This window comes from Lissotriton vulgaris, chromosome 6 (genome assembly GCF_964263255.1).
Source record: "Lissotriton vulgaris chromosome 6, aLisVul1.2, whole genome shotgun sequence".
NCBI classification, from domain to species: domain Eukaryota; kingdom Metazoa; phylum Chordata; class Amphibia; order Caudata; family Salamandridae; genus Lissotriton; species Lissotriton vulgaris.
Genome location: NC_141694.1, coordinates 1,435,259,111 through 1,435,331,199, shown reverse-complemented (window position 1 = coordinate 1,435,331,199; position 72,089 = coordinate 1,435,259,111).

The window sequence follows — 72,089 nt, the reverse complement described above, 5'->3', positions numbered from 1 at the left end:
TCCACCGGAAGTGATCGAACTGGTAGTCTACAGTGTTTCTGGATGTTTCAGACTGACGCTGGCGTCAGCATGAGAGCACCACCATCTCGTGGCTACGTCGTGGCCATTCCGCGAGCAATTATGACAGTCGCTCCCCACCGGAAGTCTACGGGAGTCGGGGGTCCCGGTGACTGTTGTAGAATCTTCAAGGCTGAGGGGACTCTTTTGGGAATGGGGCCCATGCCCTAGCAGTCAAGCGTCCGAGTTCCACGGTTGCCCAGAGCCATCTTTAAAACACGAAAATGTTTTAACCTACCACGTACTTGACATTTTAAAGCTTATGATATTTGCTATTAAAAAACCATTGAAATTCACTGAAAAAACCATAGGTTATAGACCATATATAGTTAGGAATTAGCATTTACAAAACCATAAAAATTCACTGAAAAAACCATAGGTTATAGACCATATATAGTTAGGGATTAGCATTTACAAAACCTTATTTTACTCGCACAAAACCATTGAAATTCCCATATATAGTTAGTTGCACTAACTATATATCGCGCACCCGCAATCCACTGCTGATGATGTCACATATTACATCATTCATGACATGGTCAGTGACATCACTGATTACATCTCAAATGACATCACTGATGACATCACTGAAGACATCTCAAATGACATCACTGATGACATCTCATTTGACATTACTTATCACATCACTGATGACATCATTCATGTGATAATACGATGAACCTCTTCAGACTCTAATATAACCTTAGATACAATCAGTGTAAACAGACACTCACAGACTGTCACTCATCCATGGAGTTACTCACACACCTAGTCAGTCATGCAAAGAATCAATCACACCTCCATTTCCTCAACTATACAGTTATACACACCTTACTTATTCAAACATATACTAACACATATTTACTCTCTTATACAATCCCTGATACAAGTTCACAATGATCCATACAGCCACTCACACATTCACTGGCTCTTATGCACAGTTATTTATGTATGTCAACTCTCACATGGACTGTGTTTTACATATGTACTTACTTTGACATGTAGCACTGAGATATCCATTCACTCACCAATACACTCATGCACACAGTCAACTGTCCATACAGCTGTTTCCACCTGCACTTTTGAACCCATACATCTAGTGAATCAACTGCTTACACATCTATGCACAGAGTCATACACCTCCCAGCCACCCACACACATACTCAGTCTCCCATACAAATACTTGGGCAACCATTCAATAACCCATATAGTTAATCATATAGCTACTGATCAACACATGCAGCAGTTTACAGAACAACAGACAAAATGATGCACAAATTAAGACAGTTTAGTCACTAACCCATGCACTCAGTGAGACACATTTAATCATTCTCTCATACAGTCAGTCATGCACCTACTAAATGCTTCATCCAGACACTTATACATCCACTCATTCTTTAATATGTAAGACATATTTTAACTTTACAGAAACATACAGTCACTGAATGTTGTCATCAGTGATGTCATCAGTAATGCCACTGACCATGTCATGAATGATGTAGTATGTGACATCATCAGCAGTGGATTGCGGGTGCGCGATATATAGTTAGTGCAACTAACTATATATGGGAATTTCAATGGTTTTGTGTGAGTAAAATAAGGTTTTGTAAATGCTAATCCCTAACTATATATGGTCTATAACCTATGGTTTTTTCAGTGAATATATGTATATATATATCAATCAAGCAGTTCTTCTCACACGGAGACTAAAGTGAGCAGCACTCATTCCGGTAATTAAAAACATTTATTTTTCTGTTGCAGCTTGGCATTTGATTTCCCGATGCATTTCGGTCAAAACTATGACCTTCTTTGGGGGAGAGAAGCCACAGCATCCGAGCGGTTGAGCAGAGCACGTGCCATTCTCGCTACTTGAAGCTATTCGCCCTCTAGTGGTCACCTCAAAGGGCTGATGGTTGCTCCCGGTGCATGTTGGTTTTCATAGTGCAGTGTTAACCTTAGATGTTATCCCATTGGTGGGTGATGCTTATTATTGAGGCTGCTGATTAATTAGTCCGGAATCCCTGCGCTTACCACTTTGAGGCAGCTGGGGACCTTCCAAAGTCCAGTCTTCGACGGCAGCCTATTGCCCTATTTGCTTTCGCAGGCACTCTGGCGTGGTCCAAGTTCGCTCAAAAATCGGCGCTCTTCACAGGCGGTGCATTGCTCGAGGCGGGACCAAGCCTCAATATATCAAGCAGTTCTGATGTGTGTGTGTATATATATATATATATATATATATATATATATATATATATATATATAATCACGCTCCGAATCCTCCTTCTCGGGAAGCACTCTTGGGCAGGTGCCGGTATGCGGATGTGGACACCGCAATAAATTATCGCTCCACTTTCCCCACTTCTGAAGAAAAGTCCGCACTCTCGTGGCTCTTGAAGAACTTTTATTTTCAGCAAGCTAGCAACAAACGTGTTTCAGCAATCTGCATTCCTCGGTGTTACTACCACACCGGAAGCAGACATGTTTAAATTCATTTGTGAGTACTTTTCAAAATAGAGAAGGGACAAGTGCAGAAGCGCAAACACGGGCGCCATTTTGTAATCTGCATACATGCATTTTCATCATTGCTCAATACTTTATCAGCTATATATAATGAACAGTCACATTGTTACTCACTAATTCTCAAGTATATATTTGTACCAAATAACATTTTATAACCATATATTGATCAATAGTATAATGGACTATGTGCATCTTGTCGTGGATCGGCTATGGTCCCTATTATTCTCATCACCTTGTGAATGTGCTACTAAGGTTTTGCCTATAAGATAACAGCTAGACATCCTTAAAAAAATAATGCCATTTATATTCTCCAATAGGAGCTGACTCATTTCATCATGCTGTGTATCATCCTTCAGATTCCACATGTAAGCAATTGATGAGCCAATTACTGAGTGAGAAAGAGGTACAGTTCCTAGATCTTACAGTGTACATTACGGATGGGATGATATACACTAAAACCTTTCGAGAGAGTACTGCCGGCAACCCAATACTCCATGCCCGCAGTTTTAATTCTCCCAAATTAGTCAACAGGATCCCATATGCTGAGAATCGATGTACGAGCAGGAACTATAGCTATCTAGACCAACTGTATCAAGTACAAGAGGAGCTGAGAAAGCCCTTTGAACAAAGAGGGTTCAGCAAGGCTGTGCTTAAAATAGCTATAGAAAAAGCGAATTTAAATCCAAGGGAGCAGCTGATAATTGCCAACACATTTAGCATAAGGGCGTCCAAAATAGCTGAGTCCAAATTTCGATTCATCACCGGTTACAACAGGCAGCAACTAGTTATAAGCGCCACAATGCAGAGACATTGGCATGTGTTACGAGGTGATCCCATTTTGAAACACAAGTTAGATAATGGGCCTCTAATAACCTTCCGCGAAGCTAGATCATTGCAACCGGCATTGGTAAGAAACAAGCCAGGGAGCCCGCAACTTGCAACATGGTGGAGTTAAAGTAAAGGTTTTAGAAGATGCCATGAATGCAAGGTGTGTAAATTTGGAGAGAGCACAACAGAGGTGCCCTTACCCTTTTCCGACATAAAGTGGAAGATTATGAAACAACTGAACTGTAAGAGCCACTTTGTTGTATATGCCCTTGGGAGCAGCTGTGACAAAATGTATATAGGGAGTACTATTTTACCAGTTCACCAACGCATTTTACAGCACATCAGAGCCATAAACCGGGATCATTCATATCCTGTGGCCTGGCATTTTGAGCAATTTCACAGCAACAAGGTAGAATATCTAGTATACTTTGTGCTAGACCAGGTACCACAAGGCCTGAGAGGGGGGTAACTGAGAAAGGTGCCTGAGGCAGTTGGAGTTAAGGTATATTTTATGCTTTAAGAGCAAGATTGCCAATGGCCATAATACTGAAGATCTGTATGTCCATCTGCAAACAAGATAGGAATGACAATGGCTGTTAAGTGACCCGTTGAATGGGATATATATATATATATATATATATATATATATATATATATATATATATATATATATATATATATATATATACTGTTCTAAGTTTGCTGAAAAGATAGGAAATATCAAGTATATGGATTTTAATACACTCCATAGAGTATTTATTCATTATATTCAGTTTCCAATTTTTTTCACAGCGCCTTTTATTTGTAAGTTAGAAGTGACCTAACTTTGTTGAAACACAGAGGGAACAATGGGCACTGGCCCTATATTGAGGCGAGGCCAAGAGGCAACAGCGATATAATTGCTGTTTTATGTAAATTGTATTTACTCAGGGGAGAGGTGTGGCGCCACGGCCCGGGCGGCTGACGCTGAAATCTGGGGATCACTGTTCGATCCCCTGCTGCAGTGGCAGGTTAGCCCAGCACCATGTGACTCTGGGCAATAGCTTGCTTAATCTTCCCGACGGCCCCCAGTGCCTAGAGACCCTTACGGGTGATGATTGTTTGCGCTTTACAAATGTGGACTACTCATGGTACTCACTTAGTCTGGCGAAGAAAGAGGTGCCCGAGCATAAGATGGCTATGGGCATTTGCCCTGGAAAACATGTTTGCCGTTTGGCCCATGTTAGGCATTAATGTGATTATAGCACTTTAAGAATATGTTCTTTGCACAAGGTACAGGTCAGAGTGTTTGGCCCGCGATGTGTGCTTTGGAGCATAATACGCGTTGAGCACTGGCCCTTGATTTGAAATGTTATTGATGAATTACGCTGAATTTTAAATGCATTTGAATATTTAATGTATTTGAAATTATTTCTCGTTGTGCATACTTGTTATATTTTCTATATTTGTTATATAGTTAATACAATTATAACATCTTAGGGATAATGCTCTTTTGCACATGGTATAGGTCACTTTATCCTGAAATAGGGTTCGCAAATGTCTCTTTAATTTACAAACGATGCACTGTCACTTTAACGTTTTAGAAACTTTGCTGATTCTCTTACAGCGAGCCCGAGTGTGCTGGAGTCTGTTTTGATGGAAAGCAGGCTGTTTTAACCTTTTGCGTGCGTCGGACAGCCCCTGGCCGTCCGACGTCACGGTGGGCGTGTGCTGAGGACGGCAAGGCGCCGTCCTAACCACGCCCAGTCATAAATCACCGGCACCGTGGCGGTTCCGCTGGTCAACGGGATAATGATAGATATATGTGTGTATGTGTATATACTGTCCACCTATGGGCTGGACAGCCCGTTATTTATGAACAAGGGAATCGGGGACTACATTTTCAATGATTCCTTTGATGCATTTCCGGTTCAGACCTCTGCTGGAAGTTAAATAGACAGGAATACCGCCTGTTCACCTCCCGTCAGCCCGACACAAGAGGAAGTATACAGAGCAGTGCAGGTAGTTCCATTTATTTTCTGAAGGGCATGGGGCTGTCCGCGTACTCACGGCCTCTCCCCACTTTCCCAGTACAGCTCTGCTGGAACTGTGTCATTGTGGTGCAGGTGTTATAGGCGACCTGTTAGTAAGATGACTGCGAGTGCTCTGTACTAGTATGTTAACCACCACGGATATCGGGTGCCTTAGGGTGGATACACAATGGGGCCTGGGGGCTGATATAAGATGGTTGTTTGCCCAACGAGGCTCCTATGAGATGGGTGCATGACGAGGCAGGTGTTAATGTGGATTATTTTTTTCCAGCAAGTGACAAATGGTGTTTACTCACTTTAGCCACCCCCAGCTAGGTGGATGTAACACAGGATTAAATTATTTAAGGACATGGGTTAAACAATGGTCTGTTCTGCAAATTAGGCATAGGATACATGGAGAGCCTTTTCTGAACATCTTTTTCATCTCTACACTTAGATTATCCTATTCCAATACTTACATAGTACTTACATATGACGAGTGATACACTCCCACACTTTTAAAATCAGACATTAGTCTCCATACTTTGTCTCGTTTACCTTTTTTTTGAGTGGTTTGAAAAAGGAAACATGTACATTAGTTACACTCCATAGTCCAGTTGAGCCATAATTTGGATCACAACCTATTTGAATTTTGTCTTTTTTGTATATTGCGTATATATACATCTCTGTGCTTCGGGTGGGGACTGTTGACGGTTCAGCAGAGTTTTTTCACACAAGCTCATGTAATGATCAACCTATGCTCACTGGTATTATATGGTCTTTGACACAAGTACTGGATTGTTGGTCACTGGTGACACTAGTTTAAGTTGCCGTATGAGTAACCGCTATCTGTTTGTCTTTCAGTGTTTTTAAGTGGACCCTACTGCAGTGACGGGCCACCAAGTGGACTGTATTGCTAGTATTTATAATAATTCTCTGAACACATTAACAGAGTGACAAACATACCTTGGTTCTGACGAATGCCTTTGAGCTTTCTTATGTCTTCCTTGGCAGAAACATGTTGACCACATAAGATAGGGTAATTATAACCACCCCTATCTACTCATTTTTTTAACTCTATCCAATGAGGGTCCCAGAATACAGGACAGTTGTCGCCCGCCATGAGATCATTTTAGATTACATTTCTTTCACTACTTTTGCATTCTGCCAGTCACTCCTTCCTACACATTGCTCATCTTTATAACAAAACACCTGTGCTCCTCCCCATGGGGGGTTATATCCCACACTGGGTTCCTTGCGGTCACAGTGTGATGAGGGAACCCAATGATGCAGCCTTAATAAAGTGCTACAGCTTATAAACTGAGAGCACTAGAAATGTGTATTTAAAAAAAAATTATGGATATGAACACCACTCCCTGTTCAGTACCGACCGATCAATAAACCAGATTAGGAAGACAGTGGGCACATTACTGTGTATACTAAGAGAAGCCTATTGTACATTGAGCAATCTAGGTATGAAATATTAAAAACGATGGACACTTTCTTTGAAAGATGGGGGAAGATTAAACAGCATTGGTCAATCCATGATTTATAGAGAAGGTAATAAAATGAGTGTAACTTTGCCCAGAAGGGAGAAGGAATGCAAGTTATTTAGAGATTCTAAATTTTTAGTTTTTTACAGCCAATATGAAACTGGTTAACATGGGCAAGGGAAATGGCATTGGCTGTCAGTAATTTCAAAAGTACATTTGAGCAGTTTCTGACCTTCATAGAAAGATGTGAAGCACAGCTCTAGCATTATCAGGCACAAAAAATGCCTCCGAGCGCCTCATCAACCTGAAAGATTCCTATAGCATGGGCAAAATAAATTTGCAAGAACAGAAAACAAGATCACTGAGGCTCCTGGGCACATAGTAAAGCAAACTAGTTCAAATTAAGATGATCATGTTTGGGAAGTGAATGGGGGTAAGGCTAACTTCATGAATAAAGTAGATTTTAATACATTCCAAAGAAACTTGTGCTCCTGTTAAAAAAATGCCCAGAAAAACAATTAAGCCAATAAAGAAGGATTTGTACAATCCTGAAAACAGTAGAACAATGGTCTCAAAAAAGCAGAAAATTACCCTGTATGAAATGATGTGATGCCTTACAGAAGAAAAGCTAAGTTGACCAGTTTAAGGTGGTCTCAGTCGAAATGTAATCCAAGATATGGCAATTTTCTGGGGATATGTAGATGTTGAGAGAAAGCGTCAGTTTAAATGAGTATGTCATTGAAAAACTCAATTTCAGAACTGATGAAACACAAAGTAAAGAAAAAGTGAATGAAAGACCAGTATAATGATTTTGAAGAGCGATCTCCGTATTAAGTCTATATAATTAGACGAAAAAATAATTGAGAAACAATAGAAGAGCAGCCCTTGATCTCTTGGTCTCGCCAGCTGCTCCCTTTGCCTGCTGCCTCAGTATCCTGGCCCCTTGAGAGAGCGCCTGCCTATCTTCCCTACTGCTGCCAGTTCGACCTGGCGGTAGGGACCTGCCTAGTTAACCATCCCACTTGGGAATCCTTCCTCATAGGCGTAGTTTCCCTCCTCACTGTAGTCTGCAGTTGGGATTGTGCTTTTGTATTTGGAAGGGTTCACTAAAATTGGGTTGGTTGCTCCTCATTTGTTTTGGCGCTCGCCTATTATGTTTTTTTTAATGCGCTGACTGCTCCCCCTCATGCCCCACTAGTCACGCTCCTGCTGTTTTTCCCTGAGGCTCCAGTCTTCTTAGGTTTCCCTGCTCCATGCCCTTCCACCTCTGTCAGCCCCTCCCACCTCCCAGGACTATTTATGCAGGTTGCTGTGCCCCATCTTCATATCCGTGCCTGTAATGCACTCAGCCCCACAAACCCTGCCCTCCGCCTTGCCACAGGTATTCTGCCGCATACCTCCATACACTGGATGCAACAACACCTGCTGCCTCGTATCACCTTGCTCCACAGCAGGACCATTCACCTGCTCCTGCTGCTGGTTAAACTCTACCCCAGCAGCCACTACATCATAGCAACCAATGCCACGTCAGCCCTGGAGACCAAGTCAATCGGGAAAACTCAGCTGCATCCTTATCAATGCCAGGTCGCTCTGCAAACACGCCACCGAAGTCTAGGACACCATCCTTACCCATACTCCTGACGTGACTTTTACAGAGACCTGTCTTATCCCCGCATTGACCCGGACATTGCTACGGCAACACCCATCTGCTACCAGATAAAACACCGCAATTGCACCAAGAGACACAGGAGGCGGCATCGCCATCATTCCCAATGAATCGATCACCTACACTATGACTCTGACAACAAAACCATGCTGATCACAGAGCTCATGAATTTCCCACTCTGCAACAACGATAATACCACCATCAAAGGCACCTTCGAAAACCTACCCTCAGGACCACACACCGGCCTCTATGACTCCATCACTTAATTTATCCCCCCGATCTCCATTGAATCCGAACACCACATCTTCCTGGGAGACAGCTTCCACCTGTAAAACCCCACTGACTCTAACTCCTCTGATCCCCTGGAAAGATTGGACATTTGCCTCAAGCGGTTGGCCACTGACCCCACACAGAAAGCAGAACATACGCTGGACCCCATCTTCACGTCCAGCAACAGAATCAGATAGTCACACCTCCGAAACCACCTGGTTGGACTACTCCATCGGACACTTCACCCTCACTGAACCTGCAAGCAGCACCCACATCAGACACAGTGCTCCTGCAGCTGGTCCAAGGTAACTCAGCAACAATGGACCAACGCACTCCGCACCACACAGCCCAAAGACACCACTAACCTGTATCAGCCAGTACAGAACTTCAATGACTCGAACACCAGCGCCGCCGACTAAGTTACTCTCACCAAACCAGCCAAAAAGCACAGACCCTCTAAACAAGTCAGCTAGTACACCCCAGAACTCAGCATCTCAAAACACAAGTGCAAACAACTGGGAAAAAAGGTGGCGCACCAGCAGGAACCACACAGACGCACCTTCAAATCGGCAGCGCCCACCAAGCCAAAGAACTCTTCACCTGCCCACCAGCCACCGAAAACCCTATCACCTCCTCACAGGAACTCTGAGACTCTCCTGCTGACCACTTCCACAGCTAGATAGTAACCATCTACAAAAACTTTGATTACCAACTTCCTCAGCTTCTGACCGACCACCACTGCCGACCACCCATTCACTGCATGGGAACAAGTCAGCACACCAAACACAACCACTCTTATAAACTCCATCCACTCACGACCACCCACCAACCTTTCTTCTCCCAACATTTCAACCTTGAAAACAAAAAGACTAGATCAGCCTCCAACTCACCACCAGCCTCAATATAATGATAAACACAGCCACCTTTCATGTCGCCTGGAACCAGTCAGAGGTCAGACCCATTCTCAAGAAACCCTTGGCAGACACCAGCAAGCTTCAGAACAACCGTCCCATCTCTCTGCTCCCGTTCCACGCTAAACTGGAGAAGACCATCAACCTCCAATTCACTGCACACCTGTAGAGAGAGAACCTACTGAGCCATTCCCAATCAGGCTTCAGAACCAACCACAGTACAGAGACTGATCTGATCTCTGCAACAGATGATATCTGCACCTTACTCAACAGAGGAGAAACAGGTGCCCTGATCTAACTAAACATCTCCACAGCCTTCAACACTGTCTTCTACCACACTGTCATTGATAGCCTTTGCCAGACTGGAATCACACAATGCAATCAGATGGATGGCATCCTTTCTCTTGGGTGCACCCAAAGATTCCTCCTTCCTCCGTCACATCGCAAGCCAAGCACACCATCTGTGGCATCCCCCAAGTCTCATCCTTCATCCCTGCCCTCTTCAACATCTACATGACTCCACTTGCAGACATCATCAGAATGCACTCAGCCGACCCCACCTAGACGAAGACCAGCTTCCACAACTGCATGAAGAACGTCTTTGCCTGGATGAAGGACAGCTGCCTGGAACTCCACAGGGCCAAGACAGAAGTTCAGATCTTTGGCAAACACCATTTGGAACGATTCCTGGTGGCCATCGGAACTCTGACTCACACTCACACCGAAAGACCACGCACACAACCTCAGCATCATTCTCGACAGCAAACTCTCCATGAAAAGTCAGATCAACGCCATCTCCTCTGCCTGCTTCCACACGCTCCGCACAAAATCTTCAAGTGGCTACCCATCAGCACGAGGAAGACGGTAACACAAGCACTCCTCACCAGCCAACTGGACTACAGCATCTTATTCTATGCAGGCACCACCACTGAATTCATGCGAAGACTCCAGACGATCCAGAACGCAGCCGCCAGACTGATCTTCAACCTGCCCAAGAAAGGTCACCTCACCCAACACTGAAAGACCTCCACTGGCTCCTGATCCAGAGAACATGGCTTTTCAAGTTGCAGACCCAGACCCACAAAGCCCTCTATCACCATGGACCCACCTACATGAACCACCGCCTGCACTTCCACCCCCCTCCACCAGGAACCTCTGCTCTACACACCGCTATACAAGTACAACTTGATTGATTTAATGATCAGATATGGAGCAATTCGGATGGTATCTCTTTTACCACATACTAAAGGAAGGTGAGTCTTGAATAGTGCAAATAGTCTGAATGCAGAGTGAGGAACCCAATACAATTCACCTGGAATACATCTAAGGGACATACTTGCTAAGATACTCTCATCTGTGAATGATACAATACTAAGAGAAGCCTGATGACTTGTTTAATTGACTGCAAAGTCTGTTCAGGTCAATTTTTTCAAGGTGTATCCCAAAACAGTCTCAACAAAAGACACACTATGCTGGAGTGTACAAGGAAGCTGTGCCAGAAATAGATAAAATAAAGACGACCTTTCCAGTAGTGCTACCCTTTTCCCCTGAGTCTTAAAACTAGAACTGTGTGAACTTCACCTATTTTTCTTTGCAGAATTATTTGAAATTTTGGCAAAGTGCCACGTACGCAAATCAATCATTTCATGCAAACTTTTAGTACAAAATGCACCCTTCGCTCAATTTTTGTTGGAGGGCGCATTTAAATAAAAGCCCTGCGAACAGCCAGCACTTGTGTTCTGTTGTTCCGGTGCATTAGCGATACATTTGCACTGCGAATGGCGTACAAAAAGTGGCCTAATTCTGTAAATTTGAGTGTTTGACGTAAGAAGCCTAATGAAAAGTTTCTGAAATGTCTCAAATTACGGCAACAATATTTGAATTTCATCAAGTTAAAACTATGCTATCAAGGACTTGGAGGAAGGAAAGAAGGTGCTGGGACAGGGGACACCTGGTCCCTCCCCACGCAGAACATTGTGATGACAGGACCCAGGAACAAAGTATGGTAGGAACGTGATAGTCCACCCACAAAAACAAAAGAAAACTAACAAGTTACTAGTGATGGATCTATGGACAAAGAAAAAAAAAGATTACTTATAGGAATATTAGGATGTAGCATTGCCCCAGTGCTATCAAGATACTAGATACGAGGCATGTAAAGATGTTTCTTCAATAGTATATACATAATTAGAGAGACCAATGGGGAGGTGGAAGACTAGATTGGTGACTGGTATAAAGTAATAGTCGTGCCTTTGGCCTATCTAGGCCCCACCCAGGAAATCACCTGGATGTGAACAATGGTTGTGTTTGCTATTTGAGTTTGGGTGATTTTGAGGTGAGGGAATGGGGCAGAATTGAAGAGTAACACAGCTATATGAATGAGGTTACTAGAGGCAAGGTCTCGCATATGGTAGAAAATCTCAACTGATAGCTTATGGTACCAATTATAATGTTGAACAAGCTTATGGTACCAATTATAATGTTGAACATCAAGGAACAACTTAATTATCCTGTTAACAGGCAAAGGATTTGGAAGTACCTCTTGAAAGAATGCCCATGCATAATCTATCTGCATCAGACAGAACTGTTCCAGAAAAAGAACAGACTTATGTTACACAAATATTTTCCCATTCCGTATCATGCCTAAACAAAGTAAAGCTTGCAAAGCGATGGTGGTCTTAAGAAGTCATCTCCCCCTGAAGATAAAGGATACAATAAAATATTTAACATTAGGTAGATTCATAATGCTAGTAGGGTAAATGGAACAATTAGATTTGACAACAGTAGAGGCATATGTTCCAACTGCAGGGCAAGAAACATTTCTAAGGTTGTTAGCCTGTGAATTTGTTAGGACATCAGGGTGCCTTTGAGGGGCCCATCAAGCATTGTAGTGCTGGCGGACGATGACCGCCCAATGATGAAGCATGACACCCTACCAAGTGTGTGAGGGCACTTTGATATGATCATTCGGATCCCTCGAAATCTGGCTGGTCTGATCGCTTGTTCCACCTTTTAGGGCCTGTTCTGTCCTTTGCTTGGGGAACTGCCCCCTCTGTGTTTAATATGCACAGTGATGTGTGCCAGGTTGGCTCTTCACTTATATCTACACCAAAATGCACAGGCTGCTGTGGCAGTATGCCTGTGTTGGGCAGGGGTCTCTTAGGGCCAAAGGTGTATATATTGTGGAAGCAAAGGTACAGTTTTGGGAAAGAACACAGGCAATGGGAACCGGGTTAGTAGGAACCTATGCACACTCAGTCAAAACTGCATCAGTCAGGCAAAAAGTGGAGGGGTAAGCATGCCAAAGAGGGTACTTTCCTACACACACCCCTAAACGAAAGAGAAGGACCCTAACATTTCGCAAGAGAGTCTTTATTGTGTAAGTGAAAGAACCTGTATATTTGTTCTGCATGGGCATGGGGTGTCCCAGGTCTGTGTTCCACTGTAAAGTCCATTCTCTGTAGGGCGATGGACCACCTCAGTAGTTGTGGGTACTTACCCTTTATCTGCGTAAGCCATCTGCGAGGTATGTTGTCAGTTTGAACAAGGAAGTGGGTACCAAACAGGTATGATCTCAACTTCTTAAGGTGGCAGACCACAACAAAGGCCTCCCTCTCTATGGCACTCCAATGCTGTTCCCTGGGGGGTAACCACCGGCTAATAAAAGCAGCAGGAGGGTCCTGACCATCATCATTGGTTTGGGATAGGACTGCTCATCCCTAGCTCAGAGGCACCAGTCTGCACAATGAACTGTTTGGAGTAATCTGAAGCTTTAAGAATTGGTGCCAAGCACATTGCCTCTTTCAGGGTGTCAAAACCGTTTGACAACTAACTCTAGTTTATCTTCTTGAAGGTGAGTTCTGTGAAGGGTGCCACAATGGACCCATAACCCTTCACAAACCCCCAGGAATGCCAATTCAAGCCAAGAAATGCCCTGACTTGGGTCTAGGTTGTTAGAGCCTCCCGGTCCAGAATTGTCTGGATCAAGGGTTGTACGTGGCGCCACCTGCAAGGTGGCTCAAGTATACAGCGGGTCTGATGGCTCAGTGGACTAATGCTTCCACCGCAGGGGCCTGTGTTTGACCTCATGGTCACAGGTTCAAATCACGGAGGGCCCAATCAGCCTTTCATCCATCTTAGGTTGATAAAATGAGTACCATTAAATTGGGGAGCAATATACATCTATTATTCAGCGCCAAGATACTGACAGGTGAACGTGGAATACACATGTTATGTTATACAACAGTTATCTGCCTTATCTGGCATTTGGATGCCTTGATAGGCAGGCATGCAGATTGCAGGAGTTGCAAAACATTTCCAAGTGGACCAGGTGATCCTGCCAGGAGGAGCTAAAGACAGCAATATTGTCTAGATATTCGGCACTAAAGGCCTCCAGTCCAGCAAGGACTTGATTCACCAACCTTTGGAAAGTGGCAAGGGCATTCTTTAAGCCAAAGTGCATAACATCGAACTGATAATGCCCCTCTGTTGTGGAGAATGCTGCTTTTCTTTTGCTCCTGGTGCTATGCCAATCTGCCAGTACCCTGCATTTAAGTCAAAACCACTGAGAAATATGGTTGCACCCAATTTGTCTATCAGCTCATCAGCTCTGGCTATAAGGCGATCATCTGTCTAGGTGACAATATTGAGACCGCTGTAGTCCATGCACAACCTCATCTCTATCTTTCCACCCTGTGGGTGAGACTTGGGGACTAAGACCACTGGACTGGCCCAGAGACCCTAAGAGGGTTCAATGACCCCTAACTTCAGCATCTTGCTTACTTCAGCTTTGAAGCTCCCCTTAGTTTGGTCAGACATCTGCTAGATCTTTGTTGTGACAGGCAAGCTATCTCCAGTGTCCACATCATGGGGACACCAGTGTGTCTGTCCAGGGGTTAAGGATAATAGCTCATCATACTGCGGTAGGACTTGCCTGTAGTCAGTCTGCTGTTGGGCAGAGTGTGTCTGAGTAGACAACTCCATCAACTGACCCATCTTTTGAACTGTAAGAGAGGAGGTCAGGGAAAAGGTGCACTCTTTCCTCATCAGTAACCATCAGCATTGTTATATCAGCACTGTTACAGAAAAGCTTTAGGCGGTTCACATGCATCACCCTCTTGGGGTTTCTGCTAGTGCCTGGTCTACCAAGTGGGGGCATCACTTTTATTTTCAAGGATAGGGTAAGGACCACATTTGTCTTGGAGTGCCCTTGGTGCCACAGGCTCCAAAAACCATACCTTCTTCCCTGGCTAGACGGCCACCAATGAAGCCGTTTGGGCATAGCAGAGCTTCTGGAGCTCTTGGCTGACCTCAAGGGTTTTGGTTGCTTTTTCCATATACTCTGCCATTCTGGAACATAGGCCTAGTACATAGTTCAAAATATCTTGCTTAGGTTTGTGGAGGGGCTTCTCCCAGCCTTCCTTCACACGACAAAGTGTTCCCCTAAAAGGATGGCCAAACAAAAGTTCAAAGGGGGATAACCCTACTCCCAAGCAAAAGCAGCCATGGCAAAAGGACCCCAATCTCCTTTTGAGTTTTTCAGGGAGTTCCATAAGCATGCCTTTCAATGTCTTGTTAAATCTCCTAACAAGGCCTTTGGTTTGTGGGTGGTAAGGTGCAGTGAACTTATAGGTCCCCCACACTCATTCCACATGAGGTTTAGGTAACTAGACATGAAGTTTGCACCTTTGTTGAAAACCTCCTCCTTAGGAAACACTACCTTGGGAAAGATACCAACGAAGGCCTTGGCTACTCAGGGGCTGTAGTAGTCTTCAGGGGAATTGCCTCAGGATGCCTAGTAACATGATCCACTACTACCAGTACGAATTTGTTTTTAGCCTTTCAAAGGGAACCCCAGCCACTGGTAGTGGAATTAAGGGGGCCTTTGGGTAACCACCTGTCTTACCACTGGCTTGACAGGTAACACAGGCTGCAAAACCCCTTCATCTTCTGGAACATGTTTTTTCCACCAGAGTGGCTGACTAGCCTACTCCCAGTTTTAGTCTTGCCAAGATGCCCAGCTAGGGGGATGTCGTTGGCCAGTGTGAGGAGGGATTCTCTAAACTGCTGAGGCACAACCACTCTCCTGGTAACACCAGGCTTGGTTTCTCTAGCCTCAGTGTAAAGGAATCCCTCCTCCCAATAAGTCCTGTGTGGGGCCACTGACATCTCCCAATTCCTGTGCAGCAACTTTGCAGTCACAGGCTTTCAAGAGTAGGACTAGTCCCCTGTCCTTGGCACAGCGGTTCCATAGAGGGTCTCTCTGGGCCCAAGAGCTCAACCTGATAAGGTTCAAGTTCCATAGGCTCAGTTCCCTCTGAGGGTGACATGTCCTCTCTCTAAGAAGAGGGGCCTGCGCTTTTTGCTATTCCGAAGCTCGTTCCCCAGTCTTCTGACCTTTTCTCTTGGAAGGTAGGGTCAATATTCCAGGAACTAGCGCTTCTTTTTTACCCTGTGCTCGACTCTTTGCTCAGGTTTTCACACACACCAATTGAGGGATTCCCAGCTTGACTGCAGGGGTTTTCAGTTCTACCTCAGCCCATGCTGAAGTCTTCAGATCATTCCCTAGCAGACATTCAATTCAGATTGCAGTAGAGACTACTACCTGTTTCAGGCCAGTAACTGTTTCCCATTCTAAGGACACCATATCCATGGGATGAACTGTATTAACATTCTCAGAATTAGTGACTGGGTATGGTTGTCCAGTCAAATACTGTCCTGGGGAAACCAGTTTTTCTTTCACCATGGTGACTCCGGCACCTGTATCCCTCAGGGATTCTACCCTAGTCCCATTAATCAAAGGTTGCTGTCTGTGTCTCTTCATATTAGAGGGCCAGGCAGCAAGAGTGGCCAAATCTACCCCACCCTCTGAGACTAAAATAGCTTTGGTGTGAACCCTGATTTGATCCGGGCACACTGTTGATCTTACCTGTATATTTGCCATACACGTGCTATCTGGAGGAGTACTAGGGGGATTCTTTTTGGGACATGCCAGGTCTTCAGTTTTGCATCCTGTTTATAGTTGAAAAAACAGGACTTTATGGGATCAAAGTTTTTACCCTTGTACCCATTGTTGGATTTTGAAGAGTTCTGGGACCCACCCTTTTGTGCAAGTTTTTTGGGGCCTTTAGCAGACTCTTTACCTTTATCCCTCAGGTGTTTACCCACTTTCCCCAGGGGAGGTTTTGTAACCCCGTTCTTTTTGTTCACCCTCAGTGATAGTCTTGGTTACCCTAGTCCTGACCCAATGATCTGCCTTCTTTCCCAATTCTTGGGGAGAAATTGGATCTAGGTCTTCCAGATACTGACACAACTTTTCATTATTAATTAAAATGATGTTCTTTCATAAGCAAACTATAGTCATGCACTACTTCCAGTTAACCAGCCAACTAGTGTTTGTTCTTAGTAGTCTATAAAATCAACCCAGGACGGACCAGGTTTTATGAACACCCCTTAACCTGATCCTATACTCTTCAGTGGTATGTCTAAAGCCCTCAATCAGGGTACCCATCATGAAGTCATAGGACTCAGCATTTGGCCCAGAGAGTGTCAGGAGTCTATCTTTGCACTTACCAGTGAACAGTTCCCAAAGCAGTGCTCCCCAGTGTTACTTATTCACCTTGCTCATTCAACAGGGCCACTCAAAGGCTGTGAACCATTTTGTGATGTCATCACGTTCCTCATATTTGGAGATTTTAGGGCCATAAGCATTTTTTCTGTCCCTAGGGATTATGTTGCTGCCACCATTTATAGAGGCAACACCCATATCTGCTCGTTCCCTTTCTATAGCCAGGAGTCTATCCTCCAGGGCTATTCTACAAGCCATCCTAGCTAACAGGATGTCCTCCTCCATGAGCCTGTCCTCAATGCTGCTTGGGTTGCCTGCTCCACCTGTGTGGGAGCTAGGTACCCTGTGCACTATTCTTGGAAAGATGGGTACAGAGACCACATTTTCGTTTACTAGAAGAGGAGGTTGGGAATTGTCCCCCTCATTCCTTCTCCCTTCTTCTGTGAGGAGGTCCTTCTCTTCAGCAGGGTGTACCTTAGCATATTCTGTCAAGAGCTCCTGGAGCTTGCGCTTGGTATGATTAGAACCAGTTTTTATTTTCTTGAGTTTACAGAGGGTTCTTAGCTCCTTTATGCCAAGATCGAGAGAAGGGGTTAGGTTGAGCTCCACAATCACTTTCTCCATCTTCCATTATATCACTAAAGTTGGGGCCTTTTTAAAAGGACTAAACAAACTTCTAGGCACTTTTACCCCTAACTATAGTAGACGTTTTAACTTTTTAAAATGCTGTAGTGACTTTACCAAGGCTCTAGCAAGAATTTAAAAAAATTGTCAGTTCAAAAATACAGTTGAATCTAAATTCAATTTGGGATTTTAGTCCTGTGGTCACTTTTTGTCCGAGTGCTTCAGCAAATGCAAAGCTGTAGACCCCACCCATGATCTGCCAATGTAGGAAGGTGGCTCTGTATATACTATATCAAAATGTGGTATAGTGTGCAGAGTCCAGTGGATCCCCAGAGGCTCAAGTAGATAATACTAATGCTCTTTTTTGTGTTAGTGTGGGCAAGCAGTTAGGCTAATCAAAGGGCAGTGCTAAGCATTTGTTGTACACATACAGGCAGTAAATGATATACGCACTCAATTACTAAATTCAAAACCAATTGTTTGTAAACATAATACTTTCAGTATGTTTATTTTATAGAACCAAAGATATATTGCATTTTGCAATACCAATGCTTTTCAATGTACAAAGTGGACACTGCATTTTTCAACAAACACAATCAGCAATATGCAGGGAAGTAAATGATTTCGATATTGAGTTTTTGGATAAAGAATCCGTACCAAGTAAGGCTCACTTAAGTGAAAAACTGTACCACAAGTGGCACGGTGGGCTGGTGGGCGCAGAGGTCAAACTCAATATCTTGTGCCAATTTTATCCAATGGCAAAAGGGGACAATAAAAGTGGTACTACTTACAGGTAATTAGTACGGTTTGGTAACCCAGTCTCAGAGCATTAAGTTAAGAACGGGGGGCACAAGGCAGCACCAAACGTACACCTCCAGCGACATAGGGGCAGCCGGGTGCAGAGTGCCAACACAGTGTCGGGCACCCAGTGCAAACCAATGGGGAATCTCAAAGTCGGAAAAAGAATGCAAGCTCAGGCCAGGGGGGCGATCGAAGGAGACCTACAGCTGCACAGGTAAGTTTGGATGTGCTGGAGTATTGGGACGCCATTGCTCTGGGTTCAGGAGTGTCCTTTGGTGTTGGAAAGAGCTTACTGGTGCAGGTCACGTTTAGGGGTTGTCTGCAGAGGCTGCAGGTGTCGACGTGGAGTTCGGCATGGGTCAGCACATGTTGGACTCTTCCTCATAAATACTGGGGAACTCGGGCCATGGGCATTGGGTGTAGTAATTGGCAGTTTTGTGGTTCCGCAGGCAGAGCTTTTGGTCTTGGAAAGTTGGATTTCTTTTGGACAGGTCCGCTATCCACGAGAGATCAGGAGACTTTATGGAAGGCAGGCACTCCTACCAGGCTTTTGGAGGTTGCTGGTCTGCAGGACGAGTGGTGGAAGCTTACAAAGGTTAAAGTTTGCAGACAGGCTGGCAGGGCGGGGACCAAGACAGTGGCTGGGGCTTCTTGTCATGCAGGGATCGGCTCTTGTTTGTCCTCTTCTTTGTAGGTCATTGGTAATCTGAGGATTAAGGTTCAGGGGTGCCCCTAAATGCTACCTTTAGGGGCGTTACAGGTGTCAGAAGGATTTAGCCAATGAGCTACTTACCTTTAGGGTGCCTATGCCCATTGTATGTCCACTGCCTCTGGGGAGGGGACATAACCCTAACGGTATTGGCTAGAGTCCTTCAAAACCAGTATGGAGGATTTTGAAAGGAAGGGGTCACCTTAGCTAAGGGCACCTTAGGGGTGGCCCTTGCTGAGAGGGGATAGACCTCTCTTGCTTACTAACTTTCCAGCCAACCTCGAGGCCAAAAACGGGTTGTGGGCAACTCCACTAGCTGGAAAGCATTACCTACTTTCACTGCTGTTCCTACTTGGAGTTAGGTGTGAAGCACCTTCACTCAGAGCAGGCTTTGTTTCTGACACAGAAGAGCAAAAGGCTCCCACTTCAGGGGTCAGAAACATGTCTAGAGGTAGCAGGCTGGTGGAACTAGGCAGACACACACTAGCGAAATGGTAGGATTTCATGGACCCTCTAGGTGCATTTCTTAATAAATCCAACAATGGCATCAGTGTGGGTTTATTAAACTGAGATGTTAAGTTCCAAACATCTTAGAATTCAATGAAGCAATCATGAAGTTTTGGAACTCGCAGTGACAGGCTCCCAGCCCATGTACTCATTATGGCTTCGTTGTGCACATATAATGTCTAAGAATGGACTTAGATACTATAGGGGCATATCTGCTCATGCAGTTATGCCCTCACATAAGGTATAGTGCACCCAGGCCTGCAGTAGGGGCTACTTGCCTATGCCTCTTGCAGTGCTGGTAGGCCTGGCCAACAGAGATGTGTGCCAGCCAACTCTTCACTTTAATCTGTGCCAAAACACATAGGCTGCAGTGGCAGTGTGCCTATGTTTGGTGAGGTCTCATAGTGTGGCTAAATACATCCTGCCGCTCTTATAGACCCTCTCTGGTACCACTGATAAGTTTTACAAGGGACCTATATGTGAGCCAGATTTGGGCCAATTGTGCAAGCAAAGGTATAGTTTTGGGAAAGAACACGGGCACTGGGAACCTGGTTAGCAGGAACCCATTTCACACTCAGTCAAAGATGCATCAGTCTGTCAAAAAGTGGAAGTGTGTGTGTGTGGAGAGGGAGTTAACCATGCCCTAGAGCAGAGTTTTTCAAACTGGGGGTGTGCCCCTCTAACGGGGTGGGTGCGGAAACCCCGATGGACTGGTGGTCACCCGACTTTGTTTCCCCTCCTTCCCTCCAGTCCTACTGGGACAGCCGTCCCCTGCTTGCAATTGACGAGGAACATGAAAGGAACGGCGCCTTTAACTGGAATTCCCTAGAGAACGAAGCCACACCCCCACATGACGTCAGCGGTGTCCGTGTGGACAAAGGAGCGAAAGCCCTGTATTGGGGGTGTGTCGACTCCCAGGAAGAAAGAAGCGAGGACGCGGAGCTGAGACGCGAAACGGACGGCGTGGACGGAGACGGAAGCAGACCTACCGAAGACGGAGGTGGAGTGCCAGGAGGCCAATGACCCGGTGAACCGCCGTGCCACACTCCCGAGGGAGGAGTGTGGCTGGACAAGGTACGGCGGCGTTGGGCGGCTTGGGTTGGGCGTAAGGGGCACAGCGAGTGACAGGGTGTGTAGCTCTCCTCCCGTTCTGCCCTACCACTTCTCCGACCTTTCCTCCCCCGTTTTTCCTACCTTCCGTTCCTCACTACCGATCGAATCACTGAGCACTAGTGTGTAATGACTGCACAGGTGACCCTTCACAAACCCTTGGTTCCCTGGTGATGTATACGTATCAGAGCCCTGTTCTGACGGCTTCCCTCTCTGTTGCCTTTTCTTTTCCGGAGCTGGCTGTACCTAAAGCGTCCCTGGACGTCACCGCCTGAAGAGGAAAAGCTGTCCCAAACCCACCCACAACGGAAGTCAAGACGGACCGAGCAGAGTTTGCCCGTGAACGTTTAACCCTACTCACCAGGAAGTCCTTTATAAAAATAAAACCTTCCCTACGCAGACATAGTGTCCAGCCTATTCTTGAGGAAGCTGCTAGTAATATCGAGTACACCCCGACCCCCTTGCTACAGCCCCCTTGGGGTCCTCATTGAGTACTTGTAAATGAAGATGGTCTGGAAGCGAAAGGTACTTTATTTTACCTGTTTCCAGGTTGTCTTCATTTGCATGACAGTTGAAGTGTCGAAAGTGTAAGGCAGCTATGATTTCGAGCCCTGGGGTGGCAATGTCAAAGGATTGGCTAAAAACGACAAAATATTCTGTAAGTTTTTTGTCGTATGTACTTGTGTATAGCAACTGCATTTAAAATATGCACACAACCAAAAATGTAAAATTAGGTGTAAAAGAAATTTACATTCAACTAATTGATGTTAAATGCACTCCTTCACATTAGGAAACTTGGTTAATGTGATCACAGCAGATGTCATTATGTGAAACCAGAGAGTCACAGCGCTGAATCGTGTTTGGTGCAGAGCATATTAGTGACTTGTGAATTTATTGTGTTATAAGGTTCCAAACAAAGCAATGTGGCCAAGTAAGGCATGATTCTAAAATTGTATTAAAGACTGTGTAGGATAGGCTGCCACACAATGATTTTGTGTAGGCGATCAGGGCCATTGGAATTATGCGACATGGGAGCACCAAATTAGGCGGTAGCGTTTACTGAATTATGCGGCAAGAAAAGGCAAATTATGGAGTACAGCATAATGCGGCACTTGTTTGCTAGTATTACAGAATTTATTTTGACATATTTAGGTTTCGCCTAGGCAGTGCGCATGTGCTGCACTAGGAAAAAGGACCTCTTGGAATCACTCTGGACTGACTTCCGGCCTATGGCTTGCTGTTATGCGCACCGGCTTGTGAGCGCGCACACACCACTCGCGGTACTTCCGGCTTATGGCTTGCTGTTACGAGCAGCAGCTCGCGAGTGCATGTACACCACTTACAGGACGCTGCAGCTGCTTTCGCGGCCGCGCTTGTTAATTACCTCTTGGAATCTGCTTGGTGCTACAAAGCTTGACATGTGTGCGTTCTGTTGAAAAGCGCCACACTTGTTTTTATTATTTTAATATACAATTTCAAGTCAAGTCTGTAGGAACTAGCCACGTGACATCACAAAAGACCCCTGCTCCTGTGCATGACATTCTCCCCTGTGAACAGCTCATGCGAGGGGCTGAGTCATTCCGCATGCGGTTTAATCGTGGAGACACTTATAAAATTAAGAATCAGCGATAGAGGGAAACAGACAGGGCATTGGTACAACAAGCTGAATAGCAGCACGCATCCGCGATAAAGAAATAGGCGCCTGAAACCATCATTACGCTGGTCATCGCGCCCTTCCAAGGCTGCAAGCCCCTCGGCGCAGGAGGGCGACCACAGTATGATATAGTATTTTTCTTTCTTGTTACAAGCTGACTTTACAACAAGCTAACTTTAAATGTGCTTCTCAACTGCAGATTTGTCATTGTGAGGGGATGTATCTGGTTACCACATGAAAGAGAAGATTTCAAGTCTGTGCTCACTGTGGATACCATGTGGAATAGTGCATTACCAACTTGCGGTTGCTTTTTAGGGAGAGCCTCGGCAGTTCAAGCACTGTCTCTCGACAGGCCATATTCGCTCCGCGGGCTGTTTCTGTTAAGTCTCTTTTCTTCCAGTCCAGCATCTTCTTGGAATACACAAGAAGTGAGTTATTTTTTTTTAATTCAGCACACCTCCACATTTGGTCTAAAAAAACGCAGTGCACTCTAGCCTCCCCGGGCCATAAGGGGTAGCTCGTCCAGTCCAAGTTTTTATTTTGCATTCTTTTTTTTTTTGTTTAAGAAGTTTTTATTGAATATTTCAAATTCATAAGACAAAAGAGAAAATTGAAACAATATAAAGGGAGAAGTAATCATAAAATATGCACAATGCAATTATCAAATATATGTAAGCAAAGAACATAGTGGTGAAATATGAATCTAACATTAGTGGAAGAAAGAACGAAAAAGAAGCAGAAGAGAAGAAAGAAGAGAGGAAGTAAAGAGAGAAAAAGAAAAGAAGGGGAACGAAGATCTAAAATTGTATATGAGAAAAGTATAGAGAAAGGAAGAAAAGAACTAATGTACAGGAGCATGAGTAGAAAGATATGTTGTAAAAGGTAACCATAAAAGATCAGATTTAATTTCTTTCCAGTATTTGAAATAGAAAGATTTACCTTTATATTTAATGAATTTATTATACCATATGGTAGAGAAAAGGAAACATTGAAACGGAGTAAAACCGTTAGAAAATGTGTTATATATTATATTTTGGGAATATTTCAAAATAAGGTTATTGGATATGAAAGTGTTGTTTGACATAAAAATGACGTTCTGAAAAGAGAAGTATTTTATTAAGGAGCGTTCAAAAAGAATCCATCTGGGAACAGGAATGTCACCAAAATCATAAGATAAAGCTAAGGATTGCTTAATCAAAAAAGCCGAATGATATGCTTTAAAGTTTGGAAAGCGTACACCACCCTCACCCTTGGGGCGAATAAGTTTAGTAAGAGCAATTCGTGGATGTTTCTTGTTCCATAGAAATTTTATACAGGCAGAGTTAATTTGAGAAAAATAGGAAAGGGGAATCCGAATAGGTAACATAGATAATGTGTATAAAACATGGGGTACGACCATCATTTAAATGGAGTTTAACCTACCCCACCAGGAGAGCTATAGGGGGGACCATTTAAGGAGGAGTGATTGGATTTTAGTGAGTAGTGCATGAAACGTGTGTCTAATTGTAGCAGGTAGAGATGAGGAAAACCAGATACCAAGATATTTAATTATTGAGGGACACCAGGCAAAATTAGTATAATTAAACATAAATTTGTAGCATATGGAGTTTAAGGGTAAAACTTCTGTCTTTGAAAGGTTTAATTTATACCAAGAAATACTAGAATACAATCTGACTTCATTCAGAAAAGGAGGGAGGGAGTCAATGGGATTAGACACGTAAATCAATATATCATCTGCGTACGCAGATAATTTAGTTTCCATAGAATTAAACTTAAAGCCAATAATCTGAGTTAACACAAAAACATTCCAGGAATGGTTCAAGGCATAGTATAAATAATGAAGGGGAAAGTGGACATCCCTTCCTTGTACCTCTGGATAGGGAAAAAAAATTGGAGAAGTGATTATTAACAAAAATACTAGCTCGACAGGAATACAATAGTTTAATAAAAGAAGGCCCAAAACCAAACCATTGGAGATTTGTAAACATAAATTGCCAATTGATACGGTCAAAGGCCTTTTCGGCATCTAAAGACGGCTGCAAGAGGTGATTTGTATTTTTTGCCATAGGATATAATATTGGCAAACGTTTGTGCATTTTCAGATGCTAATCTACCCTTCACAAACCCAACTTGGTCAGTTTTAATCAATAAGGGAATTATAGTTTCAAGTCGGGATGCAAGAATCTTGGCAAAAATTTTGCAATCATAATTTATTAAAGATATAGGCTGATCATTTTTACAATGGGAGTGGTCTTTATCAGGTTTAGGGATTATAATGATTAAAACATCCATGAAGGACCCTGACGCTTTGGCATCAGCAATAAAAGAATTACAAAGTGTCAAAAGTTTAGGAACAAAAATGGAGGTAAAGGTGGAGTAAAATTCAACAGATAAACCATCAGGTCCTGGAGCTTTGAACTTTTTAAAAGATTTAATAGCATTAGTTACCTCCTGAGGTGGGGTGTCTCTCTCTAATGCGTTAAATTCATCAGGTAAGGAAGATGGAGAAGGAAGATCCACGGAAAAACATATCCAAATTATGATTAGTGTGAAATGTGTCATCAGAATAAAGAGATTGATAATATTCATGAAAAACCTCGGTAATATCTTCATCTGATGAAACCAGTTTTTTGGTAGATTCATTGAGGATAGGGCCAATATTCTTACATTCCGATCTAACTTTTAAATAATTGGCTAACATCCTACCCGCTTTATTTTGTTCCCCATGATATTTAGATTTAATTTTAAGAAGAATATTACATGCTTCAAATGCTGCCAGTTTGTTGAGATCGGATTTTGCTTTAATTAACTTATGAAGGGCAGAGGGTGATCTAGATGTAAAGTACGTATGTTCTAATGCTTTAAGATGTTGTAATTGATCCTCATATTTTTTCCTCGTAATTTTCTTTTTTTTCGAGACATATGAAATGGTAAAGGCACGGAAAGAGGCTTTGAAGGCATCCCAATTGTTAGGAACAGAAGTGTCTGATGGGACATTGAAATAAAAAATTCATTGATGAAAGTGGTAGCTTCATTAATAAAAGCGGTATCAGATAGTAAACAATTATTACGTTTCCAGCAACTAAATTGAGAAGAGGTAAGTGATAGGTCTAATACAGCATGTACGGGGCTTGATCAGATATAAAAAATGGAGCAAATGTCAGAAGTCCGAATAGAGGGAAGCAGGGATTTGCTGACCAGAATATAATCAATTCTAGATCGAGTGTGGTGTACATTGGAAAAAAAGTATATTCAAACAAATCAGGGTTACAAGTCTTCCAAACATCATGTAATGAACAAGAGGCAATGGCCGACTGAAGTGCTTTATGAGACATATCTTGATTAAATTTGCATTTGGACAATCTGTCAGAAAAAGGATCCAACCATTGGTTAAAATCACCAGCAACAATAATATTAGGACAATCCACTGAGGAAAGTTAAATTTTAATATCATTCCAAAATTTCGGATCTGGTTTAACAGGGCCATAAATACTTAGCAAAACTAAAGTTTTATTTTGTACCACAATCTTTGCCATTACCCATCATCCATCATCATCATTTTCTGTAGATAGAATTTGTACAGATAAAGATTTATGAAACAATATAGCAACGCCCCCCTTTTTGCTGGAAGTAGGAGAGTAAACAACTTGACCCACCCATTGCCTCTTTAGGTTAAGTGACTCTGCCTCTGTACAATGGGTTTCTTGAAGAAAAGATACCTGAGAGTCAAGCTTAGATAAATGAGACAATACCTTTTGTCTTTTGACTGGATTCCCAAGACCACGAACATTCCATGTAACAAACTTACACATAATGGAGGGATAGGAGGGTAATACACGAATGGAGTTGATACACGTCAGGAGTACATCTATAAGAAAAAACACACCATATAAGAGATTTATATATGGAAAATGTTACAAAAAAGCACATAAAACCAACATAGGTCTGGAAGATGCCGAATGCAAGTACCATTACAAAACAGATCTAGATTATAGGTAACAAAGCGAACATTGTTATCAGAACAAGACAAATATATAGAAATCAGGCGAAAAAGAAAACAAAGATAAGGGGAAGGTTAAACAAAGAAAATATTAGGACATAACAATAAGAGTAGAAAGGAAGAAGAGAGAGAGAAGAGAAAAGAAAAGGAAGGAAGAAGTAGGCAAACAGATCAAGGAGAAAAACATGTACCATAAAACAAGACGTACAGTAAGAAAGAAGGAAAATGAGGAAAAGACAGAAAGAAGAAAAAAGAGGGAGACAGATCCAGAAAGAAGTAAACAGATCAAGGAATAGAATGCAGATCTGTAAAGCAAGAAATAACCAAAGTTGGAGGAGCATAGTGACGTCGAAGGACACGGACAATGATAATAAGAAAGAGATGAAATGAGAACCTCGTAGATAAGAAAACATCAGTGGCTAATCATATAATGTTAAGAAAGTATACTTTTAGAATCATATTAACAAGCATTGCAGAACAGTCAGATGTTGGTATCCATGCCATGAGAGGAGATATTATGTAGATAGAGCTTAAGCTTGTCAGGATCCTCAAATGATCGTGACTGTCCTTCATGTGTGATTTTGCAAAGGCATGGATGAAGAATTCCATATTGAATGTTAAGCTGTCGCATCTGAGGACGTAGGGCAAGAAATTATTTACGTCGAGCATTAGTTGCGTTGGATACATCCTGGGATATGAAGATATTATGGCCTTACCAGATGAGTTAGCGTTTAAGTCTTACTGCCTTTAGAACACTCATAAGGTCTGTAAACTCCAAGAAAAACATTATGATTCCACATAGTTTATTTGAAGAAGGATGAAGACCACCAAAGACGGTGTGCTCTCTGTATGTTGAGGGGAGATGTAGATGGCTGGAGATCCAAAAGTTCAGGCAAGAGCTTTTGTAGAAAGGAAACCATATCAGAACCTTCAATATTTTCGGAAGTCCGTAAAGGCGTAGGTTATTTCTTCGATTACGATTTTCAAGATCCTCCGTGTGTATTTTTAGCTTGTGATTTTCTTGTTCTAATGTTGGAATCCTTGAAGAAACATCCTGTAAATCGCTTACTCGTTGTTCGAGCTCCAAAACCTTTCCCTACATGACAATCCGTCTCTCCTCAATCTGTTTTAGCTTTTCATTGGTAAAGGACATAAAAGGTTGAAGGCCACGTACTTCATCTAATATAGAGTCCAGGACTGGATTTTGTGAGGAGAGAATAGGAGAGGGTGGATCATTTTTATGCCTTTTTGGTTTAGTACCGGAGGAAGAACATTTGACAGCATGAAGATCGTTAGCCATTGTGGAAAACTGAAAAGAGCGATTTATAAAGCACAATGCTGGGTGAAGGTATAGAAAAGGAGTAGATCTTGTAAAGGTGAGAAAGTTATAGTATCAAAGACCTCAACCTGTGGCACACCTTATAATAAGAATATTGTGCAGTAGTATCAAACGCACCTGAAAGAAGGTATATCAAATATCACAGTAGGTTCCTATTTAAAGATGCATATTTTTCTCCCTGCCACAAAAGATAATAAAATACTGTTAATGAGAGCGCTTCCATAAGACAGTCAATGCCCAGACTTTTTTTCAGATGAATGAAATAAAGGAAACATTATCTGAGCACATATACATGAGTGGCTCAATATAAGGGAGCACCGAGTGAAGTTGGTCTCTCTGAATTGATGTTGTCACTGTAGTCAAGCTCCGCTAGTTTTTGGTTACATCAATCCCATTAATTGTGCAGCCATGAACTTGTTCCAGAAGATATTATATTATATCATATTGTGCAGGTGGAATACATTCTGTCAAATAATTTAGTGTAACACAGTGAGGAAAGGTCAGTTGACAAGGCTTGGCATTAGAAATGGAATGGCCAATGTGAGGGAATAAGGCCATTAAATACCATACAGAGGAAATAACATAGCCTAATGGTGTGGCAACTAAACTTCACAAGTCCTACATAACACTTTCCTCCCATGCTGAAAAACATTACTCATCACACATTGTTTTTCCTTCCATAACGCTCCTCACCAATGCTTCTCAACCAATGGCGAATCCAAATCCAGAACATGACTTTCTTGTGAACCTTCAAAGTGAAATATGGGATTTAGTTCACGGTGTTGCACAACGCATATCTCCTCTTTCACTGGAGATTATTAAGGCTGGGCATTAGAGAATCAATTGCACAGGAGACAGTCATTTTCCGAGCAAAAAAGTCCAAAGGCATGCTTAATTGGGGAATTCTGTGTGGTGTTAAAGAAAAAGCGAGCGCCAGCGCTGAAAACAAAATGGCAGGTACCTGCGATTTTGCGAGCAGAAACTCACCGCCACGGTAAAAGGGGCTCAAAACCGGTGTCAGCAGCGCAAATGACAGCCGCAAGGCTCTCCGCACCCTTACAAATGCATTCCGGCGGTCCGCGGCGGCGAAGGCAGTCAAACGAGGCTCTAAATCAGCAACAGAGTCCCGCGTCGCTGCGGAGCTCAGAAGGGATCCGCCATGTCCCTTCGGCGCATAAGCCACGCCCCCTTTATTTTGCATTCTTAATCCCTCAGTTTTTATCATGGTATAAAACCGAGGCTGCAAAATGCACAATGCAATGAGAAAATCCAGACTGGTTGACCAACTCGCAAATAGACCTCCGAAAAATCGAGAGTATTGGTCAGTAGTGTTACTGTGCTGGAGATGTGCAGCGGGACAAGAAGGGATTTACTGCGCACGTCATAATATAGTGTTTGAGGTTTTGAGACACTATGCACATTATTTAGGCACATTATCTCCTTCATTAACTCTCATGATTTCAGTGGTAATTGAATATTATAGCAATTTACAAATCTTTTTGGAAACAATTTTCCTAATCAGCATACGCAACTGCATTTGAGTAAAATTGCTTTTTAGAGACAATTGATCTGCATCTCTGAACCTAATTATATTTTTCTAATATGCTATTTTAAAGACCATTGAGTAGTCATCTCTTGTAAGTGGCATAACATGCCTCATGCAGTCTTCAACTGTGTCACTTTTTGAAAACATAGGCAAAGCCAATAGCACTCTCTATACACATTTAAAAGGTCCCAATGGCGACACCTATTGGCTATGTCAATGCTTGTTTCACATGGTAGTACTGTTTGGACATAGATTTCGCCTTATTAGTACCAATTTAACAGCCCAATATAGAAATAAGGTACTGAAAGATGACGAGTTATCCTTTGCCAAGGGCTTCCACTGCGTGCAACCACATCTCCACGTTTTTATTAACTTTTGATCTGTTTGAGCTAGAAACAAAATTGTTTTGGGTTATCATCTGCATGTTACACTGCAGGTGGTGGATTATGTGGCAAATGAGGCAAATCCATAACTATGCAAAATATGCTGCAGCATCAGAATCACATAATTCCAGTAGCCCTGTATAAGATAAAATGAGTGCTTTCAAAGAATACACATTAGTAATAGCTAACCAGACGATATCTAGTGCAGGCATTTTTTTTATAAGTCCATTAAAAGGACACTTTCCAAAACTCAGCATCCTTACATCACCTTTCTAAATGATTTATGTTTTGTTATCATATTGCTTCAAAAGACTCCATAAATTAAATCACTTTAGACCCCACCTTTAACTCTCATGCAGAGGTATCTCCAGGTTCTCATTAACAAATCTGGAGTGATTGTTTTTAACAAAAAGTATGGGAACAGTTTTTGTAAAATGAAACACATCGGCACCATAGTCCTTATACAGCCTGGCGACGTTGGCCTCTATTTACATGCACATGTCCTTTCAGGTCAGTTGGGAGCATAGAAGGAAGGAGGCCAAAAGGTCATATTCTAAGGCCTGATCGTCCAGCTCCTTGGGGTTTCAGGGTAATGGCCCAGGAGAAAGAGTAAAGGACGGAAATCCATGGATAGCGTCAAAGAGCTGGCCTGGAGGAGGTGGTGCTATGTTGTATTTAATGTTTTAATTTATAAATGAAATGGCTTCCCCCTTTCCTCAGAGAGATGCCCTGAAGAGGTGTTGAGAAACGTGGGCTCATTTTGTCTTAAAAGGCCATCACTACCATTAGTGTAGCAGCTGCATTGGCACTGGGACAATGATGTGAGGGGCCACTGCATACCAATAATGGGTTTGGTACGAGCACAAATGGGTGAGCCATTTTCCTTGTTAGCATTGGGGCCCAGAGAACAAGTAACCAGAGGTGGGGTGAATGTGGACATTTCCTCCCTTTTTTCGAAACAAAGAAGCAGACAGTAGTCTGCTTTGGATCTTTGGTCTAGCAATAATGGCAAGTGGAATGGGCAGGTGCAGTTGGCACCGGGAACCAGAGGTGTGAGGCCCAGATAAACCCCTATTATGGATGCCTTATTCAGTCCTTTCTTGCATTAGGGCTCAGTGCACCCTTGCTGTGCCAGTGTTGTTTTCAGCATCGGACCAATGGCCCAAGAGAGGGAATAATTGAAGAAGAGGAGACACCCTATTAGTACCAATCTAACAGCCCAATATAGAAATAAGCTACTGAAAGATGACCAGTTATCCTTTGCAAAGGGCTTCCACTGCATGCAACCACATCACCACGTTTTTATTAACTTTTTGTCTGTTTGAGCTAGAAACAAATTTGTTTTTGGTTATCATCTGCATATTACACTGCAGGTGGTGGATAATGTGGCAAATTCATAACTATTCGCAAAATGCTCCAGCATCAGAATCACATAATTCCAGTTTCCCTTTATAAGATAAAACAAGTGCTTTCAAAGAATACACATTAGTAATAGCTAACCAGACGGTACCTAGTGCAGGCATTTTTTTTATAAGTCCAAAAAAAGGACACTTTCCAAAACTCAGCATCCTTACAGTACCTTAATAAATGATTTATGTTTTGTTATCATGTTGCTTCTAGATCTCCATCAATCAAATCACTTTAGACCCCACCTTTAAATCTCATGCAGAGGTACCTCCAGGTCCTCATTAACAAGTCTGGAGTCATTGTTTTTAACAAAAAGTATGGGAACAGTTTTTGTAAAATTAAACAGATCGGGACCTTAGTCCTTATACACCCTGCCGACGTTGCCCTCTGTTTACTTGCACATGTCCTTTCAGGTCAGTTGAGAGGGTGGAAGGGAGGAGGCCAAAAGGTCACATTCCGAGATCTGATCGTCCAGATCCTTGGGGTTTCAGGGTAATGGCCCAGGAGAAAGAGTAAAGGAGCGAAATCCCTGGGTAGCATCAAAGAGATGGCCTGGAGGAGGTGGCGCTATGTTGTATTTCATTTTTTAATTTATAAATGAGACGGCTGCCCCCTTTCCTCATAGAGATGCCCTGAAGAGGTGTTGAGAAATGTGGGCTCATTTTGTCTAAAAAGGCCATCACTACCATTAGTGTAGCAGTTGCATTGGCACTGGGACAATGATGTGAGGGGCCACTGCAAACCAATAATGGGTGTGGTACTAGCACAAAGGGTTGAGAAGCCATTTCCTTGTTAGCATTGGGGCCCAGAGAACAAGTAACCAGAGGTGGGGGGGATGTGGAAATTTCCTCCCTTTTTTCGAAACAAAGAAGCAGACAGTAGTCTGCTTTGGATCTTTGGTCTAGCAATAATGGCAAGTGGAATGGGCAGGTGCAGTAGGCACCAGGAACCAGAGGTGTGAGGGCCCAGATAAACCCCTATTATGGATGCCTTATTCAGTACTTTCTTGCATTAGGGCTCAGTGCACCCTTGCTGTGCCACTGTTGTTTTCAGCATCGGACCAATTGCCAAAGAGAGGGAATAATTGGAGAAGAGGAGACACCTAAGCATTAGGCTTCAGGGAGTTGCTAGCAAGGAGGATGGGAGGAGGACCTTAACAAGGGCTGAGAAGACTTGCTGCTTTGCAAGGCAGTAGGTCTCATCAGTGAATCAAGCAAAGTGGCACTGGGGCCAAGGAATGTGAAGGGTCTACTGCATCTCAATGAAGACTATTGTATACTTTACTATATGTTATCGGGGAGCATTAGGGATGAAGTGGGTCACACGTTGGTGCTCATTTTTACTGAAAGGGATAGACAATCTGTTTCAAGAATAGATGTGGTGGGAAAGGGGTGAAAGAGCCAGAGGGCATAGCCTACTATTCAGGGCGGAGCTATCAGTGCAGAAGGCACAATTGCATTGGGACTCAAGAGCATGAGGACCTCAATTGATCGGAGTAGTGTCTTTTACCCATTTTAAATTTTTTATGTGTCTGCTCTTTTATACGTCTCACATTTAGTGTGGAGTATGAGCTACTGAAAAAGTGCACCTGATATTATCTCATAAGCCCCACCCCCATGCTCAGCCCTATCCTTCCCAATTACCCAAGACTTTCCATAAGGTTTTGGAGTGGGGCCCGACTTAAAAGTATTTTGGGTAGGGGGATCACAGAAAAAAGTTTGAAGACCTCTGCCCTAGAGGGTACTTTTCTGCTGTTCCGACTTCCACCACTAGGGTGTACCACTGTTCATTCCCAACGATTCCCTAGGAGTCAAAACAAATTGAAGCGGTTATTTCCCCCAGTCTGTCTAATGTTCCAGTCATACAATGCCAGCTATGTGCTGGGGAAATATACCCATGCTTTATCGGACATGGTTGGCAAGATCTTACCAACTGTCCTAAAGAAATTTCAGGATGCTGCAAAATTAATTATCTATATAGGACTGAACACTATAGCAGTTGGCACTACCGTGATGCTTCAGCAGCACGCCTGAATGAAATCAACGGACTTCTCTATGGACTTGCATACCTCTCCGAGGGGCATTCCATTTGAAAGATCTCTCCTGTTTTTTTTATTTTTAGAAAAAGCTGAGCCATGACAATCCCTAGGCTTTTCTTCCTCTGTGCGACAGTATCCTCAACCATTTTGCCACTTTTGTGGCTCTTCTGGAGTGTTGGCATATAGCCAAGGCCCACTACTTCTACAACAGGCATCCCAGTCTTTTCGTGGTAAGGAAGGGGCTCAAGCAATCTATATTCCAGGTCACCACGGTTAACAAACTTTCCCATCCTCCGCCCCTCTAGCTGCATTTCCAAACCGCTTTAGTTTGCCATTAGTGGCAGACGACCACCCTATGGCAGGCAGGATCAGATATTTATTCCAAGGGTTGCAAAATATACCATTTGACAGGTGCGTCGTTCAAAGCGTGATGGCAGTGGTTGCAGCAAATCTTCAAATGTTGGGGATTCCAGTTTCCCCCTACCTCAGCGACTGGCTGCTGATGGTGGGCTAGCCACAGTCTGTAATAGACCACCTCCAGATGTTGGTGAACCTCCTGACATCGTTAAGGTTAACTTTCAAAGTGTCAAAGTCACACCTGACTCCTTCACAGAGGTCCCCTGTAATTTTTCGCATCTTTGATATGGTGCATTTTCAGGCCTTCCTTGACCACAATGAGTCCAGAACATTTGGGCTACAATTCCAATATTTTAGCCTTTATCCTGAGTCTTGGTGAGAGTAGTTGTGAGGCTTCTAGGTCTCTTGGCATCTTGTCCTTCAACTATGTCAGGTGGCATATGTGGGCTCTGCTGTGAAACTTGAAGTCTCAGTGGGCCCAGCCCCAAAGGCACCTGTCAGATTCTCTTTAGGTTATGAAGGAGACTGCAGAATACCTGAAGAGCTGGCTGAACTGCAATTGGACCAGCATCGGATCCCTTCCTCGCCCCACATAGAGCTGGATGTATCACTGCTAGGATGGGTAGGACATCTGGGCGAGGTGGAGACAAGTTTTCACATCAAGCTTTTGGAACTGCGGGCTATTTGCACATCGCTGAAAACCTTCTCTACCTAAGAGAAGCTGGTTTAGATTCTCATGGACAAAGTCATCGCCATGTAGCATTGCAAGTAGCAGATCGTGGTGGGGTCCTATGCCAGAGGGCACTTTGTCTCTAGAGCTGGCTGAAGTGCCAGGGCATTTCCCTGGTCATGAACCACATGGCAGAATCTTTGAGTGCCATGACATATGAAATCAGCTGGTGGCGCTTGGCTTAATCATTTTGCCACTGTGTTGGAAATTCTGAAATGTTTGACTCTCGGAGACGCATTCTGGATAGAGTGGAGCATAGGACCCTTGTACGCTTTTCTGCTGCTGCCACTCATGCCCCTAGTTCTGAAGGTCATCAGGAACCATCATGCCCAAGTCATCCTAGTGATTCAGAAAAGGGGGTGGTGATGAACAGAGTGTCTGAATTAAGCAGACCACTCTTACCCAGTCCAAAGATCAGGGCTTGATCCATCACCTTTTTTTAGCTCACTGCACCATCCCAGCTCAGAACCTGGCTACATGTAAATTAGTCTGTTCCTGTCCCAGTGCATGATGGGAACAGGGCAAACCAAACTACCAAGCCAATTCTTATACTGGGAAGGAAACAAGCTTCCGGGGACCGGTTTCTGGCATTTCAGCCGTCGTCGGCCCGGCTTGCTTGAATCCTGATGGTGCAATGAGCAAGGGACTCACATCTGAGTATACCCTTCCACGCTTATGGTGGACAAAATTATTCAGAAAAGGGGGTGGTGATGAACAGAGTGTCTGAATTAAGCAGACCACTCTTACCCAGTCCAAAGATCAGGGCTTGATTCATCACCGTTTTTTAGCTCACTGCACCATCCCAGCTCAGAACCTGGCTACATGTAAATTAGTCTGTTCCTGTCCCAGTGCATGATGGGAACAGGGCAAACCAAACTACCAAGCCAATTCTTATACTGGGAAGGAAACAAGCTTCCGGGGACCGGTTTCTGGCATTTCAGCCGTCGTCGGCCCGGCTTGCTTGAATCCTGATGGTGCAATGAGCAAGGGACTCACATCTGAGTATACCCTTCCACGCTTATGGTGGACAAAATGATCCAGAAAAGGGGGTGGTGATGAACAGAGTGTCTGAATTAAGCAGACCACTCTTACCCAGTCCAAAGATCAGGGCTTGATCCATCACCGTTTTTTAGCTCACTGCACCATCCCAGCTCAGAACCTGGCTACATGTAAATTAGTCTGTTCCTGTCCCAGTGCATGATGGGAACAGGGCAAACCAAACTACCAAGCCAATTCTTATACTGGGAGGTTATGAAGGAGACTGCAGAATACCTGAAGAGCTGGCTGAACTGCAATTGGACCAGCATCGGATCCCTTCCTCGCCCCACATAGAGCTGGATGTATCACTGCTAGGATGGGTAGGACATCTGGGCGAGGTGGAGACAAGTTTTCACATCAAGCTTTTGGAACTGCGGGCTATTTGCACATCGCTGAAAACCTTCTCTACCTAAGAGAAGCTGGTTTAGATTCTCATGGACAAAGTCATCGCCATGTAGCATTGCAAGTAGCAGATCGTGGTGGGGTCCTATGCCAGAGGGCCCTTTGTCTCTAGAGCTGGCTGAAGTGCCAGGGCATTTCCCTGGTCATGAACCACATGGCAGAATCTTTGAGTGCCATGACATATGAAATCAGCTGGTGGCGCTTGGCTTAATCATTTTGCCACTGTGTTGGAAATTCTGAAATGTTTGTCTCTCGGAGACGCATTCTGGATAGAGTGGAGCATAGGACCCTTGTTCGCTTTTCTGCTGCTGCCACTCATGCCCCTAGTTCTGAAGGTCATCAGGAACCATCATGCCCAAGTCATCCTAGTGGCTCTCAATTAGGCTAGGAGAGTGTGGTGCCTGGAACGTCCAGGCATGAGCTGTTGCCGGGATTCTGCACAAACACAGAGCTATGCATAGAAATATGGGACCTTAGTATATAGCGACTGAGTCATCCTACCACCTTAGTACCCATGAGCCCGGGACCTACTAGATATAGTGTCACTTCTACTCACTCACAAAGGAACAAGTGATCAGACACCCCAGAACACAAAACTCCCGAATCTCTCAGGAATCGCGGTTGCAAGACACACCCTTTCGTTCACACTCTTTTACTTGTCCCCAATAAGATCTTACAGAGACACAAGCAAGTTAAAAAAAATTATTTAACTAATATGCAGTATACGTGCTACAATAAGCAGAAAAATGAATAACACAAATACGGTCAGCATAGCAAGTAGTCCGTAAATCATAAAAGGAGCTGTCATAGTGAGAGACAGTGTAGCCTAACCCCCCTTCCCTTGTATACAAGCAGGATGATTATGTTTTAGAAGATCTGTGGGTGTTATCTGCAGACCCCGTACCTCAGTCAATAGATGGTAGATCTACATCATAGGTGCTGTCATGCTCTTCTCCCTTCAAAGCTCCCTCTCCAAGTTTGTGCTGCCTATCCATGTATTCCAATAAGACTAAAGTACATATTCCCAAACAACAGCTGCCTTTGTATGTTTTGTCTTGGTGCTAGGGCCTGACCAGAACTAAATAACAAGGCGCATTGTTCGACCTTGTTCATAATGTTCAGACTAAATCCCATGAACCTGCAAAGCGTGAACACAGCAGGAGGTTCTCATGTGAAAATATCAAAAGAGGCATTTGTATAATAAACTTGTGTAGTAATGTGTGCAAAGCAGCAAACAGTCTGCAGCATGCTCATGCTAACATAGGGAAGACAACAATGTCCCCAGGGGCCACGTGACACCCTCCCCTTGTTCAGGGAGTTAGCCCTGGACTAATACAGAAGTCACTGGTTAGCACAACCAAACGTCTTCGTCAGGGGACAAGTTGGATGGAACATGCCAAAGCAGGACCATGATATAAGGTCAAATGGAGAAAGGAAATTTTGTACACAAAAATATATCCAATTACAGCCTATCCTCTGGGCCAAAAACTTCGCGTGACAAGTTGATGCCATGAGCTCAGAACCATCCATATTAAAAAGTGATGCTTTCCAATTAAGTCATTCAAAGGAACAGAGATGCTCCTCATAGCCTGAAGCCGTAAGGAACATTCCAGGGCAACCTGCGTCAATCTAGATGAAACTCAGATCTAAGAGGCACTGTGCAAGGGCACAGGTACTTTCTTTGGCCGCCTTTCCCAGTAAGGGTCGTACACAAGGCGCATACCCACAGAATAGCCCTGCCTATTGTACATCAACGGACCCATCAACAGTTCGTAATCCCGAGCAGAAGGTGACGTAGTGGACAGGTAGTCGTCCAGTGTCCATTGAAAAGGGCACCGGATGCAATAGAATACAGGTTTCACACAGGTGAAGTAGCCATAATGGAAGATCATCCAATAGCCGATGTCAAGAGTTCCCAATGGCATTAAACCAAAAAGCTGCTGCATCTGATCACACTACAGCTGCGCCTGCCTTGGTAGTACCACAGATCGAGCATTGTGGGACAGTAATAGAAGTACCAGCACGCCACAAACAAGGAGGAGCAGCAGGGGAAACACTCCGAATTCGCTTAAAAAAATAGAATGAATAAAAGTAGGTATTACTCCAAATATAATGTGAAACGATGTGACAAGGTCGTATCCCACAACTTTAAAAAAGTGTGCGAGGCCTGCCATATCAGTTGCATAAAAAAATTTGATGAACTATTTCCCCGAACTGTAGGGGGAAATGTGTGTTTAGTAAAGATTGAATTTCACTAGATGTTCTTGCCACCTGCAATTCGAAGGTCTCACAAGCTGACGTGAGAGCGAGTCTGGTTAGCTTATTGAAATCTGTTTTTAAAGTCAGAATAGAAGGCCACAGTGAACTATCTACATTCCAGTGGGAAACTGTTACTATGTATATGATGCCCGCCCATAAACCGTAGCAGTTCTGATTGTTGAGAATGAGATAACTGCAGTTAGAAAGCAAAGTGAGAGTTGGAATAATAGCAGGAACCGGGGTTAATTTTGAAAACCAAGCCAAATTAGTTGCTGAAACATTGCAGGCACTGTGGAGTTTCACTTGTTTACAGACAAGGGAGTATCTGACTGTAGAGTCACAATCCTCCCCTGTAAGGAAAACCTCCTTCTTTGCACGCTGAACTTCAGAAAGCCAATGGCAAGTACCACAATTCATGTACGAAACTACTCCTGAGGGGTTCGTCTCTACCTACAAGAAAAGGTTTCATGCAAGCTGTAAACTGGAAAAGTGAGATGGGCACTGAGATAACACCATTTATTAACCACACTGCTGAAGCTTTTTCTGCTACAGTAAATGATAACTGTTCTAGTTTCTCAATGTTTAACAAAGTGTATGTTGCATCCTTCATTGACATGATTTTCAGTTTAGCTGTCAAATTAAACGGTAAAAGTAGTGCAGAAGCATTATGGTAATCCCATGGTACTCTCCCATTTTTAAGTGGCTGTAATGTCCAACCAAATTGCATAACAGAACGTAACTGATTTTGGCCATGTTATAAAGTTGATACTTCATTCTGAACAATATCAAGAACAGACAACACAATATTGTCCAAAGTATAAATACGAGAAGTGTGTTTATGCTGTTTTCAACCACAACAAGAACTTTGTCCAAATTATCCTGATCAATTTGGCGTAAGCGTAGTGCTGCTTCCATTTGTGATAGTTTCCGAAATTAATTGTAGATTGCATAATGAAAACGTTTAGTGCAAGGAGATTTTGGACCTAAAATACAAATCTGAAAGATCAATGTCACCTGACAAAAGGGAAAGATGGTGTTTCACAGATGCTAGTGTGGAATGTTCCAACTACTGTTGACACAATTTACCCATCAAATAAGTGGTAACTGTATGTAAGTGTGGGTAGCGAGGATCAGGTCTATTTTGGGTAAAACCCTTAGTCGCATTAAAAAAGCATAAATGAGAAGCATTGGTGTTTGTAGGCCATAACACCCAGCCCTCTGGATTTATCATAGACAAATTAAAAGAGCCATTCTGTATCATATGAGTAAATTCAGCTATAGTATAATTGATGTTTAAGTTCCAGGACTCATATTGAGCCAAAGATGGAATAGATGAAGCATTCACATTTTTTGCAGTGGTCAAACCGAAACAGGTAGTTTGTTGAACCGTCTGATTTAAAAATAATATTTGAGACAATATTAAACTGCATGTTTCAAGGATTCACCCCCTTGCACCTGCCAAACTTTAGTGCTCCAAATAGACTTTAAATCAATAGTGTCTTTCCATAAATCGTAACCGTTAATGGACAAATTGTCTAGAAAAGATGAATAAATTAATGTAATTTATGTAAGCATAGATTTGTTTAATGTGGGAATACTTGTAAGAAACTGACTCTGTATATACTGCACCAAAGTGTGGCACAGTGTGTATAGAGTCCAAGGGTCTCCAGAGGTAGGCAGAGGTTAAAGTTAGATAGAACTTTACTCTCGAGAGTGGTAGCTTTGTCGAGCACTAAGGCAGTATCAGAGGACAGTGTTAAGCATTTGATGTACACACCCAGTCAGCAAATTAATTCACACACTCAGTAACTGAACACTAGGCCAATTGTTTTTGTATAAAAAATATACTGTTGTTTTATTTCTAGAACCAACCAAGCCTGGTACAGGTAAGCATAAAGATACTTTTCAGATAAAAGATCCTGTTGCTGATTACTTTCAAAATACAGTAGGACTTTGTACCAATTCGGGTTTACAGGGGTTGCAATGCAATGCACAATCTTAGTAAGCGCAGTACATAGGAATCAATAGGCTTTTTAAGTAAAGTGCAGTTAATTACTTTTCAGATTACTTTTTCTAACACAGTGCTGGATCCTAGATTCAGCACTGGGACATTTCCTGAAAACATTTGAGAATATGTGTTTTAGTTAGATTTTTAAAGAATATTTTTGTATTTCAAAAGTTGACACAAGCTTTTTCACAAAGAACCACCAATGTTATCCTATGGAAGGAACTCACAGGTAAGTAACTTCTACGTTACGTTTCTTACTCAGTGCTAGATACCTAGATTCAGCACTGGGACCTATCCTGCAAACAGTTGAGAAAATTTGGTTATGTTATTTATGCGATTTTTAAAGAAAATTCTTAGTTTTCAAAAGTCGACAGAACCGTTTTGGGAGAAAAGGTGTTCATGTTATCCTATGAGGAAAAACGGGTTATCGGTTTCGAGGTAAGTATTCGGTCTTTGGAGTCAGGGATCCGGGGTTAGACTCAGGGGTCTCCCAGGGTCCGTGATGCACTGTTGTTGTACCCTCAGCAGCACTAGGGTGGTGTGGTGCAGAGTGTTGAGGCCCAATGTTATCCTATGGAGGATAGGGGGGCCCCGGTTGGTGGCTGCTGGGAAGCAGGACACAGGGTTGTGGGAGCAAAGCTCCTAGGGTTTAGCTCAGGGCAAGTTGGGGACCAAGTTAGCACAAAACGGGCACCCTCAGGGCACTAGCGCAGCCGGGTTCAGGGTGCTGTTTTGAGGTCGGGTGCCCTGTTGATGTCTGTGGAGATTCTCTGGGACAAAGAAACACTGCAGGCTCAGGGACGAGTATCTTCCAGGAGCGACCACCATTGCGAGGGCTAAGTTGGGATGTAGAGGGTTGGCTAGGCACTGCTGGGTTGGGCACACAAGGCCGTGGGGCGTCGGGTGCCTGGGTGCCTTTGGACGTTGGATTTTCTTACCCGCTCTGGTCGCGGTAGGGGGGTCCTCTGGATTGAGGTTGCAGGCATCGTCTGGAGGCTTGAGGCAAGTCAAGTGTCGCCGGATGTTGGATCAGGATCACCAGGGGGACCTCCTCTTGATGTCTTTCCACTCAAGCTCGGGCTGGGTTGGGCAGTTGCAGAGTGGGCTCGATTCGTTGTTTCTGGCTGGCCCCAGAATCTGCAGTTCAAACACGTCCGGTGTTCAAGGGAGAAACAGCTTGGAAAGTGAAGGCAGGCAGGTCCTCCGGGGTTTGTGAGGTTGCTGGACGCTGGATACGCCAGTGTTTTCACAGGAGCAGGTTCGAGGGGAGACAGGTCTATAGGGCTGGGGCCAAGTCAGTGGGCGTCATCCTCTTGTTAGCTCTGCATGGCTTTTCATCCATCTCTTCTTTTCTTGTTGTTTCTGGATCTGAGGACGGAAGGTTCAGGGTGCCCCGAATACTAAATTTAGTGGTGTTACGTGTAGGTAAAGGGCAGGGACCAATGGGTCCCTTCCCTGGGGTGGTCACACCCCCTATTCTGCCACTCTCCAGTGGGAGGGGGGCAGGAGCCTGTCCCTGGTTCGCTGGGGGTCCCCCCATCCTCAAGATGGCAGGGACTCGAGGTTGTGCTTCACCTCGCCTCCCCACCTTAGGGGTAGAGTTGGCAGAGGTGGGCACACCTCTCTTCCTCACTTGTTTTTGGCGCCAGTTCTCCCATCCAAAGTGGGGGGTAGAACCAGTGGGGACCAGTTGCTGAAAGCAGCAAATGGAAGCTTCTCCTTCGTGAACCCTGCCCATCCTGGGGTGGAGGCTTGGCACCTTATCCCAGGATGTGCATTGTTTCAGGCCCCCGAGAGCAGCAGCTCTCAAACCAGGGGTACAGAAACATGTCTGGTGGTGGCAGCCTAAGCAGCCACTCAGGCAGGTCACTAGAAGTTGGTCGAGTTTCAGGGGGCATCTCTAAGATGCCCTCTGTTGTGCATTTTACATTAAATCCCACATTGGTATTAGTGTGGGTCTAATGTGCTGAGAAGCTTGATACCAAGCTTCCCAGTCTTCAGTGCAGCCATTATGGTGCTGTGGAGTTTGTAATTACAAACTCCCAGCACCATATACTCTGAATGGCAGCACTGTACTTACAGTGCCCAGGAATGGACCTGGGTACTGTAGGGGTACAAGGCTCATGCACCTTTACCCTTACCACTGGCATAGGGCACCCAGCTAGAGGGGTGACTGATGTAAGCCAGGGCAGTGTTTGTGGGCATGGCACACAGGGATGTGTGCCATGTTGACTCTTCACTTTGTTCTGCACCAAGACACGCAGCCTGCTAAGGCAGTGTGTGAGTGTCAGGGTATAGGGACTCTAGGGGTGGCATAATAAGTGCTGTAGCCTTCTATGGTCACAGGGCCCTGGGTACCTGTGGTACCATTTACCAGGGGCTGACATATGGCTAGAGATGCCAATTGAGTTTAGGCTTCAATGCAGTTTTTGGGAAGGAACATAGGCCCTGGGTACCTGATTAGCAGGAGCCCAGGGCACACTCAGTCAAAGAACATCAGCAATTCAGCAAAAAGGGGGGGCATACCATGTAAGAAAGAGAGCACTTTTTCACAATACTCAATTTGAAATAATATGACGATGGGTCAGATAGATTGCAACTAGTATGAACATTTATTTTTCTGTGTAATGGAACTTATTTTAGATGGTGTAGGGCAATGTTCCCATTGTGTATAATTGAAAACTGGTCTTAGCGAACTGGTTTTGTGATGAAAGTGATGGCCATAATGTTGGTAACAAAATAAATCTGCATAATTTGCTGAATTTTAATACAGATCCTCCGTATCAAACACAGTATAATACTGCAAATCAAAAAACAAAGTATTAACAGCACTGACATCCCAATCATCTGAATGCATTCCAGGTAAAACGGCATCTCCTAGACAAACACAGAAGACATATGGAATTTGTAGGGTCTCCGTAGGACCATATGCATCCAAAGGCACTTTGTCCCAAACAATGCCATCAGCGATCGAGACTGCTGAAATATTAGCTAATGTTTGGTTTCTTTTCAGTTTATGCAAAGAACTATGCAGGCCAGTACTCCGTCAACCAGCTCCAGAGCAGAGCGTTCAGGTAAGTAGTAGCTGTTAATCAAAAAGAAAAAGACAACCACAAATCCAATGCACTTGAACAGAAACACTATCGACAACACAATCCAGATGTAAGTCCATGGCCGGACTAGGTATGCGCTCTTCAACCATTAGATGAAAACACAAATTTGATTAGGGGGCACAGAAATAGATGAAGACAACGAAGATGTATCCAAAGAAAAGTTATCTTGGTAAATATAGTAACCACTGGAGGTTAGTTGAAACAATGGGGGTTGGGCCTCATTACAAGCTGAATGTACTATAGTCTATGGGACATCGACTAAAAGTTCAACTGTGGGGGAAGTTTATTCATTTAGTATAGATGTTGATGTAGAAGACAAAATAGGCAATAAATCAATTGAAGACTCCATCTCCCCCTCTTGTCGATGGGGAGAATTCAGAGTAGCAGAATTCATTTGATGAAGTGAAGCATCCCGAGGTGGAATGCTTGTAGGCATACTAATAAGTATCGGCCATATGAAGTAACTTGAAATGCTCGATAGAAATTAATCAATTGTTTTTGCATCCAGGCAGCGGAGGAAAGATCACCGTGGGGGTGCACTTTACACCAAGGACCGGAACCGGAGCACAGTATGCAGGACCAAATTATTTCTTGTTTGCCTCTTTCTCCCGGACCAGATCACCAACTTTAGGAAGCCAGCCATAAACTGGAATCAGCCTTGCTGCATGCGATGGCAAGGGCACATATGTTTTTGCTAGAGTATCTCGAATCATTTGTAGATCCTGTAACGTAGCACAATTGATATCTACGTCAAATGTTGCAGCAGCCGCCACAAGGTCTAGACCGCCAAGGGCTGGTACAAACATTTTAATGCTAAAGAGCATTGTATACGGGGTCTGCCCATCCAAAGATCTTCGTGGAAGATTAAGTGCACGTTGAACCCCATAGAGATGAGTCAACCAGCCCTTGCTGTTAAACATTGCTTTAAGTCATGGCTTATCTGCTCCACAACAGAATTGCCCTCAGGCCGATATGGAGATGAGAAATGCACCTGCACCCTCATTGACTTCATTGAATCACAGTAAGCCTTAGAGGCAAAAGCCAGACCTTGGTCAGAATGGAAGGTGCTACAAGTCTCAACAAAGACATTCAAATCTTTTATAACAATACGAGCATCAGCACAGCGCTGTGACCAAACCCGAGGAACCTAGTGCATGAATTCACTGCCACCAAAATATATTTGAATGCATTGTCTGATGTCAAAGGACCGCAGTGCTCAAGAGAAAAACAACCAAACGGTTGATTTGAAATGAAAAGTTGAGTATTTGGTGGACGTGAAACAGTAGAAGGTTTAATCTGTTGACAAATGTCACAGGAAAGAACGAATTTACACGTTTGTTGGTATAAACCTCACCACCAATAACATTGCTGTAAAAGAGAAATTGTGGCTGTCACTCCTGCATGTGCGGAAGCCATTCCTTCATGGGCAGCCTCAATCAAGGAAAGTCTGCGGTCCTCTTTGGGATTCAAGCAAAATTCAATTGAAGGAATAGTCACAAATGGAACCTGATCAGTTTTTAAGTGATAGGCATACAGCAAAGGGAACCCCTGGGGAGTCACTGTCCCCTCCTTCGTTGCACCAATAGTAACCAAAATATTATCAATTTTAGTTTTGGATCTCATAACAGCTGCTACGGAGCATGTGGCTACTGCAGATTTGGCTGCCTCATCATCCATAGAATTACCAACAGCGTGTGCTCCCACACGCTGATGGCCCTGTATATGAATAACATGTGTGAGTGGCAAATGGTCTTTAAGAGCAGCAACTATGACCCAAAGCGTTTTATGTTTTATTGGGCTACCCTTAGAATCACAAAAATTCATGTGCCCACCACAATAGCTCAGGCTGCAGAATAAGCATGTTTAGAACCAATAGCTGGCTGTGCAGACCCATCAGTGTAAATAATACATTTGTACTGAGCCAGAGGGAATGGAGACAAAGGAAGAGGATGAACCTGTACATATTGGAAAAACTCCTTTGTCTGCAGAGAAGGATCAAAGATGAAATTGACACCAGCCGATGTCAGTGAACTAGCCCACTGTATCCAAAAAGGATGCAGATCCTTAGAATTTGGGACATTCCCCTCTGTCATAAAAATGCATTTCCCCGAGCCAGAGAGCGTTTTTTTTAATTGCCACCTGTACTGCAGTTAAAAAAAAATCAATACAAGAAAAATGCATCTCAGCAGAAGTATACAAATGTGATTTATAAGCAATTGGAACTGTGTCCCTCTAATTAAAAGTCATGTAGTTGAATCCTAAAGTTCCTAGTACAACCCTTATGACCACATTTGTAGTATTGTCTCTAGTTAACAAGAATTGAGTAGCAAATAAATCCGATTGCAAAGACTGCAGAACTGCGGTATGTTCCGGAAGCCAACTGGAAGACAAAAAAGAAGGTTGTATCAATGCGTATAGCGGTTTGATATGCTGGGCATAATCTGGAACGCAGGTTCTGCCAAAGATTCAAGAAACCCAGCAGGGACTTTAATTTATTTAGAGTAATCATAGTTTGCAAATGAAGGCATTTCTCCAAAAAAGTGGGGTGCCAACCCCCTTCCCTCATTTATCAATTCATGACCAAGTAAAAGTACTGTCAAAAGAGCAATATGTGATTTGAGCAAAATTGAATTTGTAACCTAAAGTCGCATATGCGTGATAATGCGATCCACACGCTTGAGATGTGGATTTAGCTTGTAATCCGTCAAGTATATATCATCCACATATGAAAAAGCATCAGGGTCGATCTCGTAAGATAGACACAATGCGTGCCCTGAAAACCTTGGGCTATTCTTATCCCCATAGGTAATCTCGCATAGCCTCTCTGATTGCCGAGAGCGCTGAATGCGGTCTAGTCATGGCTTTCTTGATCCAAAGTGTGACAGAAAAAACCATTGGAAATAACTAACATAGTTTTGAGCTTCTTGCGGACAATGTTATTTACTATCACAGAGCAATGTGTATTCAGTACTGCAAAGGTACAAACACGACTGTTGAAATGTCTGTAGTCTAAAACTATGCGATATTAACTATCCAGTTTCAATACCAGAAAAAGAGCATTATTCATAGCCGAGACACAGGGTTCAATTTGACCCGGATATTCCAATTGAGTGAGAATGTCAGTAACAGACGCCTTGGTATCATGTTTAATGGGATTGCGGTTGGGGTTGTGGTGTAGATCGTAAAGGAATTACATGCAATGGGGAATCCTTATCCCAACCTGCTTGATTGTGATATAAACAGGAGCCAAGGCTAGAGCCCACTCCAAAGCATACGTGTGTTTAGTCTCATCTGTGACATATTGTGAAAAAAGATGGTCTGATCACTTCCTCACCCCTAGAGGAAGTGAGGACAAAAGGTGGAGGCGAATCAACCTCCGCCAGCAAAAATGTCATAAGCAGACGTCAAATTCTCCCAAAAGACTGCCTTTATTGTGCTTTTCATGTCACCTTCAATTTGGAGGTTCACTTCATAAAGTCTATTGGGTGGGGAACGCGGGTGCCCGGCAGTTTCAACAGTTATATAAGTGTCAGTTGTTTCACCTCCTGATGCTGGTGGAGTGTCTACCCAACTATGGTAACCTCTGCCCCACTTTAGAGGAGAGTTACCGCCCAACTCCTGTCTAAGAGGAGGGTTCTCACCGTCTGGGGCATACTTTGCAGTCAAAGTGGCAACTTTCTTCTGAAATTGGGCTCAATCTGAGGTGGTTCTTCCCTTTTGACTTTCACGTCAAAGTGGTGTTGCGGGTCTCACCTTTGTTGCATAGACACACCCTGTCTGCGATCCTGTTGTTCCCCCTCCGCTAAATTGTTGATCCGACGATTCCTGAAAGGAACGATGAGAAAGTGGATCAGAAACCTGGATCCTCTTTGGCGTTTTAATTTTAGAGCGGTCAGGTAAACATATCTATGCTCAGAAGCGTCCGGTGAAGGCGAACCATCACGAGACCTAGGCTTCTGCTGCTGCACATTTTTATTCCAGGTCATTTTTGGAAAGACTGGATGCCCCTCCTTGTCCGGAAGGGACTTATTCTGTACTTGTGTAAATGGTCTGACACACAAATTATTGCGCCCCAAGGATGCATAGACATCCGCAAAAATAATCAGCAACTGTCGCTTCTGATCAGCATCCGCCACCACCGCAAGGCGTTGGTGCACCTGCGAGCAAATTGCCTCACCTTTAATGTTAGGCAGAATCATATTGGAAACACAAAGGAGCTAAGAGGGAAAAATGGAAAGGGTCGCCCTCCACTCATAAACTATATTTCAAAATAAAGACCCAGTCCAATTGCGTGCTAATATGATAGTGATAACAAGGGGGGTTTATAATGGAAACCTGCTCCCCACTACACTCTCATAAACTTTATAAGGAGGTACTGCACTATTGCTACGCTCAAATTAAAACACCTGTTCTCCCGGGCAACACCTCAGAACATCCACTCACAATAAGCCAACAGAAGGTTGGTCACACACGTCCACTACAAAAATTAGACGTTCCTCATAATCGTGAGAAAATATGTGCGAGAAGCAAGTGACCCCTCACGGAAACACCACCATCGGGGTAACTGGTATGAAATTTCCAGACAGGCCCCTGTCTCATCATTGGTGATCACCTGCTTCTCAAAGAAACGTAAGAGGAAAGAAAAGAAGTGTCCAAAACAAACAACATATAAAGTGACAAATGGTGAAGTGCAGAAAATTCTGCTGGTGACAAACAAACACAAATAACAGAGTGCTTAAAAACACACACTGCACACCAGTCCCTTAACCAATTTTATTCATAGGGCGGTGATAGTGTGCTCTTAAATGCTAAAAAGGCTGGTAGCTAATCATGCATACCATTACCTACTGCCAGTGCCGACATGTTTCACTGCTATGTTACGTTTAGCAGTTTCATCAGGGCTGCACTCAATTGCTGCCACTTCACTCTTATGGACACTAGTTCTAAAAAATGCAAGAGTCAGCCAAGCTACTCATACCGGCTGCTCAGGTATCAACAAGGTCCCTGGGTACTGCTAACCTGGAAGTATCCCTCGATCCTTGGACAACTTAGCAATCGTCAACAGGCTCGGAAGGCTCCTTTCCTCAGCAGGCTCGGAAGGCTCCTTTCCTTAGCCGGCTGAGGAAAGGAGCCTTCCGAGCCTGTTGACGATTGCTAAGTTGTCCAAGGATCGAGGGATACTTCCAGGTTAGCAGTACCCAGGGACCTTGTTGATACCTGAGCAGCCGGTATGAGTAGCTTGGCTGACTCTTGCATTTTTTAGAACTAGTGTCCATAAGAGTGAAGTGGCAGCAATTGAGTGCAGCCCTGATGAAACTGCTAAACGTAACATAGCAGTGAAACATGTCGGCACTGGCAGTAGGTAATGGTATGCATGATTAGCTACCAGCCTTTTTAGCATTTAAGAGCACACTATCACCGCCCTATGAATAAAATTGGTTAAGGGACTGGTGTGCAGTGTGTGTTTTTAAGCACTCTGTTATTTGTGTTTGTTTGTCACCAGCAGAATTTTCTGCGCTTCACCATTTGTCACTTTATATGTTGTTTGTTTTGGACACTTCTTTTCTTTCCTCTCACGTTTCTTTGAGAAGCAGGTGATCACCGATGATGAGACAGGGGCCTGTCTGGAAATTTCATACCAGTTACCCCGATGGTGATGTTTCCGTGAGGGGTCACTTGCTTCTCGCACATATTTTCTCACGGTTATGAGGAACGTCTAATTTTTGTAGTGGACGTGTGTGACCAACCTTCTGTTGGCTTATTGTGAGTGGATGTTCTGAGGTGTTGCCCGGGAGAACAGGTGTTTTAATTTGAGCGTAGCAATAGTGCAGTACCTCCTTATAAAGTTTATGAGAGTGTAGTGGGGAGCAGGTTTCCATTATAAACCCCCCTTGTTGTCACTATCATATTAGCACGCGATTGGACTGGGTTTTTATTTTGAAATATAGAATCATATTGGAGACAATAGGTAAGATTCCCACTAATTTCATCCCCAAGGCTGAATCAGCCCAGTGTTCATCCTGTACACGTTTCCGAACACACAGCAGAACACTCATGGAAAGGGTGCCAAAGCACACTGTATACACAGAAGCAAACACCGTCCCCCAGTTGTTGCAGTCCACTAAAGGAGGAATCAGACCACTTGGCAAGCACATAGTAAGGATTCTGTGTTTCTGTACAGGCCTAGTGTGTGGGAAAACAGCATCAAGCTGTTCAGTTTTCTGAGCTACCCAAAATGGTAGGTTCCCACGATTCTGAGGACGTTTGCCCATCACCTAATTAATTATGACAGGACTCATCACAAGGGCTCTACGATGCACAGGTGCCGGAGGTGCAGCCCTAGCCAGAGCTACTAAGAAAGATCGAGAAACAAATTGTATGACTCCTCTAGAGAGGTAGATTACTTGTGTATATAACAAACAAAGCTCAGCCATAGTAACATTTAGATAGTTTGGATGTGGTGTAAAACCAGCCAAAACTGGCCATGCGGCCCCATCAATACTTAAGGGGCCCATTCGAACAAATGAGGCAGAGTGAGGAAGGGTGCCATTAAACCAAATAGAATGCTCCCAGGACATCAACGGAACTTCAAGCGTTGCATGAGGATGATACGCTGCTGGAGGAGTAGCTACTGTGTAAGCATAAAAAAAATTATAATTTGCAACAACTGCAGGAAAGGTAACCCAGGAATTAAATACTTCGAAGGGGTATGCTGGATCCGCCCCGGCTACGAAAATAATGGAAGGACCAACATTGGGGACCCCATGCTGTTTCAAATGGTGTGTAACCGCCGCCTGGTTATGTGCCGCAATAGCAACCGATTGTGCCATGTTGTAAATGAACTAGCAACAAAAATGGTGGCGCAAAGAGGGTATAAAAACCTTATAAAATGTTATGCTTAAAAAACCCACAGAAATAGGTATACCCTACAGCTGCCGGAGGCAAAGCCCTCCCACCATGGACATCTCCGGGAACCTGTGAGAGGGTATCGTGGACAAGCATAAGCACTACTCAGGGGTCCAGTGAATAAGTTCCAGAGCAAACATTGGCAACACCATGTTGCAGGGATTCTGCACAAACACAGAACTATGTGTAGGATTATGGGACCTTTGTATATAAGGACTGAGCCATCTTACCACCTTAGTACCCATGAGCCCGGGACCGACTAGCTATAGTGTCTCACTTGCCCTCCTACTCACTCACAGAGGAACAAGTGATTAGACACCATAGAACATAACACTCCTGACTCTCTCAGGAATCGCAGTCTCAATGCACACCCTTTCACTCACACTCTTTTACTTGTCCGCAGTAAGATCTAACAGAGACACAAGCAATTTTTAAATATTCACTGTAACTAATGTGCTCTAATATGCAGAATACATGCCACAATATGCAAAAAATGCATAACACAAATATGGTCAGCATAGCAAGTAGTCCATAAATCATACAAGGAGCTGTCATAGTGAGAGGTATCGTGGCCTAAACTCCCTCCCCTTGTATAGAAGCAGGATAATTATATTTTAGAAGATCTCTGGGTGTTATCTGCAGACCCTGTACCTCAGTCTATAGATGGTAGATCTACATCATAGGTGCTGTAATGCTCTTCTCCCTGGAAAGCTCCCTCTCCAAGTGTGTGCTACCTATCCGTGTATTCCAATAAGACTAAAGCACGTATTCCCAAACAACAGCTGCATCTGTATGTTTTGTCTAGGTGCTAGGGCCTGAGCAGGACAAAATAACAAAGGGCATTGCTGTTCATAATGTTCAGGCTAAATCCCAGGAACCTGCGAAGTGTGAACACAGCAGTAGGTTCTCATGTGAAAATATCAAAAGAGGCATTTGCATAATAAACTCGTGTAGTAACGTGTGCAAAACAGCAACAGTCTGCAGCATGCTCATACTAACTTAGGGGAGACAATGTCCCAATGGGCCACGTGACAGATCATCCATCCTCTCATCACTCTTTTGCTGTGAATGGATCTCCTGTTGCTGCAAAAGGGCAGCACTGAACCTATGCAGTCTGCACCTCAATGTAAAGGGATTGAGCAGTGACAGTAGAATTGTTTTATTTTTCTCCTGAGATTGCGGATGTCATCCTTGCTGCCCTGTATCCTTCTGCAAGTCTGTCTACACCGGGCACTGGGACAATATTGTCGCTTGCACTTGCAGCACTGACTCATAAGACGCCACGCGGTTGGATGTCTTGTTGTTCATTTTATCTCTGGGCCAGTAAGGACTTGTGGTAGGTACTGTTGAAAACTATTTGTCGTCACTCTCAGCTTTTTTATGTTCACCCCACCAGCCGTCTTTGTTCAAATTAACTTTTGTGGATTCTAAATGTTTTGGCTCATTTGTTTCTTCCCAAACCCTTTCTGATGCCACAGTGGAATCTTAATTTGGTCATCAGTCTCCTCATGTACATGCTATTCAAATCCATGCACAGTTGTCCACTATGTCTCCTGACTGTACAGACTGTGTTAACGGTTGCAGTTACTTCTACTTGAGGACGACAGACTGTTTGTGAAGTAATGACTGATTTTCATATTGGGCAATCCATAATATTCTCAAATTTCTTTGCTCCGCCTCACCCATCGAAAGAGGCGGAGACAGTCCATCAGCTGGACTTCACAGATCTTTAAGCGTTTACATAAATCAAACCATCTGGTGGACGATCAGGTCCATGTGGCGTTCTCTAGAGCAACGTCAGTGCAGAAACTTACTTTGTCAGGGTGTATAGTCTTCTGCACCAAAGTCTGCTATATATTGGGCAGATATCATCCTCTGGGGGGTTTTAGTGCCCATGTCACTAGGTTCAAGGCAACTACCACTTTGCTGTCATGCGGCATGCCTGTCCTTGACACCTGTCAGGCCTCATTGTAAGCCTTAGTACACACTTTTATGGAGCACTACTGCTACAACAGCCAGATCTAACAGAAAGGTCCTTTTGCCTGTTCAGTCCTGCAGGACATATTGGAGTGAGCCATTTCATAGACCCACCACCTTGTGTGGTACTGCTTGAGATTTCAATTCAAAAGGTAAGGAAGCTGCAATTCGAAGTATCTAACAAAATAACAAGTTACTTATCATAGGTAACATACATGTTCCTCACTGCCCTCCCTCCTCTTGTAGTAGAATGGTCTATTTTTCCCATCTATAAATATTTCACAGTAGAGATCTACACACTGGTACCTCTGATTATTATTTGGTGTAATGTCTGAGGGCGCTGACAGACTTGAAAAGGAACTAACAACACACAGGATTGATGCTTATATGTAGCACCATCATGACTTCTGTGTGGAACAAATCCAGTATGGAATCTTATGGTGCCAGTTACTGGCGCCCAGGACCAATGTTGTTTAGATTTTGTGGATCCAGTCTGGTGGCAGGGTATATTCTAATGGTGTGGAATCTGGGGTTATATAGACTAGACACCAGAAAGAGTGTTACTAAAGGTAAGTAACTTGTTCATCCTGGATATTTGTGAAGAATCCTGCTGAATATGTACTCTTATGTCGGGAGAGGTGCTCACCTTAATGATAAAGTATCTACTTTTGTCTCCAGTGTACAGTGAAGATTTATTTGTTTGTACTATATGATATTGCTGTGGGACCTTCTTGTAGAATACATTCACAACTACCATCTTGGGTCCTGTCAGGCTCATTTGTATCACCTTTTGCTCAACCGTGGGTGGATGTGTCTTCGAGTGGCAAGGCTTGACAAATGAACTTAGTGAAAAGCATTTAACAGCACTAAACAATGTAATAAGAAATTCACACAAAAAGATAGAGAGACAACAGCAATTTATAAAAATAGAGCATATTTTTATGAATTTTTTGAGCCTTTGATTATCAAAATCCACGGAGGCTTCCTTAGATACGGATTTTTAAAGAAATAAATACTTTTGATGCAGCCACAAACAAGTTTTGAAACTTAGTAAACTTTTGGAAAGTTTAAAATAGTTAATTCTGCAACTCAGGCCCAGCTTGGGTGACCAAAGCCGACTGGGCAGAGGTCTTGGAGTCCTGTAAGGTTACTTTTGACAGTTACCTGGCCACACAAGCCTTTCCCAGTCCAGTTACAGCCTTTAGAATGCGACTGCCATAGACTACAATGGAGCTGGGCTCTGAATCTTGTGACACAGCTGTCACAGCTAATATCCTTCGAGGGGGCTAGTGTCTCTCTTGGGCGATGAATCCGGTCTCTGATACCAGTCCCAGGTCCGACATACATAAGTGCAAATTTTGGCTACCTCAGCTTTGTCTCGATGTGCCTGGCGATGGCCAGCAGCGATCCCTCAGGAGCACTACTGCTTTGCTGGTTTGAGCTTCCTCAACTTTGTACCTGGTGCTGTTCCAGGGGACAAGCCAACTGACCCTTGGAGTCACTTCTTTGATCTTGAAACCAACTTTTTTACCTGAGCCAGGTGCCAAAGGCACAGTCCAAATTCACTAGTCTAAAGTGCAGCAGGTGCAGTCCTTCTGAAGATTCAGCCTCTCCTCATTCAGCTGCAAAGGAAGGAGAGCAATCCTCTTTAGGTCTGTTGTGGGGGTCAACCATGCCTGTGCACAAGTGTCCATTTGACTTACACATTTAAACTTGACACCTTGCGTTTTACATTTGACTTTTTCCATGCTTTGCACATACAGTATAATATATTCAAAACGTTTTCTGCACACTTCTTCTTAGGCATTTTATCATAACACTGTCCAAACTTTTAGAATACTGAGAATGTTGCCCTTGCTTCTTCTTGTCTGGTTAGAATTAGCTCGGAATCAGAAAGACAATCACATCAACATTGCACCTCCGACACAGTGCGAATGGAACCAGTCTTTGTTTATACAAACTACCTCTGAGCTAAGTTCTTGGGAGGAGCACTTCCATGGATTATTCTGCAATGTTCACCCATGACTGATGACTCCAAACTCTATCCTGCAAAGGATGGCCTGTTCTACACCAGACTGGCTTCCTGATAATCTTACACAGGTATGAGGAGTTGAGTTACTTTAAATGATCCAGCAGATTGTACTCTTATTATGCTTTTGATAGTACAGGTATTGGTAGGTAGGAGAACCAGTATGGCATATATTCATATAATCACTAATATAATATAAATTGTTCATCTTTTTCATCATTCTTAAAATGCTGGTATCAATGCTTTGTTTCCTCCCGTTAATAATTGCAGCTTATGTTTTTTACACAAGAATACAATTGCTTCAATAAATGTTTGTTATGGCAATTGGTGAATTTCGTGTGTCTTCCTTTGGGCGTGCCTAAGTAATAACAGAATGGGGGAGGGTGTGGCATGGCTGAGCAGCAAGATGGCCACCTCTTGGATGGGCCATGCTGTCCGGGCACATCATCCTGCATCATCCTCTACAAAACAGGGTCCCAGCGTCTCCTGCCATACCATACTTAATGGAGTGCAAGATGAGGCACACACCCATGCCTTCATCGAGCTGAACGGCGAAGGAGAGAGGCGTCTATGCGCATTGGGCAGCAGAGCATTCTTGAGGCTGAGACGGGCCTGAGTGGCGGCATCTGTAGTGCAGCCTTCCTTCTCTGGGCTGCCCTGTTTTTCTGATGAGGTAATTACTGCAGCAACCCCTGGGGCACAATCCCATTTGCCCCAACTGCAGCCGTGGGGAGAGTCCACTGAGCGGATTGGCACAGCCGCAATGGCCACAGAGCAGCGCCACAGATATGCACCGCGGCCTGGAGGCTGCTGCAACCAAGTGGGGGCCATTGCGACCCTGTCCTGCCAACGACTTCTGTGAACACCGGCGGCACACCAGGGTGGACTGTATTAACCACGTGTGCCCTGCTTGTACCATCGAATAGCAGCAGCGTTCAGGGCCTGGGCTATTGATGGCTGCAACATGGAGCCAAGGAGGAGCTGACGCTATCCATTGCTGGGCCTTGCGGATCCGATACCCGACTGCGCCGCGGGAGCGGCCCCTTGCAAGAAAACGCAGTGAGTTTCTGAGACCTGGCCTAGAAGCTATGTGAGTAGGCCGGTAGGTCCAATTCCCTAATTCCGAGCACTGGGTGGTGGGAGCCCTGCCTCCTGAGGCGGTTAACGATGGGGGAGCGTAGCGGGACACGGGCTACACGCATACTTGGGACTGGGTGTGGAAAGTGTGGGCCCTGGAGGGCAATGCTATGGGGCTCGGTGCGGGTGCGCTGGAGGGGCCTGTTTGGGGCGGGGTGTGATGGCCTAGGTGAGACCTTGCTCCCGTCACCTCTGTGGTTGTTGCGCTCTGTTCCTCCCAATCGGGCATTAATCCAGCAACCCCCCTCTGTCCCCATGAGTGCTGCCTTGCTAGATATTGTGGCCACATGTAAAGCAGGCAAACAAAGTGCCAGGTCGCCTATTCCTACGGACATTTACTCCTGCGTCAGGGATCCGGGGGGGCCAGAGAGTGTTCCACTGCTTCTGGCTGGCAGGCCGCTTACGCATGTTGTCATGGGGAAAGACTACCCCAATCTAAACTGCCTTTTGAAAACAAGCGTACAACCTGCGCTTGAGATGCAGGCTCTGAGTCTGAAGTAGAGCTCTTTCAGGCTGGTGACAAACAGGAATACAATTTAGGCCCCATCATGTTGGAGGTGCGCCCCAATCTCAGATCTATGGACTCCAAACTTGCCACTTCAACGGCAGGTCTCAACACAAAAAAGCGCCAAGTTAATGCTCATGAATCCCGGTTAGAGGCCCTGGAGAATCGCGTGGAAGAAGCCCATGAATATCAAGTGGAATCCAAGGAGCACCTCCTAAACATGGAACGGGTCTTAACTTTAATAAAGGCAAAACAAAAGACTTGGAAGCCGTTCCTGGCGCAACAATCTGCACATCGCTGGAATTCCAGAGACTAAAGCAATTCCCAAAATGGGGCCCTATGTCGAATCCTTACTCCGTGAGCTCTTCCCAACAGCCCGCTCAGCAGTCTTTGTAGTTGAATGTGCACGCCGCTCGTTAGGCGCTAAACCGCCTGCCGGGGGTACACCCAGACCCATCATCGCACGAGTACTAAACTACTGCGACTCAATTTTGAAAGCGGCTAGAGAACACGGCCTATAACGCTCCCTATAACGTGCCAGGGAAGCCACATATCTATCTTCCCGGACTTTACTTCCATCGTCCAGGCATAGTAAAGAGTTCTTACCTGCAAAAAGGCTTCTTCAACGTCCTGAAATACCTTATACGATGCTCTATCCGGCGAAGCTAAAGATATCCCATGACTGCCAAGCACAATTTTTCACTGATGCTAAAGCAGGGCTTAAATTGGCCAAACACATTTGCCCGGGTCGGACCTTCCCCCAGACGTCCCTGGCCTCGGAGGCGAGAGATAGACTAAGTGACAACGATTGAGCTTGGAACCACACTCTCCGGACATATTGCACTTTGTACTTTATCCCAATTGCACCGCTCTTGCTATTATCTGCTTTTCAATATCCTATTCCCCGTCATCAATATAATGTTTGTTTCTGTATTGCGCTCTTCAACCATCCTCCTGTACTGATAAGTATGCCCGGCCACCCTGCCTTCAATGCAGGGCAGTTCGCCGTCAACTCATGCCCCCGCAGGGAGACCTCCCAGGGCTCATTTGGTCCTTTCTTGATTTGGGTTTGTGTGGGAGGGGGAGGTAGTGGGTACTCAACCAAGTTGGGGAGTTGGAGTGGGAGGGGGGAGGTGCTTGATTTTAAGCATGTTAAGTTGGCAAGTTACAGGCACTAATAGGTCATTCACTTTTTATGCTTTCATGTGGACTATGCAAAAACCACAGATGATGGACAGAATGCAGACCAATGTCATACATTCACCCCAGTACAGAGATCTGGGCCTAAATCCATCGTTTTTTTGCACTCCACGCCACCCCAGTTCAGACATGGCCATATGCAAATCAGTCTAACCCTGTGCCTCATGGGAACAGTCCAGCCCGAACTGCCAAGCCATGCCTTCCCTGGACCGGAAACAAGCTTCCGAGGACCGGTTTCTGGCATTCCAGCCATCTTCAGCCCGGTTTGCTTGAATCCAGTGGCGTGGAGTGTATGGGACAAGGTGAAAACATACAACAGATGTCTTTTGCTTTTTTCTTCTTTTCTCAAACTAGTGAAGTAAAGGCAACGATAACCCCTAATTGAAGTGTCTAGTTCGAATAAAACCCTGCAAATAGTGCGCCCTCACATTCCTAAGTAAGTAAACAATCCAAAGGTATTTTCGATCTATTTCCTTTTTCTCAGGTAACATGTCTTCATTCATCCAATAAAGGATAGGAATAGTACAACTAAAGATAGCAACTTCAATGTGGCACTTTTTAGATATCAATGCTCATTTCTCCTTCTCTTCATTCTCTTTCTTCTCCTCTTCATCTCTGTCTTTTTTTGTATTCCAAGTACCTTTCTCTGTTAGTAATAAGGAAGATAAACCTAAAACAAATTGATGTAAAATGCTTATATGTGTAGAACAGTTAGGTCACTAGATAGTAGATCCCCCAATATCAATAAAATAAAACATGTTTAGACCACAGATGTAATAAACATAAGAAATCATTGAATCCCCATCATGAGGAATAAATATGAAACTCTAAGAATGTAAGTTATCTAAATTATATATATGTATAGAGCACTGAGTTAATCACATATTAGAATACTCTAGGATTGTGATGTAAAATATGTCCTGAGCAGCAATGTACCACATAATAGATCAGTTGATGTGTTCTAAAGTATCTTTCATTTTCTGTTGATACAGCTGCTCCGCTATGTTGGTATATCATCTACATGTATCAATAATATAACTGTGTTATTATATAAACCAGACCTAAGCCCAAGGATGCTATACTGTATATATATTAATTGCACAAACTTATTAGAACGTTAGTTTGTGACATGTTCTTAATTATTTTTTCAGTGTTGTGTCCCATGTCTTATTGCAAATGACGGACTCCTGAAGAAGGCAAATGCCGAAACGCGCGTAGAGTCTCCATCACCGCTTTGCTTACTCCACTAGCCCCATTTAACATCGGAGTCATTTGTATTGTTTATTTATATATTTTTTCCCTTTTCTGTTAATTGTAGTAGAGTATGTCGTCACATATACTTTGAATTAGAAATATGTTTATCACATACTTTTTAAACACAATGAATGTATATTTATATATAGGAAATGTCTAATATATATGAAGGAAATAATTGAAATAAACCAAAAAAATCAACTCATATTATAATAAGTGTTATTTCTATTAGTTATTACATGTCACAATAAACACGTAGTTAGTTCTGTGATGTCCTTGGGTCTGTTGGCTTATTAATATAGCTCACTACTTTCTGCCTTGCAAAAAAAGAGTTTATATTATTCCCTACAAGTAGTGACTGCATTAGTAGTAGGGGTCCCCTTCTTTCCAAAGTGTGGGACTCACGTCTGAGCATAACCATCCCACTCGGGGTGACAAATGCAAAAATCACAGTTGATGGACAGAATGCAGAACAATATCATACATTCACCCCAGTACAGAGATCTGGGCCTAAATCCATCGTTTTTTTGCACTCCACACCACCCCAGTTCAGACATGGCCATATGCAAATCAGTCTGACCCTGTGCCTCATGGGAACAGTCCAGCCCGAACTGCCAAGCCATGCCTTCCCTGGATCGGAAACAAGCTTCTGAGGACCGGTTTCTGGCATTCCAGCCGTCTTCATCCCGGCTTGCTTTAATCCAGTGGTGTGGAGTGTATGGGACTCACATCTGAGCATACCCATCCCACTCAGGGTGACAAATGCAAAAACCACAGTCTATGGACAGAATGCAGAACAATGTCATACATTAACCCCATTACAGAGATCTGGGCCTAAATCCATAGTATTTTTGCACTCCACACCACCCCAGTTCGGACATGGCCATATGCAAATCAGTCTAACCCTGTGCCTCATGGGAACAGTCCAGCCCGAACTGCCAAGCCATGTCTTCCCTGGACCGGAAACAAGCTTCCGAGGACCGGTTTCTGGCATTCCAGCCGTCTTCAGCCCGGCTTGCTTGAATCCAGTGGCGTGGAGTGTATGGGACAAGGTGAAAACATACAACAGATGTCTTTTGCTTTTTTCTTCTTTTCTCAAACTAGTGAAGTAAAGGCAACGATAACCCCTAATTGAAGTGTCTAGTTCGAATAAAACCGTGCAAATAGTGCGCCCTCACATTCCTAAGTAAGTAAACAATCCAAAGGTATTTTCGATCTATTTCCTTTTTCTCAGGTAACATGTCTTCATTCATCCAATAAAGGATAGGAATAGTACAACTAAAGATAACAACTTCAATGTGGCACTTTTTAGATATCAATGCTCATTTCTCCTTCTCTTCATTCTCTTTCTTCTCCTCTTCATCTCTGTCTTTTTTTGTATTCCAAGTACCTTTCTTTGTTAGTAATAAGGAAGATAAACCTAAAACAAATTGATGTAAAATGCTTATATGTGTAGAACAGTTAGGTCACTAGATAGTAGATCCCCCAATATCAATAAAATAAAACATGTTTAGACCACAGATGTAATAAAGATAAGAAATCATTGAATCCCCATCATGAGGAATAAATATGAAACTCTAAGAATGTAAGTTATCTAAATTATATATATGTATAGAGCACTGAGTTAATCACATATTAGAATACTCTAGGATTGTGATGTAAAATATGTCCTGAGCAGCAATGTACCACATAATAGATCAGTTGATGTGTTCTAAAGTATCTTTCATTTTCTGTTGATACAGCTGCTCCGCTATGTTGGTATATCATCTACATGTATCAATAATATAACTGTGTTATTATATAAACCAGACCTAAGCCCAAGGATGCTATACTGTATATATATTAATTGCACAAACTTATTAGAACGTTAGTTTGTGACATGTTCTTAATTGTTTTTTCAGTGTTGTGTCCCATGTCTTATTGCAAATGACGGACTCCTGAAGAAGGCAAATGCCGAAACGCGCGTAGAGTCTCCATCACCGCTTTGCTTACTCCACTAGCCCCATTTAACATTGAAGTCATTTGTATTGTTTATTTATATATTTTTTCCCTTTTCTGTTAATTGTAGTAGAGTATGTCGTCACATATACTTTGAATTAGAAATATGTTTATCACATACTTTTTAAACACAATGAATGTATATTTATATATAGGAAATGTCTAATATATATGAAGAAAATAATTGAAATAAACCAAAAAAATCAACTCATATTATAATAAGTGTTATTTCTATTAGTTATTACATGTCACAATAAACACGTAGTGAGTTCTGTGATGTCCTTGGGTCTGTTGGCTTATTAATATAGCTCACTACTTTCTGCCTTGCAAAAAAAGAGTTTATATTATTCCCTACAAGTAGTGACTGCATTAGTAGTAGGGGTCCCCTTCTTTCCAAAGTGTGGGACTCACGTCTGAGCATAACCATCCCACTCGGGGTGACAAATGCAAAAATCACAGTTGATGGACAGAACGCAGAACAATATCATACATTCACCCCAGTACAGAGATCTGGGCCTAAATCCATCGTTTTTTTGCACTCCACACGACAACAGTTCAGACATGGCCATATGCAAATCAGTCTGACCCTGTGCCTCATGGGAACAGTCCAGCCCGAACTGCCAAGCCATGCCTTCCCTGGACCGGAAACAAGCTTCAGAGGAACGGTTTCTGGCATTCCAGCCGTCTTCAGCCCGGCTTGCTTGAATCCAGTGGTGTGGAGTGTATGGGACTCACATCTGAGCATACCCATCCCACTCGGGGTGACAAATGCAAAAACCACAGTTGATGGACAGAATGCAGAACAATGTCATACATTCACCCCAGTACAGAGATCTGGGCCTAAATCCATCGTTTTTTTGCACTCCACACCACCCCAGTTCAGACATGGCCATATGCAAATCAGTCTGACCCTGTGCCTCATGGGAACAGTCCAGCCCGAACTGCCAAGCCATGCCTTCCCTGGACCGGAAACTAGCTTCCGAGGACAGGTTTCTGGCATTCCAGCCGTGTTCAGCCCGGCTTGCTTGAATCCAGTGGTGTGGAGTGTATGGGACTCACGTCTGAGCTTACCCATCCCACTCGGGGTGACAAATGCAAAAACTACAGTTGATGGAAAGAATGCAGAACAATGTCATACATTCACCCCAGTACAGAGATCTGGGCCTAAATCCATCGTTTTTTTGCACTCCACACCACCCCAGTTCAGACATGGCCATATGCAAATCAGCCTGACCCTGTGCCTCATGGGAACAGTCCAGCCCGAACTGCCAAGCCATGCCTTCCCTGGACCGGAAACAAGCTTCGAGGACCGGTTTCTGGCATTCCAGCCGTCTTCAGCCCGGCTTGCTTAAATCCAGTGGTGTGGAGTATATGGGACTCACGTCTGAGCATACCCATCCTACTCGGGGTGACAAATGCAAAAACCACAGTTGAAGGACAGAATGCAGAACAATGTCATACATTCACCCCAGTACAGAGATCTGGGCCTAAATCCACTGTTTTTTTGCACTCCACACCACCCCAGTTCAGACATGGCCATATGCAAATCAGTCTGACCCTGTGCCTCATGGGAACAGTCCAGCCCGAACTGCCAAGCCATGCCTTCCCTGGACCGGAAACAAGCTTCCGAGGACCGGTTCCTGGCATTCCAGCCGTCTTCAGCACGGCTTGCTTGAATCCAGTGGTGTGGAGTGTATGGGACTCACGTCTAAGCATACCCATCGCACTCAGGGTGACAAATGCAAAAACCACAGTTGATGGACAGAATGCAGAACAATGTCATACATTCACCCCAGTACAGAGATCTGGGCCTAAATCCATTGTTTTTTTGCAATCCACACCACTCCAGTTCAGACATGGCCATATGCAAATCAGTCTGACCCTGTGCCTCATGGGAACAGTCCAGTCCGAACTGCCAAGCCATGCCTTCCCTGGACCGGAAACAATCTTCCGAGGACCGGATTCTGGCATTCCAGCAGTCTTCAGCCCGGCTTGCTTGAATCCAGTGGCGTGGAGTGTATGGGACAAGGTGAAAACATACAACAGATGTCTTTTGCTTTTTTCTTCTTTTCTCAAACTAGTGAAGTAAAGGCAACGATAACCCCTAATTGAAGTGTCTAGTTCGAATAAAACCGTGCAAATAGTGCGCCCTCACATTCCTAAGTAAGTAAACAATCCAAAGGTATTTTCGATCTATTTCCTTTTTCTCAGGTAACATGTCTTCATTCATCCAATAAAGGATAGGAATAGTACAACTAAAGATAACAACTTCAATGTGGCACTTTTTAGATATCAATGCTCATTTCTCCTTCTCTTCATTCTCTTTCTTCTCCTCTTCATCTCTGTCTTTTTTTGTATTCCAAGTACCTTTCTTTGTTAGTAATAAGGAAGATAAACCTAAAACAAATTGATGTAAAATGCTTATATGTGTAGAACAGTTAGGTCACTAGATAGTAGATCCCCCAATATCAATAAAATAAAACATGTTTAGACCACAGATGTAATAAACATAAGAAATCATTGAATCCCCATCATGAGGAATAAATATGAAACTCTAAGAATGTAAGTTATCTAAATTATATATATGTAGAGAGCACTGAGTTAATCACATATTAGAATACTCTAGGATTGTGATGTAAAATATGTCCTGAGCAGCAATGTACCACATAATAGATCAGTTGATGTGTTCTAAAGTATCTTTCATTTTCTGTTGATACAGCTGCTCCGCTATGTTGGTATATCATCTACATGTATCAATAATATAACTGTGTTATTATATAAACCAGACCTAAGCCCAAGGATGCTATACTGTATATATATTAATTGCACAAACTTATTAGAACGTTAGTTTGTGACATGTTCTTAATTGTTTTTTCAGTGTTGTGTCCCATGTCTTACTGCAAATGACGGACTCCTGAAGAAGGCAAATGCCGAAACGCGCGTAGAGTCTCCATCACCGCTTTGCTTACTCCACTAGCCCCATTTAACATCGGAGTCATTTGTATTGTTTATTTATATATTTTTTCCCTTTTCTGTTAATTGTAGTAGAGTATGTCGTCACATATACTTTGAATTAGAAATATGTTTATCACATACTTTTTAAACACAATGAATGTATATTTATATATAGGAAATGTCTAATATATATGAAGAAAATAATTGAAATAAACCAAAAAAATCAACTCATATTATAATAAGTGTTATTTCTATTAGTTATTACATGTCACAATAAACACGTAGTTAGTTCTGTGATGCCCTTGGGTCTGTTGGCTTATTAATATAGCTCACTACTTTCTGCCTTGCAAAAAAAGAGTTTATATTATTCCCTACAAGTAGTGACTGCATTAGTAGTAGGGGTCCCCTTCTTTCCAAAGTGTGGGACTCACGTCTGAGCATAACCATCCCACTCGGGGTGACAAATGCAAAAATCACAGTTGATGGACAGAATGCAGAACAATATCATACATTCACCCCAGTACAGAGATCTGGGCCTAAATCCATCGTTTTTTTGCACTCCACACCACCCCAGTTCAGACATGGCCATATGCAAATCAGTCTGACCCTGTGCCTCATGGGAACAGTCCAGCCCGAACTGCCAAGCCATGCCTTCCCTGGATCGAAAACAAGCTTCTGAGGACCGGTTTCTGGCATTCCAGCCGTCTTCAGCCCGGCTTGCTTTAATCCAGTGGTGTGGAGTGTATGGGACTCACATCTGAGCATACCCATCCCACTCAGGGTGACAAATGCAAAAACCACAGTCTATGGACAGAATGCAGAACAATGTCATACATTAACCCCATTACAGAGATCTGGGCCTAAATCCATAGTATTTTTGCACTCCACACCACCCCAGTTCAGACATGGCCATATGCAAATCAGTCTAACCCTGTGCCTCATGGGAACAGTCCAGCCCGAACTGCCAAGCCATGCCTTCCCTGGACCGGAAACAAGCTTCCGAGGACCGGTTTCTGGCATTCCAGCCGTCTTCAGCCCGGCTTGCTTGAATCCAGTGGCGTGGAGTGTATGGGACAAGGTGAAAACATACAACAGATGTCTTTTGCTTTTTTCTTCTTTTCTCAAACTAGTGAAGTAAAGGCAACGATAACCCCTAATTGAAGTGTCTAGTTCGAATAAAACCGTGCAAATAGTGCGCCCTCACATTCCTAAGTAAGTAAACAATCCAAAGGTATTTTCGATCTATTTCCTTTTTCTCAGGTAACATGTCTTCATTCATCCAATAAAGGATAGGAATAGTACAACTAAAGATAACAACTTCAATGTGGCACTTTTTAGATATCAATGCTCATTTCTCCTTCTCTTCATTCTCTTTCTTCTCCTCTTCATCTCTGTCTTTTTTTGTATTCCAAGTACCTTTCTTTGTTAGTAATAAGGAAGATAAACCTAAACAAATTGATGTAAAATGCTTATATGTGTAGAACAGTTAGGTCACTAGATAGTAGATCCCCAATATCAATAAAATAAAACATGTTTAGACCACAGATGTAATAAACATAAGAAATCATTGAATCCCCATCATGAGGAATAAATATGAAACTCTAAGAATGTAAGTTATCTAAATTATATATATGTATAGAGCACTGAGTTAATCACATATTAGAATACTCTAGGATTGTGATGTAAAATATGTCCTGAGCAGCAATGTACCACATAATAGATCAGTTGATGTGTTCTAAAGTATCTTTCATTTTCTGTTGATACAGCTGCTCCGCTATGTTGGTATATCATCTACATGTATCAATAATATAACTGTGTTATTATATAAACCAGACCTAAGCCCAAGGATGCTATACTGTATATATATTAATTGCACAAACTTATTAGAACGTTAGTTTGTGACATGTTCTTAATTGTTTTTTCAGTGTTGTGTCCCATGTCTTATTGCAAATGACGGACTCCTGAAGAAGGCAAATGTCGAAACGCGCGTAGAGTCTCCATCACCGCTTTGCTTACTCCACTAGCCCCATTTAACATTGGAGTCATTTGTATTGTTTATTTATATATTTTTTCCCTTTTCTGTTAATTGTAGTAGAGTATGTCGTCACATATACTTTGAATTAGAAATATGTTTATCACATACTTTTTAAACACAATGAATGTATATTTATATATAGGAAATGTCTAATATATATGAAGAAAATAATTGAAATAAACCAAAAAAATCAACTCATATTATAATAAGTGTTATTTCTATTAGTTATTATATGTCACAATAAACACATAGTTAGTTCTGTGATGTCCTTGGGTCTGTTGGCTTATTAATATAGCTCACTACTTTCTGCCTTGCAAAAAAAGAGTTTATATTATTCCCTACAAGTAGTGACTGCATTAGTAGTAGGGGTCCCCTTCTTTCCAAAGTGTGGGACTCACGTCTGAGCATAACCATCCCACTCGGGGTGACAAATGCAAAAATCACAGTTGATGGACAGAATGCAGAACAATATCATACATTCACCCCAGTACAGAGATCTGGGCCTAAATCCATTGTTTTTTTGCACTCCACACCACCCCAGTTCAGACATGGCCATATGCAAATCAGTCTGACCCTGTGCCTCATGGGAACAGTCCAGCCCGAACTGCCAAGCCATGCCTTCCCTGGACCGGAAACAAGCTTCAGAGGAACGGTTTCTGGCATTCCAGCCGTCTTCAGCCCGGCTTGCTTGAATCCAGTGGTGTGGAGTGTATGGGACTCACATCTGAGCATACCCATCCCACTCGGGGTGACAAATGCAAAAACCACAGTCGATGGACAGAATGCAGAACAATGTCATACATTCACCCCAGTACAGAGATCTGGGCCTAAATCCATCGTTTTTTTGCACTCCACACCACCCCAGTTCAGACATGGCCAGATGCAAATCAGTCTGACCCTGTGCCTCATGGGAACAGTCCAGCCCGCACTGCCAAGCCATGCCTTCCCTGGACCGGAAACAAGCTTCCGAGGACAGGTTTCTGGCATTCCAGCCGTGTTCAGCCCGGCTTGCTTGAATCCAGTGGTGTGGAGTGTATGGGACTCACGTCTGAGCTTACCCATCCCACTCGGGGTGACAAATGCAAAAACTACAGTTGATGGAAAGAATGCAGAACAATGTCATACATTCACCCCAGTACAGAGATCTGGGCCTAAATCCATCGTTTTTTTGCACTCCACACCACCCCAGTTCAGACATGGCCATATGCAAATCAGCCTGACCCTGTGCCTCATGGGAACAGTCCAGCCCGAACTGCCAAGCCATGCCTTCCCTGGACCGGAAACAAGCTTCCGAGGACCGGTTTCTGGCATTCCAGCCGTCTTCAGCCCGGCTTGCTTAAATCCAGTGGTGTGGAGTATATGGGACTCACGTCTGAGCATACCCATCCTACTCGGGGTGACAAATGCAAAAACCACAGTTGAAGGACAGAATGCAGAACAATGTCATACATTCACCCCGTACAGAGATCTGGGCCTAAATCCACTGTTTTTTTGCACTCCACACCACCCCAGTTCAGACATGGCCATATGCAAATCAGTCTGACCCTGTGCCTCATGGGAACAGTCCAGCCCGAACTGCCAAGCCATGCCTTCCCTGGACCGGAAACAAGCTTCCGAGGACCGGTTCCTGGCATTCCAGCCGTCTTCAGCACGGCTTGCTTGAATCCAGTGGTGTGGAGTGTATGGGACTCACGTCTAAGCATACCCATCGCACTCAGGGTGACAAATGCAAAAACCACAGTTGATGGACAGAATGCAGAACAATGTCATACATTCACCCCAGTACAGAGATCTGGGCCTAAATCCATTGTTTTTTTGCAATCCACACCACTCCAGTTCAGACATGGCCATATGCAAATCAGTCTGACCCTGTGCCTCATGGGAACAGTCCAGTCCGAACTGCCAAGCCATGCCTTCCCTGGACCGGAAACAAGCTTCCGAGGACCGGTTTCTGGCATTCCAGCCGTCTTCAGCCCGGCTTTCTTGAATCCAGTGGTGTGGAGTGTATGTGACTCACGTCTGAGCATACCCATCCCACTTGGTGTGACAAATGCAAAAACCACAGTTGATGGACAGAATGCAGAACAATGTCATACATTCACCCCAGTACAGGGATCTGGGCCTAAATCCATCGTTTTTATGCACTCCACACCACCCCAGTTCAGACATGGCCATATGCAAATCCGTCTGACCTTGTGCCTCATGGGAACAGTCCAGCCCGAACTGCCAAGCCATGCCTTCCCTGGACTGGAAACAAGCTTCAGAGGACAGGTTTCTGGCATTCCAGCAGTCTTCTGCCCGGCTTGCTTGAATCCAGTGGTGTGGAGTGTATGGGACTTACGTCTGAGCTTACCCATCCCACTCGGGGTGACAAATGCAAAAACCACAGTTGAAGGACAGAATGCAGAACAATGTCATACATTCACCCCAATACAGAGATCTGGGCCTAAATCCATCGTTATTTTGCACTCCACACCACCCCAGTTCAGACATGGCCATATGCAAATCAGTCTGACCCTGTGCCTCATGGGAACAGTCCAGCCCGAACTGCCAAGCCATGCCTTCCCTGGACCGGAAACAAGCTTCCGAGGACCGGTTCCTGGCATTCCAGCCGTCTTCAGCCCGGCTTGCTTGAATCCAGTGGTGTGGAGTGTATGGGACTCACGTCTGAGCATACCCATCCCACTCGGGGTGACAAATGCAAAAACCACAGTTGATGGACAGAATGCAGAACAATGTCATACATTCACCCCAATACAGAGATCTGGGCCTAATCCATCGTTTTTTTGCAATCCTCACCACTCCAGTTCAGATATGGCCATATGCAAATCAGTCTCACCCTGTGCCTCATGGGAACAGTCCAGTCCGAACTGCCAAGCCATGCCTTCCCTGGACCGGAAACAAGCTTCAGAGGACCGGTTTCTGGCATTCCAGCTGTCTTCAGCCCGGCTTTCTTGAATCCAGTGGTGTAGAGTGTATGTGACTAACGTCTGAGCATAACCACCCCACTCGGGTTGACAAATGCAAAAACCACAGTTGATGAAAAGAATGCAGAACAATGTCATACATTCACCCCAGTACAGAGATCTGGGCCTAAATCCATCGTTTTTTTGCACTCCACACCACCCCAGTTCAGACATGGCCATATGCAAATCAGTCTGACCCTGTGCCTCATGGGAACAGTCCAGCCCGAACTGTCAAGCCATGCCTTCCCTGGACCGGAAACAAGCTTCCGAGGACCGGTTTCTGGCATGCCAGCCGTCTTCAGCCCAGCTTGCTTGAATCCAGTGGTGTGGAGTGTATGGGACTCACATCTGAGCATACCCATCTCACTCGGGGTGACAAATGCAAAAACCACAGTTGAAGGACAAAATGCAGAACAATGTCATACATTCACCACAGTACAGTGATCTGGGCCTAAATCCATCGTTTTTTTGCACTCCACACCACCCCAGTTCAGACATGGCCATATGCAAATCAGTCTGACCCTGTGCCTCATGGGAACAGTCCAGCCCGAACTGCCAAGCCATGCCTTCCCTGGACCGGAAACAAGCTTACGAGGACCTGTTCCTGGCATTCCAGCCGTCTTCAGCCCGGCTTGCTTGAATCCAGTGGTGTGGAGTGTATGGGACTCACGTCTGAGCATACCCATCCCACTCTGGGTGACAAATGCAAAAACCACAGTTGATGGACAGAATGCAGAACAATGTCATACATTCGGGGGCGGAGCTAGCCGGCAAGCACGATGGCGGCCTGAGACCGTAGCTCTGCCGTGCCTGTGACAATTATCCTACAAAAATACAGTTTGGAATGACGAAAACCTCCCGATTCCTGCTCCCCTGGACACCCAAAGACGAGGCGCGCAGTGAAAGCGACCAAGGCGGAGAGCCAGCTGCCCGGAGAATACGATCGGACCCGCTTGTGCTTCAGGAGTGGTAGGCCGCTCGACCGCGGCTCCCGTAATCCTCTTGCCAGGGCGACGTGACAAGACATGCGGCCATCATCAGAGGTGCGGCCCGGTCCTTCTCCGCTAGACGCATCCGGCGCATGCTGGGAGCTGCACTCGCCGGGAGTGCTGAGACAGCCCTTCCCACGGTAGTACCCCCCCCCCCCCGGTGGGCCGAAGACATAAGACGGGCGGAGCGCTGATTGCGGACGGGACAATCCTTTGATCACGGAATGTGGTGCAGGTGCTGCAACGGAGGACGCGGCTGGCCCGGTAGCGGTGAGAGAGCTGTGGGGGCCAGGCCACCAGTGAACAGGCCGTGGGGCAGAAACGCTGCCTGGCCGGACCTGGAGCAGGGATTGCACGGCTGCCTCTGGGGCGGCGTGGAGACTCCGGGCGCGATCGGCGCCATTCTGAGGAGCGTTATAGGCGGAGGGGGAGGCACGGCGCTTCGCTAACACCCATTCATTGAGGCATGCACCAGGTTCCTCGGGGTGCGTGGACACCGATTGGCACCGGCGAGGCCCCCCCAAGCAAGCACCCTCTGGGAGCGGGCCCTTCAGGGCGATCCTGAGCGCATCTGCCGGTCCGGACTTTGGGGGTGCACGCATGCCATAATTGACCTAGACCCCCAGGTGTTGCATACTCGAGACAAGGACTCTGGTGGTTGCGGGGACAGCCGAGTCCACGCCACAGCCCACGCACAGCAGGTAGGCCACAGCCGGCCCCTCATAGGAAAAGAGTCCCCTGTGGTGCCTGGGACAGATCACCCGCCCTGCCACGTCAAAACCGGTCTTAAAGATGGGCAAAGGCGACCGGACACAGAGCAAACTGCCATTCGCGGAGAAGCGACTCTTGCAACAGAGTCCACAGACGGAGGTCGAGACGGCGGCAAATTCGGCCGGAGCGCAAGGCCTAAGCTCGGACATAAAAACCATGCTGCTCTCGATGGAACAGAGTATACAGACAAGCATAACAGCTCTGGGCGCAAAAATGGACGCCATGTCCTACAGGATGGACCGCATGGCGGAAAGACTAGACAAGCATGTGGAGCGCCACGATATGGCGGAGAGACGAATGACGGAAGTGGAGGAGGCGCAGACCGACCTAGACACGCCAAATAAGAGGATGGAAAGGATGATGCAAGTACTGCAGGACAAAACCGAGGATTTGGAAGCGCGCTCGAGGCGCTGCAACCTACGCATAATGGGCCTTCCGGAAAGTACAAACACAGGTCCCATGGAACTCTTCGTCGAGAAGCTGCTGAGAACCCTGCTGGGGGACGATGTGTTTTCGAGCATGTTCACGGTAGAGAGGGCGCATAGAACTTTAGCTCCTTGTCCGAAGCCAGGAGCGACACCAGGCCCATTATAGCTAAATTGCTGAACTACCGTGACAGGGACGTGGCACTTAAGCTGGCCAGGGCCAAGCGACAGATGCAGTACGAAGGATCTACTATATCCCTATACCCAGACTTTACGGCTAAAGTGCAGGAGGAGCGGAAAAAGTTCCTTCCACATAAGAAGCGCTTAAGAGAAATGGGGTTGGACTATGCTCTGTTGTACCCCGCCAAGCTGCGAGTTAATCGACGAGGGCACTCACACATTTTTACGGATCCCAAGGCATAGCAACAAGCCATGAACCGCTGGTCGAGGGAGCAGGCCTCACACAGCGAGGGCACACCGGATGCGGCGGAGGGCGACAGCCAGCTTGAGGAACAGGACTGAATCGGTGCAAGAAGCGTCGAACTTTGGGCCTCTGCGGTGATATCCGGCGACAGAGGCCGGTGAGAACACTCCTTGCTTGGAAGCTACTGGCTAGGAGGGCTCGGACTGTGTGGCTGGTGGCACCTCCAGATAAGTGAATTGGGGAGCAGGGGCGGAGGGGGGCACTATGCACAACGAGCACTATACTCCCTGGTCACACCTCAGTCTTACACCACGTAGGTTCCACTGCATGCCCTCCCTTCTCTATACAGGGAGGGATCCTGGGAGACTGCAATGGGGAGTCATTGGTAAAGGAAATGTTGCTCTACCCTAAATCACAGTGCACAGCGGGTGCGGGTGGATGGCTACACGAGTTATCTGAGAGTTTTGGAGGCACTTAAGTCCCTGGGCTACCACTGCCCCGCGCACTATGCTATGTAGTTTTGTTGGTATGTTCTGAGTTTTTGTTGGTTTCGGGGCGGGGAGGGAGGGACAGTGGGGGACTGACGGACCTGGTTGGGGAGGGTCTGCTGTGGGTGGGAGAGGGAAGGGCCGCGGGAGGGGGTTGAAGTCCGCAGAATGTTCACTGTCCGTTGAAGATGTCCTCAAGTGTGCTAGAATCGCCGTTGCTCGCTATTGTGATACAACCTTTATTTGTTGCAGATGTCTAGAGCCCCCATGACAGACACTGATGCTCCTACTGGCACGGTCTGGGCTCTGACCTGGAATGTTAGGGGCCTAAATGACTATAGGAAGCTGAGGAAGGTGCTTCATTATCTACAGAGACACAGCATAGATTTGGCTCTCCTGCAGGAGACACACCTCCCACTAGACAGTGCTATGCTACGCCACAGGGGCCTGATGGGGCATTCCACTGCGGCAGGGTTCACCACACACTCCAGGGGGGTTCTGACATGGGTTAACCCACGATCAGGGCTAGATTTAAGGTTGCTGCGTGCCGACCCGGAGGGACGTTTTTCTATATCAAGATGCACTGGGAAGGGTCATGACTGGATTGTAGTAAATGTGTACGGCCCGAATTATAACTCCCCAGAGTTCTACGAACAGTTGGCGCGCAGTTGCAGACAGTACTCT